Source organism: Ahaetulla prasina, chromosome 1 (assembly GCF_028640845.1).
Source record: "Ahaetulla prasina isolate Xishuangbanna chromosome 1, ASM2864084v1, whole genome shotgun sequence".
In the NCBI taxonomy this organism is placed as follows: Eukaryota; Metazoa; Chordata; class Lepidosauria; order Squamata; family Colubridae; genus Ahaetulla; species Ahaetulla prasina.
Genome location: NC_080539.1, coordinates 125,158,496 through 125,219,443, shown reverse-complemented (window position 1 = coordinate 125,219,443; position 60,948 = coordinate 125,158,496). Strand labels below are relative to the sequence as shown.

Sequence of the window (60,948 nt, the reverse complement as noted above, 5' to 3'; positions counted from 1 at the left end):
TGGGAAGCAGCAGTATCCCCCCCCCCTCCAGGTTCCAGCCCAAATTTGCATGGAGTGCTCAATCATTTGCAGATAAGGATGAGCTGCTAATTTATTACTTGCTAAATGGTAAAAGGAGCCAAGTAAATAACCACATGCCAGCTTTACGTGAACATTAGCTAGTAGCCTCACTGTTTTATTCTAAATGTAACTGAGTTTGAGCATCTGTGGAATGTGTTGTAATGGTTCTGTGCCTCCGTGTTGCATCCAAACAGCATAACACTAAGCCGATAAAAAAACATAGATGACAGAAGCTAATTACTCAAATACTCCGACTCTCATTTTACACAAGCCTGTTCAGCATATTTAACTTGTTACTGGATATAGCTTTATATGGTTATCTATCCTAAATATATATACAATAATGCATTTTGTAAGGGCTTCTGAATAAAATTATATTTTAAAAATGTTTTAATTAAAGCAAGTAAGATTTTCATATATTTATTCTAACTAGAGGATTACAGATCTTTTGCTATATTTGTAAGCAAGAAGAACCAACTTTAATACATCGGGATATTTTTTTATCTTTTTAATACTCTGAGGTATCAAAATTGCAAAATTTAAACTAGATAACCATGGGCATTTATTAGACACTCCTGGGTCCCTGCATGAATCTGTATTTCAAATTTGTCTGGTGCAACAGATAAAAGAAATCATACTGGCAATTTTTATATATTTTGTAATATGGAAAATAACTGCAAAGCTTACATGCAGAAGTGATTTCAAAAAAGGGCATGAATATAATAAACTGGAAAAGCAGTTAGGATGGAACTCAACATTTTGCATTGGGAACTCTGGAAGTTTACTATTTGTTTTAGAAGAGCAGAAGAAGACTAGAAGAAAGCTCCAATGTTGTACAATAATTTCTACCCACGTGTACAAGTAATTTATTCTACAGATTGCAAAGTGCAGTAATTTGCAACTAAAGAAGAACTAACGCTGATCATTGTGCTTTGAAAGCTGAAAGGTGGTTCAATTCCAGTTAAGGAATACTATTTAAGCATTCCCATTACAACCATAAACTGAAGAAAAACCTGGATGAGCTTGAAGCACACGACGTATTCAAACAAGCCGAAAAGAAGTATCTCTCCAAATGAAATGGAATGTGTGGATGACCTGACTTCAATCAGAAAAGAGCTGGAAGGAACCTTGGAGGTATTCTAGTTCAACCTCCTGCTCTATACCCTATACCCGTGATGGTGAACCTATGGCATGCCAGTTCAGCTCTGCTGCTCATGCGCATGCGCCTCCCACCCGCCAGCTGGTCCTTGGGTCTCTGCCGTGCATGTGGGTGGGTGCGCATGCATAGGGGCTATGTGCGTTTTGCATTTTAGGGGTTTGCACACGTGCTTTGGGCACTCGGTCCGGAAAAGATTAGCCATCACTGCCCTCCCTATACCATTTCAGACAAGTGACTGTCCACCCTCTTCTTAAAAACCTCCAGTGATGAAGCACTCGCAACTTCCTACAGCAAGCTGTTCCAATGGTTAATTGTTCTCACTGTTAGGAAGTTTCTCCTTAATTCCAAATTGCTTCTCTCCTTGATTAGTTTCCAGCCATTGTTTCTTGTCCTGCCCTCTGGTGCTTTGGAAAATAAGTTGACCCCCTGTTCTTTGTGGCAGCCCCTCAAATACTGGAATACTGCTGTCATGTCCCTTCTTTTCTTTAGACTAGCCAAACCTAAACCTGCAGCCTTGGAGATGAGAAAAAGAGCTGCCTAGAGAAGATCAGACAAGGGGGAGGAGCGTACAGTTGGTTAACAGGCAGAGAACGGAAACTTAGGAAAGACTTGCCCAATTGTCAAATGGTTAAAAGTGGCAGCGGGAAATTTGTACCTTCAGACTTGCTCTATTAATGTAGCCTTACAATTAGGTAGATTTAGCTCATTTAGTCGTGTTTCCTATCTGGATTACTGACACCAAATTATGAAAACACCTGAATCTTCCCTCCCCCCCCACCAGGAAAAGTCTCGCAGCTGCCTCTAGAAACTTCCAAATGTTCTGCTTGTGAGCACATGCACAGCTACTTCAAAATATGAAGGCAGCCAGGAGCAGCTCCCCTGGATATGTATGTATGGGTTGGGCAACCCAAGGAAAGCAAAACTTTGTGCGTGGTGATTAATCACAACAGTGCTATGACTTGTGTACTTGCATCAGACTTCCTGAAGCAATTATGTAATTAATTGCAGCATTTGGGTGATTAGAGCAACCCTGTGACATCACTATGGTTTGCAGTGGAGATCTGCTGGTAGTTGCTTTTTAAATTTTTAAAATTCATGCCTTTGACATGACCTGAGTTTAACTCATAAAATCATCTATTACAATGTCCTTCCTGTCGAAGACTACTTCAGCTTCAATTGCAACACGAGCACACAATAGATTTAAGCTTAATGTCAACCGCTCCAATCTTGATTGCAGAAAATAAGACTTCAAAGTTGTTAATGCTTGGAATAAACTACCTGACTCTGTGGTCTCTTCCCAAAATCCCCAAAACTTCAACCAAAAACTGTCTACTATTGACCTCACCCCATTTCTAAGAGGTCTGTAAGGGGCGTGCATAAGAGCACAAGCATGCCTACCATTCCTGTCCTATTGTTTCCTTTCTTTATATCCAATTAATATAGTTATTACATACTTATATATATGCTTATATATTGTATAGTTATTTCATGCTTATGCGTATATATACTGTGTGACTAAATAAATAAATAAAAAATAAAAAGAAATAAAAGACAAAAAGAAATGGGCTTGTGCCCCAACACATTTCAAACACCTTGCTTGAAATGGAGAGCTGTAACGTGAACTGTTGGATCCAACTCAGACAGAGATGGCACCTGGCAACCTTGGTCAAAATGTTTCCAAAGGTGGATGGTATTCTGAAAAGCCAAGTTTCATGGCCACCCAGAAGCTAGAATTTATGGAAAGATGGCCCAGTTTGGATGGGCCCATAGAATGTGGCACTTATAAGCCATTGAGTGACTTTGTACATTTTACTAAGCCACCATGTAGCTGGTTTGGTTTTTGCTTAATTCAATACCATATAACCAGCCAATTGCGACTTAGGAAACAACTGTTCCACAGGATCAGTTCTTTTATATGGAAAATACAGGACAAGTTATTTTGCCAGTTGTGGTTTCTCAAATGCCCAGATCTTTGAAATGTCTCCTCCCTGCTTCTGAAGTATAAGCCTGTTTAAGAACCTCCTACAGGGATTTTTACTCCAATTTGCAAGCTGTGTGTAATGACAAATAGGAAGGGAGTCAGCTGTTTGAGCCCTAAAGGAAACAGTGACCTTCTTGGCTGCTTTTTCCAAAACCAAAAGAATCTTGGAGAAGAAAAACAGTGCTAGTGGCTGGGGCTTGTTTCTTCAAGATTTTTTTTGTTGTTGTTCTCAGTTCCAAAGATGACAAGAAGCAACTGTTAAAAAAAGGTGAGTATTGCGACAAGTTTTTCTTTTCTTTTCCAATCTATTTTTGCCTGTCATGATTTCAAAATATTAATCAAATCTGTACTAAGCATCTCCTCCCATAGCTGCCATTATGAAATATAATGTATAACTTTAGTTCCTTTTATTCCTGTAATCCTACTGAAAAAATGTGTCAATTAATATTCACTATGTGGATAGTGGAAAAACATTTATATAAAAAAAAGTACACTTTTAAAGAAGTGTGCATATTATGCACTGGAAGGACTAATTAAGATTAGATGCTTCAGAAGTTTTTATTTGTTCTGAGAAAAACTATGGAATGGGAACATATCCAGAAAATTGAATAAGGAATAATGTTGCAAATTGTATGTTGATGGTGTGCTAAAGCTTGTGTTAATCTGCAGTTAGAAATCATATTCTATTATGTATGTGCTTATTTAGAAATAAATATCTTTATGGTGGTCTTTGACCAACTGTTACAATAAAAACAGTATTCTATGCAGTTATAAATACAACATTTTTAACAAGAGTATAAGTCCTTTGATACATTAAATAAATAAATCCCTAACAAATTATTTACTGCTACCAAAAGGAATCTACCACCCTTGCTAAATATTGCTAAATAAGATAATTCTTACAGTACAGTGGAGTAAACGGCATAGATGCAAAGATGAAATAAAGTAAGGGTGAGCAATGCTCAGGCAGGTATAGGAGAGAGATATTTATTTATGAGGAAAAAAGAATAAGCAGATTAGTGTATTTTACAGAGCACATTGTTCTCACGGTAAGAAATATAAGGGTTTCTTAGAAGAGCTGATCATCACTGCATTCCTCTAAAAGCTTCTGATGAAGCAAACAAAAAACTTTTAATAAAATATCTTCAAAGAGGAACTCTTAAATTGGACGATATGTATCTTCTGTGCCTGGGAATTTCACATGTTCTGAGAAGCCACAGAACAGGCCCACCACTCCCTGAAATCCAGTCAGAATGGCATCTATATAGTAGGTGGGTATATAAATTTACCAAATAAACAAATCCATCGATCTAACTTCACTTCCTCATGGACCGTGATCATACCGGGAGAAGACCTCATGGTTTGCTTTTCAGTAAGTTGCTTTAGGGAGAAGCAGAGGTACAAGCTGGCATTTCTCACATCTGATTCCAGTTGTTAACCATTAGCCACGTTAATTCCCAATACAGGAATCTGCTTCTGCATCGGGCAACAAATGGGACCAAAAATAGAGATCTGTTTCAAATTTGTCAAACAAAATATTTTTTTCCACAAGCCCCTCTTCTTGACATAGCCATATCTATGTATCTACTGCCTAAGCTTGAAATAATATGTCGAATTTCATAGGAGGCAAACCTCCTTAGCTTTAGCAAGGTAGTTATTTTCATTTGCCTTTGGACCAGATGACTTAAATCATTTTTAAAATGATGTTATAGGTCAATAATTATGTCGACCATATGTCATAGTTTCAAACTTTTTTAAAAAACAGAAAGAATCCATGTTTCGACCTTCAGAAACTGCATATATTAGAGACGGGCTAATATTTAAAATTTAAAAATGCCTCGATAAGAAGGACCAGCTAGGACCGTCTGTCTTTCTTTTTTCTTTCTTTCTTTTTTTGCATTTATATCCCGCCCTTCTCCGAAGACTCAGGGCGGCTTACACTATGTTAGCAATAGTCTTCATCCTATTTGTATATTTATATACAAAGTCAACTTATTGCCCCCAACAATCTGGGTCCTCATTTTACCTACCTTATAAAGGATGGAAGGCTGAGTCAACCTTGGGCCTGGTGGGACTAGAACCTGCAGTAATTGCAAGCAGCTGTGTTAATAGCAGACTGTCTTACCAGTCTGAGCCACAGAGGCCCGTGATGGCGAACCTATGGCACGATATGGCACCTGTGGCAAGCGGAGCCATATCGGTCGGTGGGCACATGAGTTCAGCTCCTGCGCATAGGACCAGAAGTTGGCAAATGGGCCATTTCCAACCTCCGGAGGGCTTCCGGGGATGGGGGTGGGGAAGGCCATTTCCGCCCTCCTCGGGCTCCTAGAAAGGCTCTAGAAACTGGGGAGGATGAAAAATGGGTCTATTGGGCCCACCGTGCCATCACGTGCCAAAAGTGGGAGCACAGGGGAGTTGTGCGTGCATGTGCAAGGGCGGGGCGCATAAAATTATGGGTGTGAGCACACATGTGTACGATACCCCCCTCCCCCCGCTTTTGGCATGCGATGGCAAAAAGGTTAGCCATCACTGAGCTGGGACAAAAAATACTACCTGGACATCAGCAGATGCCTTCTGTTTTCTATTCTACAATTCTTCTGGTTGCATCCATACCATATATTTGTGGCCCTGCATTACTGTGCTAAAACTGCCACTTTCATTTTTCTAATTAGAATCAGAATCGGGCTCTTTTTTGCCCCAAGTTCAAGTAAGCACTGAAGTTCTGAAATGGAAGAGGCTACTTCATCACAAATGGTAGAATCGGCAATACAAGTAATCCTTGACTTACAACAATTTGTTTAGTGACCGATTGAAGTCACAATGGCACTGACAAAGCGACTTATGAGCGTTTTCTCACACTTATGGCCGTTGAAGCATCCCCAAGGTCATGCGATCAAAATTCAGACGCTTGCCAATTGATTCATATTTATGATGGTTACGGTGTCCCGGGGTCATGTGTTCACTCTTTTGCGAACATGTGACAAGTAAAGTCAATAGGGAACCCACATTCACTGTGTGACTAATCTAAGCACTACAGTGATTCACTTAACCATTATGGCAAGAAAGGTCATAAAATGGGGCAAAACTCATTTAGCAAATGTCTCGCTTAGCAACAGAAATTTGGGGGCTCAATTCTGGTTGTAAGTTGAGGACTACCTATATTTCCTGCTCCTAGTCCCTCCCTTGCTATTCAACTTTAACACAGCAGCACCGTGTTGTAGAAGGGATTCCCAAGAAGCAGTTTAATCGTGAGAAGCATACTTAGAGCTCCTGAAACTCATTGGGGAAAAAGAAAGGAACTTTATAACTTTATAGTCCTTCCCCATACTCCATTTTGAAAAAACTTTTTATTTTTATTTTTTACAACTGTCAAGCTTGAAATTCCTCCCGAGAGCTACCAGGATGTGCCTTTTTGGATGTAATCAGGATGTAATCAATAATTCAAATTCAGGACTTTTAAGTCTACTGCATAGTCCCATCACTCCTTATAGTTTTTTCTTATGTAAAAAAAAAAAGAGGAAGATAAATGAATAGGATAACCAAAGGCAGTATCTTGTGATTAGTAAAACTAGAAATCAAATATTTAAAATATTTTTTTAAAAAAATTGGAAGAACCTAAGCCTTCCATTTTAGGTATGGATCATGCTATATTTGGTTGATTTGGTCTTGTGGAACAAATCTGGTGTTCTAACGAAGCAAATTTCTGCATACAAATGTAAAACCAAGCTTATATCCAGGAGGCTGTCATGTTAGCTGAAAGAGATTAATGTGGTACTATTTTAAAAAAATTCCTGGGTAATCTGACATCACTTAAAGAATTTTAAAAGGATGCAAGATCAAACAAAGGTTACCATAAATATTTTACAAGTATTGAATCAACAAATTTCATGCCTAAATGGAATGTTCTCAGAACTAAGAGTTAGGTGGGTTACCCATCTACCCTCCATAAAAAAGAGGGATAAAATTAGGAAACATAAACCTAGATGTCAATATATTACTATGAGGAAAAAAATTCTGACATGTCACTTGTTCCCATGTGATGTTTGATCTAATTTTTTTATTGATATTTCATACCCTTGAGATTTTAAAAAATATTTTTCTCAATATGGATAGAATGAATTTGTCTCTAAATTTGTTGTCATTATTGTGTGTGAAAGCTGAAAAAATATCTGCAAAGGCAGATAACTTAGTTTTCTTAGTTATGAATTGATTTTTCTGTTTAAGATCATATTTCTGTGCTAGCAATAGTAAACACAACAAGTTAAGGATGATAAAAAGGTACTCTTTGGTGTTGTAGTTTAATTTCATAGGATACTGAAGAAGGGAGCAGAAGCTAGAATATGTAAAAATGCCAGGCACAGGGTACTGCATGGGTGTCAAACTCATGGCATTATATTGTGATCATGTGATGTATCGCGACTTTTTCCCCCTTCGCTAAAGGAGGGTGGGCTGGGCCAGTGCATGATGCATCTGACCCGGGGACCGCAAATTTGACACCTCTGGGGTAATGTGTAAAAAGGAGTCATTTTATAATACTTGCAATATTGAAGGAATATAGATTGGAGTGAAAGGAAGAATGCAGCACCAGCTTCAAAATTTGGTTGATAATTTCCCTATTGACATAAAGTTAGGATCTTTTCTTGCCATATATGAATGTAATCAGTTATTCATGAGCGATAACTTTTTTTTCCTTTATAATCTTTTGTAAACCCTTATTCCGGGCTCCTGGTCTGAGTGGTTAGGAGCACAAAGATCCAATTTTGTTGCTAAAATACCATAAAGAACTTTTTTTCAAATCTCAATTGTTGTGGTTTATAGTTCTGTATAATGTGTTAGTTTTTCCCCATCACATCAGTGGTGGGTTTCAAAAATTTTTACTACCGGTTCTGTGGGTGTAGCTTGGTGGGCGTGGCTTGGTGGGCACGGCAGGGGAAGGATACTGTAAAATCTCCATTCTCTCCCCACTCCAGGGGAAGGTTCCTGCAAAATCCCCATTTTCTCCCAATCAGATAGGACTTGGGAGGCAGAGAATAGATGGGGGTGGGGCCAAGCAGAATTTTTACTATCGGTTCTCCAAACTACTCAAAATTTCCGCTACCGGTTCTCCAGAACTGGTCAGAACCTGCTTAAACCCATCTCTGCATCACATCATATTGTTAACTCTGTTATTTCATTTCATTCTACTTCCAAGCAAGACACTTTAGTGTGGTCTAATCTATAGAAGTGAAAGAAAATATTGGCAGCATTAATGATAAACAATGTGATTAAAAAGGGCTTTGATCAGTACTGGCATAGATGTTTCTCAAAGTTTTTCTGTGACAGGAAAAATATCACTTAATTACGTATTTTAAATGTACCTTCATTGACCAGAATACAGCCTTCTTTCTAGCTTTATGGGTTGCTGTTACTGCCGCCTTTCTGTCTGTCTGACAAATGAGCGTATTCTACATCAGCCATTTATATAGTCCAAGTAGTTCTACATGGAGCCCAGACTGGTTTGAGTAAAACTGATCTTTGATTCCACATTTTGTATCCGCCCTTTCATTAAATTAAAATCAGTTGTGGCAGGAAATGTGGTGGGCTCCAAGAAGATATCTATGGGCACATTTATATTTTATACTACTTCATAGTAAGCATAATGTTAAAATGTAACTTTTTACAAAAGAAACAAAAAAAATTATGAAAAGTATTACAGGTTGCCCTTGACTTGCAAGCAAAGTTGGGACCAGAATTTTTTTTGCTAAGCAAAGCAATTGTCAAGTGAGTCATGTCTGATTTTACAACCTCTTTCCACAGTTGTTAAGTGAATCATGCAGCCATTAAGCAAATCCAGTTTTTCCCACTGACTTTGCTTGGGAAGGTTGCAAATGGTGATCACATGACCTCCGGTCACTGCAACCATTGTAAATACATGCTGGTTGCCAAGTACCAAAGTTTTGATCATATGATTGTGGGGACGCTGTAACAGTCGCAAATACAAGAACCAATCATAAATCGCTTTTTTTCCTCTGCCACTGTAACTTTGAATGGTCACTAAATGAATAGTTGTAAGTCAAGAACGACTTGTGATGTAGGTTTAATATGTGAACACTGGCTCTACATGAATGCAGTCACACAGTTAATAAATCTGTACACCGAGGAACTAAAGAAAATAGGACTTAATCTTTTAGTCCAGCAATGTCAGCAACAGCAGTTCTCTGTCTTTTTATCTGATGTAACCAAACACAAAATCTAACTTCTAGTGAAATTAAAGTCAGCATGTTCCTCTAAAGATTAGGCTCAAAGGAGCAGAAAAGATTCCTCTTCAACAAAGCAGTGCATTCCCATATTTATTTTTGGAGGACAGAAGAAAGAGGAGTTTAATCACTCTGATAAGCTGTTTTGGGCCCATGAACCAATCTGGATTAAGTCATCCATCTTTTCACTTTTTTGTCATTTCTGCTTTGTGGTTTTACCGGCATTTTCTGCTTTTAATACAGAGTCAAGATCAAAACATTTCAAAGAGGCCTCTTTTCTATTGATGGTGACAAAGATATAATTTAAAGAACTGGCAGAAGACAGCACCCCAAAGCCAACTTGTCTTTTCCAATTTCAGGAAAGAGATTGACAAAATTTTAGGACTGGGAAAATGATATAATAAAATTCAAAGGAGGAATATATTATATTCATGTTTGGAAAAAAAAGCAGTGTATGTTTATGGGATTATGTTAGTTATAACAAAGCTAACCAGTCAGGATAGGCATATCTAACTCATAGTAGTTGTCATTCAGCTCGTGATCCCTAGTGGATAAAGGTAAAGACAAAGGTTTCCCCTGCCAGGCACTAGGGGGCGGTGTTCATTTCCACTTCTTAACAGAGGGTGTCAGCTTTGTCCAAGACATTTCCCTGGTCATGTAGCCAGCATGACTAGGCGCCAAGGCACAAGGAATGCTGATACCCTCCCACCAAAGTGGTATCTATTTATCTACTTGCATTTGCATGCTTTTGAACTGCTAGGTGGGCAGGAGCTGGGACAAGGATGGGAGGTCACCCTATCACATGATACTCAGGTCTCAAACCTAACCTGTCAGCTTTCCAACTGACAAGCTCAGCGTCTTTAAAGGCTGAGCCATCCTATTAACTGTGGATCTGATAAAGATGCTTTAAAAAGAAAGGTTATTTACCTCAAAACTAAAATTAAATTTGGAGAAAGAACTCTGATTTAGTCACCTTCAGTGGCACTATCAGTTAATATAAAACAGAAAACACTTCATAGTTAGCATCTGTATAGTTTTCACAGGGTTATCTAACTGTAATCCTTATCAGTTATGATAAATCAATGCTTTTAAGTCTCATACAACAGATGGAAGGATGGCGACTGAAAGAAAATACCTTGCTCTTTCATTTACAGAATTCATCAGAAAGAACAGGAATTAGATGAAAGATTTTTTTAGACAACTGTTGTCATAAATCGGGTATGAACAATCGGGTAGGAAGATGAAAGAAGATGAAGAATCTTCCTTGGTCTAGCTAGGATCCTTAACTTTTTAGATCTATATTGTTAATATAGTTACATGTTCACTAGGACTTGATTTGTTGGGTTCACACATTATGCTCAGACATAAGTCATGAGTTGCCAACCACAGGGGGGGAGGGGGGTGACTTCACCTAATATTCTAAGCCAAAACCAACACACTATGACTTAGAGTGATATGTGAACCCTACTCATTGAATCTGGGTATTTCTGCATGGTTTATTATCCTGTCACTCTCTGTGTGCTTTAAATGTATAGAGGATAAAGTTGATACTGTTTAAATGATTAACTGGCAAGAATTCTGTGCTAGATGATTCCAGCTATGCACTCTTAATTCATAACCATAAAGAGTGGTTTGTTGGAGCAGACCAACATTTTTTTCCATTTAGAATATTTTAACAGTTCTGATAGCCAGATGATGAATTTTAAAAAAGATGGTAAATGATTCGTTTTCTATCCAATGTTCTTTTTTAAATATTTATAAAACAAGCCATTGTAATCTATTGCATACAGTACATTTTTTGGAAATAAAGATCTTGAAATCAGTGCTCTTTGAATCACTCACTCTCTATAGCAGGGGTCCCCAACCTTGGCAACTTTAAGCCTGGTGGACTTCAACTCCCAGAATTCCCCAGCTAGCTTTGCGTGGACTTCAACTCCCAGAATTCCCCAGCTAGCTATAGGCTATAATATTTCTTTGCCAAGCATACAGTAGCTAACAATGCCTATTTGTTTATTTGTTTCTTTATTATAAGGAAATTTTACATAGGAGTTCAATATTCCTGCTTTAATTGTTCCAATGGAGCTGCTGACCACCCCCACAGATTGGATGTCAGTGTTGGAAAGGTTTCTACTACAACAGTTATCTCTGTTCTTGGGATTTGTGGTGCTCTTCTCACTTATTTGATCTAAAACAAGCGAACAATATTTGTGAAAATATGAGGCTTTCACAAACGTTTACACTGTGGCTTGTTTTAATGGGTTGTGTTATGTGTCATTTTGGAGAGTGGAGAGCTGTGACACAGTTGGAGATGCAGCAAAGCACTTAAATGCAATGATTTTGAATGCGCTGGGTAAGAAATTTTCCACTGCTTATGCCAAATAAAGCTATTGCTATTTTTGGCCTGAGATAGCATTCCATCCTTGTCATACTCTTCTACTCCCCCATGCTGTCATACCACAAATCCTCCAGGAATAGAATTAAAAACTCGGTTCTCCATCACTAGTTCATTTTTACCAGAGAAATCTGCATTAATAATAACTCTCATGGATGTGCTTATATATTTAGACAATAATATCTGCTATTTGAATACCATTCCCAGTCCAGTTCAGCACAGATCTGCAGGCAGGGAGAACCAAATTTAAAGCAGGTCCCCCCCACCAGCAGATGGTAACATATGCAAGAAATACCACCCCCCACCCCCCGCATCCCAAAAAGATCAGTTAGAACAATTGAATGGCTTGCTTCCAGAAGTTGTGGGTGAAGACCAGCTGGCTGGCATGCGCATGCCTGTTTTTTGGCCGTTTTTGAGGCCATTTTCAGGCTGTTTTCAGGGCCCTTTTTTGGGCCAAAAATGGCCCAAAAAAGGTCCCCCAATGGTCCAAAATGGCCAAAAAACCAGGCATGCGCATGCCAGCCAGCTGGTCTTCAGGTTTCTGGTGCTCCAGTGCGCGCAAAGAGACCAGCTGGCTGGCAGGCATGCTTGCGTGTGCTAGAAACCTGAAGACCAGCTGGCTGGCACATGCATACACACTGATCAGCTGATCTTCAGGTTTCCGGTGCTCCAGTGTGTGCACATGCACATGTGTTCCGGTTTGGGCACTTGGTACCAAAAAAGTTTGCCATCACTGAACTAGAGGATCTCCAACTCTTCCAACTCTGATGGCACTGAAAAAAGTGATTTCTGACTGATCCTTGGACTTACAGTGATCCTGTGATCACATGATCAAAATTGTGCAACAAACACATATCTATGAAAGTTGCAGCGTTCCAAGGTCACATGATCATCTTTGTGCCCTTCCTAGGCGGCTTCTTCAGAATATTAACAAGCTGGAAGCTGGATTTGCTTACTGAGCATGGCGATTATGCCACAACCAGCTGCTTAGTTATGGAAGTTCCAGTCCCCATTGTCGTAAGTCAAGGATTACCTAAATGTGCAAGAAGGTTTTTCTTTTCTCTGCGAAACATTGAATTACCTATTCAGGAATAGACTCTTCTCCTTTCCTGCCCAAAAAGGAATGGTTAGAATATAACTTAAAATACAGGTGAAGGTTCCTTGAGTGCCACATCCTCTCCTTTGAGAGAGAGAGAGAGAGAGAAAGAAGGAATTGGACTTAACAGGGAACTTAGAAATGAAATAGTAGTGAAAAACATTGTAAAGTGTTAATTCGCAATAGCAATAGCACTTAGATTTATATATCACTTCACGGGGCTTTACCGCCTTCTCTAAGCGATTTACAGAGTCAGCACATTGCCCCCCCCCCCAACAAACTGCTTTCAATAAATACCATATTACAGGCAGAAGTCGGCTGCTGGGTGTTCGCAGGGGTTCCGGAGAACTTCTAGCTAAGATTCTGTGCAGTTCGGAGAACCCCCAAATCCCACTCCTGGCTGGCCCCACCCCACCCCTCTCAGGAATCCCCACGTGGCCCGTTTTGGATACAGGTAAGTGCAGGGCGCATGCAGAGGCTTAGGTAGGGCGAAAAACGGGCCTACCGGAAGTTTAGGGAGGCCGGAAATGGGCCCATTTCTGGCCTCCAGAGGGCCTCCAGAGCCTGGGGAAGCTGTTTTCGCCCTCCCGGAGGCTCGAAGAAAGCCTCCGGATCCCGGGAAGGGCAAAAACGCTCTCCAACCACGGTGCAGGAGGCCGATTAGGCCACGCCCACCAGGGCCATACCCACCCAGCAACCAGGCAGAGAACCCCTTGCTAAAATTTTTGAAGCCCACCCCTGCATACTATAGGTCATTGCAGAAGAAGGTAAAAGTGAATGCCCACAAAATGAGAAGAGTTATATATTGTCATACATCGTGTTAAAAATTGCTGAGTAGAATTATTAAATCTGAAATAAAGTAGCACTGCAAAAAGAGTGATTTCAGACAACATCCAGCCGGCACTAGCCTGTGACCAGTGATTTTAATGAATGAAGAAAAATATAGAAATAAAGAAGTATCAGTAGAAGACTACAAAGATGGAAGGTTTTCATTTGGTTGATTTCTTCTAAGGCATATTCCAGAGCACACCCCTTTGAAACAGTTTACACATGTATGCTAAAGATGTGAAAAGAGTTTCTTGGTTTTTTTCCAGATAGTTCTTTTTTAAGACCATAACAGATCCTATGCTATGGGTGGGAATCGCACAGTGATATTATAATAGAGAGAATTCAATGAATCCAGCAGATGCACTTGTGATCAGCTTCACTGGGAAGTCTTTGGGGTTCTGTTTATTTCTTCATTCTCAGGAACCCGTGCCCTAATTTTAGCAAAGTTCTTCTGGTCCAATGGGCAAATAACGAGACTAAAATAGCTTGCCTGCAAACCTCTGAAGATTCTGTTGTATCGTGACAACGTTTGAATGTTTATCTAAAATGTGTTTTTCTCAGTTTGAACAGGCTAAAAATATACATGTGTGGGTGTGTTGGGATAAGGAAGATTTGCAATGGACTGATCATGAATCTTTTTAGAAACGCATTTCGGAAAAATATCAAAAAAATGGGCACTGATGCCTCATGCAGCTTCTCTGAATAGCAATCTGCCAATCATTTTTGTGTTGATCTTGGTTGATCATTTAGCATCCATAAAGAACCCTTTGCTTAATGTTAAAACTGACAAGTTTTAACCAAAAACTGTCTATTATTGACCTTACCCCATTCCTAACGGGTCTGTAAGGGGCGTGCATAAGAGCACAAGCGTGCCTACCGTTCCTGTCCTAATATTTCCTTTCATTATATCCAATTAATATAGTTATTACATACTTATGCTTATATATATATGCTTATATATCGTATAGTTATTTCATGCTTATGCTTATATATACTGTTGTGACAAATAAATAAATAAATAAATAAATAAATAAATAAAATAAGTTTAATTTTTATATTTTAAAGGATTAGTGGGGGGGGAGATTGAAAAAGACAGACTAAATCCACCAAAATCATCAATGAGAATAATGAAGATTTAAAATTGTTCCCTTCCTCTATATTAGAACTTGGGGGTTTTTTTTGAATCATTGTGACTATGCAGAACCTCCAAAATTGGGAATCTTGATCTTGCAGCCATATTATTTCATCGATGCGTGCCTTGTCCTTCCATCTGCAGCAGCATCAAAAGGCTTAAAAATGGCCAGTGATCAGTCAAACTGCTTTCACTGCAAGGATTCGCTTTGTGGAAAACGATACGTGATGAAAGAAGAAAATGCTTTCTGTGTGAAATGCTACGACAGCCGCTTTGCTAACTTTTGTGAAAAATGTCAGAAAGCCATTGAATGTGACTCAAAGGTAAGCATTAACTAGTTAGTTTCATGACCATCTATATTCCCACTGGGGGGAAAAAATACCCAGAGGCTCAATTATGCAATTATTATTTGTGATGTGTATCTGTTCTTCTGTAATAATTTAGAGATTCTTCTTAATGGTACTCTTATGTTAATACAAAAACTGATCCAGCTTAGACTGCCTAAACTGGAATCTTCCAGCTTCATGGGTTCATTTTCAGCATGTTTTAAGTCATCAGGAAACAGAAGGTTGTTATCACTTAGTATTTAAAACTTTGGAAACATTTGATTTAATTTGGGTAATGAATTTAGCACTGTAGTATGCAATCATTTTTTCTGTACTACTGTGCTTTCCTGAAAATAAGACCCTGTCTTATATTTTTTTTAACCCTGAAATAAGCGTTTGGCCTTATTTTTGGGGAGGTCTTATTATTTTGGGGCTCATGGAGCAAGATGGGGATCCTCTTGCCATCTTACCTGATTTCCAGCTCTATGTCCCTAACCCTAACCAGAGGAAATGGCAGGGACCGGCTGCGCATGGCTTTAAATATTTTCGGGGAGGGCTTATTTTTGGGGAGGTCTTATTATTTTGGGGCTCATGGAGCAAGATGGGGATCCTCTTGCCATCTTACCTGATTTCCAGCTCTATGTCCCTAACCCTAACCAGAGGAAATGGCAGGGACCGGCTGCGCATGGCTTTAAATATTTTCGGGGAGGGCTTATTTTTGGGAGAGGGCTTATTTTTGGGGGAGGGCTTATTTTCAGGGAAACATGGTATCTGATGTAGCTGTACTAAATGAAATAACCTACAGATTAGCAATCTGCTACTAGTGTGACCCTGGATATCTACTTTAGCACTTGGCAAATTTACCATCCACTTTTGTTTTATTGACAAAAATTGATAGCAACCTGGTAATTATTAGGGAGTTATGCTTCTAATATACAGCTTTATTTCCAAATATATCTCTGGACCATAGAATAACACATAGATGTTAATACAAATAAACAATAAACATGGATGGATGTTTTCTTTGGAAGCCTTTGATCTGTCAACAAAGCAACAGAAAACTAACATTGGCAGAAGTGATAGGAACAATCCTGGAAGAGGATAGGGACCTGCAGGGAACAATTTTACCAGTTGTCTCTGGGTAGATGTATCTTCTGATTGGCTACGTCACAAAGACCACTACATTTTGAATAGGCAGGATCTTTATGGCAGAGTACAGAATATCAACATCTTCTTGATATTCCTAAAATGTTCCCTGACTGCACAAGTCTGCTTATTCAGAATTAAGTAGAATTTGGATAGCTGCAAATTTCTCCTTTTTATTTCCTAGGTATCTTATCACTTGTCTGGTATGATTGAATCTTGTCACCCCCAACCAACATAGCCAATAGTGAGAATAATGAAAGATGGAATCCACACCCCTGTCCTGAAGACCACCTGCTGCTGATAGTCCAGCAGTGTACATTATAAAAACTTAAAATAAAGATTTATATCTAATATTGCTGGCACAGAGATAGAGCCTCATTGTGACCTGATAAAGTTGTTTTTATTTTCAGTAATATATAATCCATTATACAATCCAATTAAAAACAAAGCAAAGATTACTTCCACTGTATACACAAACTTAGACTAAGATCTTTAAATTTTATACAGACACAAAGGCAAGTATATGATTAAGCTTCTAGAGAGAAACTGAGAATTTTAATGGTTTGTAGATTCCCTATAGATCAGATAGGATTGGTTTCATCCATCATCTCACTGCAAAAGCTTTAGAAAGATATTAAATAGTTGTATTAACTTCAGTGTAACATTTTAGCTCCCTTAGTATCCCCCCCTTTTTTTAAAAAAAGTATTTGTTTTATTCTCACAATTTATTCCATAGTGATAACGGCATTGATTTTCTTTCCTGTGTGTGATTTCATTCAATTGATAAGATCAACCAAGTCTTTAAAATAAATTTCAATGACAAACAGCTAGTGAAAAATGACTTCCTTTCCTCTATATTGCCAATGGTCTCCATTTGACTGCAAAGTTTTAAAGGGAGTTTCACTAGAAAATAAAATCATTTTTATGTGTATAACATTATCTATGTGAGCATGATATCTAAGAAAGAAAGGAAGAGAAAGGAAGAAAGATTGATGTCTTTGGTAAAAAAAATTATTGTATTTGCTAAATGATAATTTAATTTTTGGATATATCTCTTATATCTTGCAGTTCAAGGAATAGGTCAAGCCTAAATAAACTACAAATAAAATAAAATAAACTATATCGTTGAAGGTTGTTTTGGTTTCATCTTTCCTCAAAGTATCCTTCAACAATTCCTTCCTTCCTTCCTCCCTCCCTCCTTCCTTCCCTCCCTCCCTTCCTATTATTATTAGCAATTATCATCAACGAAGGGAGGCATCTTCAATAACTCCATTGAGTCTCTCCAAACATAAATGCATATGTTTACACACATACACAAACATTTACCTCTTGTCTCCCATATGCACATAGACCACAGCTGTAGCAACAGCCGTATAAGAACAGTTTTTTCCCGAAGGCCATCACTCTGCTAAACAAATAATTCCATCAACACTGTCAGACTATTTACTGAATCTGCACTACTATTAATCGTTTCATAGTTCCCATCACCAATCTCTTTCCACTTATGACTGTATGACTATAACTTGTTGCTGGCAATGCTTATGATTTATATTGATATATTGACCATCAATTGTGTTGTAAATGTTGTACCTTGATGAACGTATCTTTTCTTTTATGTACACTGAGAGCATATGCACCAAGACAAATTCCTTGTGTGTCCAATCACACTTGGCCAATAAAATTCTATTCTTTCTTCTATTCTTTATTCTTTATAACAGCTGTATACAGCCGTATAGCTGCCTTGATAGCCCTCTAATAAAAAAGTGGTATCTAAATTAAATAAATCATAATGAATTACAATTGCAAAATCATCAAGTGAAATCAGACAGCAAGGAAGAGATCTAGATGATACTTTGCATGACAAAAGTTCAACCCCTAGAATTTCCAGAAAGTTTTGGAGAAGAAACCTTTGGAACTCGATGCCCATTAGGAGCAAAGTAACTGAAACACAAATTATATTCTATCTTGATCCAGTTTCCACAACCAGTTACTTAATTTATTGTGAATCCTTAGTGGCCAAATTGAATCAGAACTACCCTGGATAACTATCATGATCTTCTCTATTTCTTTCTTTTTTTTAAAAAAATATGTTCCCTATACAAATTTTGTCAGATGATCCCAAAAGTGCTTTTTCAAGAGGCAATTGGATTTTCTGGTTTTTCTTTGAAGACGTTTTGCTTCTCATCCAAGAAGCTGAAGAAGCTTCTTGGATGAGAAGCGAAACAGCTTCAGAGAAAAACCAGAGAGTCCAGTAGTCTCTTGAAAAAGCACTTTTGGGACAACCATGACTGAGAATCTCCTTAGACGTTTGTCAGGTGATGTTGAAGATGATAATATCTATTATTTTGCAGATTCCACTGGAGTCTACAGGGTAGAACCACCCAAAACATGTTTGTTTTCCAGATTAGCACTCAAAAAAAATAAAATAAAATAAAAGAACTCAGCCACTTTACTAGGACAAAAACCTAGCAAAGACAAAAATCTTATCACACTCCATGCATTAAAATTGACCAGACCAGCTCTATTTCAACAGGGTAACAACAAAAGAACCAGAATGAGGGCAGAAGGGTAGATTAAATGGTGTCAAGACGTTGCATGGCTGTTCTCCCATTTCCTTTCCCTCTTAGCCACCAACCATCTGCTGCTCAAGGCAAAAGCCTCACTCTGCCTAACAGCTGACTGCAGATATTTTAGTTCTGCTCTAGCTGTGCCCCAGAGGCATATGTTCTTCATGAATCCTTTGCAGGGAAAGTACTCATTTAAATCATAAAACAAACCATAAGATATATAGGTCATCCTCAACTTACAACAGTTCATTTACTGACCGTTCAAAGTTACAACAGCAGTGAAAAATGTGACTTATGACCGTTTTTCACAGTTACGACCTTTGCAGCATCTCCATGATCATGTGATCAAAATTCAGATGCTTTCTGTGATGACCCAGGGTGTGACACAAAGGCAACACAGCCAGAGATCCGATATGAGTCCCTTTATTATCACCAACTGTGCCCCCAATTGCCCTTTCAACTCTCCAGCCTGGAGAGAGCCCTTCCACCAACCTGTAATAGCCTTTGGCTGACAATACTTCAGTCCCAAACATTGTAAACAGAAAACTTTCCAACTAAAAACCCAACAAGGCAAGACAAGGCAATTAATCCGGCAGGGGAAGCAAAATAGGGAATTCCAGAATTGAAGTAGCATGGCAGTAAATCAAACCAGTTGAGAGGATGCCAGAAATTCAGATAAACACCAGATGAACTCAGTGTTTTTCTCCGACAATCGCCCCTCCCATTTGCCTCTCCTTTTAAACTCCATCAGCAGCTGTGCCTTGTAAAGAGGATCGGGTCCCTTTCCTCCCTTGTAAGCCGCACAACCCACGCTGCTCTCTTCTCCGTTCCTCCCTACGCTGCCTAGGATGAGGAGGGGGTGGGCCTTGATCTTCATCTGAATCCCCTCTCCCTTGTTCTACCTCTCCCTGGCTCTGCCCAGCCTGACTTTGCACTTCCCCAGTTTCTTCCACAGCCAACGGATCCACTCTCTCACTCTCTGTCAGCTGTTCCTCTTCCCCTTCGGATTCAGACTCCAACAGGGGCATGACACTTGGCAACAGGTTCATATTGATGACCGTAGCTGTGTCCCAGGGCCTTGTGATCACTTTTTGTGGCCTTCTGACAAGCAAAGTCAATGGGGAACCCAGATTCACTTAACAGCTGTGGCAAGGAAGGTCATAAAATGGGCCAAAGCTCACTTAACAAATGTCTCACTTAGAAACTCTGGCCTCCATTGTGGTTGTAAGACAAGGACTAGACTACTGATTCCTTTGCAGACCATGGTACAAGTGCAATCTTCTTGAGAACATCACAAGGAGAAGAAGAAAAAGAAGAGGAATAAAGGACAAGGAAATTATCTTCTTTCATTGTTCATTGTTGACCAATTGGTGTGAAGTCTAGCAGTTCATAGTTTTGTTCAGTTGGAATCAGAGTGTCCAATGCTTCTTCTTTTTTTTTAGAATAGAATAGAATAGAATTTTTTATTGGCCAAGTGTGATTGGACACACAAGGAATTTGTCTTGGTGCATATGCTCTCAGTGTACATAAAAGAAAAGATACGTTCATCAAAGTACAACATTTACAACACAAATGATGGTCAATATATCAATATAAATCATAAGGATTGCCAGCAACAAAGTTACAGTCATACAGTCATAAGTGGAAAGAGATTGGTGATGGGAACGATGAGAAGATTAATAGTAGTGCAGATTTAGTAAATAGTTTGACAGTGTTGAGGGAATTATTTGTTTAGCAGAGTGATGGCCTTCGGGAAAAAACTGTTCTTGTGTCTAGTTCTAGTGTGCAGTGCTCTATAGCATCGTTTTGAGGGTAGGAGTTGAAACAGTTTATGTCCTGGATGTGAGGGATCTGTAAATATTTTCACGGCCCTCTTCTTGATTCGTGCAGTATATAGGTCCTCAATGGAAGGCAGGTTGGTAGCAATTATTTTTTCTGCAGTTCTAATTATCCTCTGAAGTCTGTGTCTTTCTTGTTGGGTTGCAGAACCGAACCAGACAGTTATAGAGGTGCAAATGACAGACTTTTTTTTTAACTAACATGAATTCACTCTTTCCAAGGATCTTGCTTATAAAGGCTGCCACTGGCATGAAACCTGCTTCAAGTGTGCCCAATGCCATCACTCCCTGGTTGAGAAGCCTTTTGCAGCTAAAGACGAGCGCCTGCTGTGTACAACTTGTTATTCTAATGAGTATTCATCTAAGTGCTTTCACTGCAAGAGGACTATTATGCCTGGTAAGATCATAGGGAACTGGAGATGGGCCTTCCTTAATGGGGATAAATGAATGAAAAAGGAACCTGGAGACATTGATTCATGGAAATCAGTAAGGGGGGCGGGGAAATCTGATGGGGGAAGGTTTCTTCCAAGGGCCTTTTCAGGAGAATGCTTCATTATATATGCCCTGCACAGATCACATGCTGCTGTAGAACTCAGCTATTTCTTTTTCATCCCATGACCTATTAATAATTCTTCATCTTTCAAGCATTTGGGACGGGTAAGTATAATGGGAAATGACTGCCGGTGTCTCTGTAAAATGTGTCACTGCTGATATAGTCTCCACTACATCAGACCCATAGAGTTTTGTAGTACCTTTTCAATTAAAATTATTCTTCATGCACGTAAATGCTCCCCACTCTTCTTTTCCACTGGTATCACTGTTTCTTTCTCGAAGTGCCCTCTCCCATTCTTAAGCCTGTAAGTATGTTACCGTTCCTGTCCTATTGTTTTTCTTTTTGGTATGATACTTGTATATATTGTTGTGACAAAATAAATAAATAAATAAATAAATAAATAAATAAATAAATAAATAAATAAGTAAGTATGTATGTATGTATGTACAGTGGTGGGATTCAAATAATTTAACAACCAGTTCTGTACCCTAATGACCAGATGGGTGGGCATGGCCATAGTGGGCATGGCCAGGGGGTGTGACAGGTAGCACTCAGCCTCCTGCACCCCCGTAGGAGCAAAAACAGGCTGGGGGGATGTGCCACCCCTATGCACCCCGTTTTGAGCCTAGTAGGCCTCCCTGCAGCCTCCTGAGAGCAAAAACAGGCCACAGTGGGGCCGCCCCACCCGCTGTGCCCAGTTTGGGCCTAGGAGGCTTCCCTGTAGCCTCCTGGGAGAGAAAACAGGCTGCAGGGGGCCTGCGTTGCCCCCTCTGTGCCCCGTTTTGGGCCTAGGAGGCTTCCCTGCATTTACCTGGTAGCCAAAATGGGGTGTGTGGGGACTCCTGGAAGGGGCTGGGTGGGAAGGGGCGGGGCCAGCCAGCAATTTAACTACCGGTTTGCCCGAACCAGCCCAAACCAGCTGAATCCCACCACTGTGTATGTATACACACATGTACATATATACATACATTCACACACTAACTACATTTTAGAGTTGAGTTGTCCCATTGTTGTCACTGAAGTATACCAAACAGAAGTGGCTGATACTAGAATGCCATGTGATGTCCTTTCCTTAAAACAAACTCTGGGAAACTAAACACTGCTTGCTGAAATCTTGGTTTGTGTGTGTGTCTGCGTCTGTCTGTGTTTGTCTGTCTGTCTGTGTGTTTAATCCAAATGGTTATGATCCATTCTTTCTGTCCGTATAGAAAAGGCTACTTTGCTCACTTTTACTTTATTTCAAACAATAGATTCCCAAAGAATCGGAGATAAGAACCCAGTAATTATAAAATATATCCCATCCTATAACAACCCTTCTCAAAAACTTGCTGGTCAAGAATACTCTTCAGTGGAAACCTCTGATTACTAAGAGAGGAGAGGCAAATGGATCTTCAGCTTGATGAAATCCCACTTTTTGATATTTATAATTGCTTTTCTCACTGAGATATTTGTATAGGTTCATAGTTTCACTTAGCACAGCACCTGCAAACTCATCTTCAATAACAACACACTAAATCTATTCACCATTGTTCTTTGGCTGCATTTTGTTATTTGCTTTATCACTTCCATGCTTCAATTAACCAGTTTCAGCCATCCATCAGGTCAGTGATAACCACATTATTAACTTTTCTTATGTTGATTTAGATTAGGAATACTGATATATAAATACAGAGGCAGTTCTCAGTTCCTAGCATATCCACAACAGTTCTTCCTCTCGTTAAATGAAAAAAATGAAGAAGAAACTCATGGAAATGTGTATTGCCACAGGTACCCAGTAGTAAACTTAAAGATAACATAGTACTGAAGCTAAAATGAAGTCATTCTGTTCTGACTCAATTTGCAATGCTTGTATCTAAAAAGGTACTTAATTCACTCACTGATTAGGAACACACTGATTTCATTATGTTTATATTCAAATTATTCCATGTATAAGAAAACTATTCTAATTGTCTTTCTCTAATTGTCTTCCTCTGCTTTGCAAAGTCTCCCTCACATAGTAGTTTCAAACAATGATTTTTCGATTCCTTGAGGCAATGATCCTGTAAAGTTCCAATTATCTGATGGTAAAATATATATTTAAAATACTACTTATTCTATTATTATGACATTATTCACTGGTACATGGCCCTAGCTCACAGTGTTAATAGGGCCAATCCTATCGACTCTTCAAATTATCATTAATTTGGAAGTTTTAATTGCTACCATGGACATTTCAATTGTCATGATTGTATTTTTGTTTTACTATGGATTTCTTGTTAGCTGCCATGATCCTGTCTAAGCTGGCAGCATATAAATCTCAGCATTAATTTCACCATGTGTCCACACAGTTGCAATTTCAACACATGTCCACACAGTTGTAATTGCAAAAAAGTACCACCATAGTGGTGCTTTGGAAATTCAAATGGTGTAGTTAAAACAACAGGCTGGAAACTAGGAGACTGTGAGGAAATTTCTCACTTAGCAATGTACATTTCGGGCTCAATTGTGGTTGTACGTTGAGGACTAACTGTACTGTATCTTTGTTTCAGTGCATTCAGTGGGGGGAAAAATAATAACAAGAGCTGTTTTCCAGGAAAGTAACTGGGATTACAATTCAATTTGCAGGTTCTCGTAAAATGGAATTTAAAGGCAATTGTTGGCACGAAGCTTGCTTTGTTTGCCGGTACTGCCGGCAACCACTAGGAATGAAACCTTTGATTACCAAGGATGATGACAATTACTGTGTACCCTGTTATGAGAAGCAATTTGCACAATATTGCTACTCCTGCAAAAAGGTACTATGGGAAATGAAAATAAGAGCAGGGAGCAGAGAAGGGATAAGTTGTACAGTGGCCTTGCAGGCATTCATTTAAAAAGTGACTTTTACTGGGGATAAACTCTATGAGCACAGTGAGAATATACTTATTTGTCAGATATATATATATCCTACTTTCTGTTTGAACATCAAGGAAGCACACATTTAAAAATATATACTTATGTTTGTTTAATAAATGTTCTTCAATAGGTGATTTACAGTGAAAGAAATCCAAAGAGATAATTGGAACAAAACCTCATATAATAAAAGCAAATAAAATACAGAATGAAAACCACCATGCAAACTGGATAATAATGCAATCATTCAAAGTCTCGAAATATATAGGCAGCCGGTATAGAAAACCAAGAATTGACATAAAATGTTTATATTGGCCAGACCCAGTAAACAATCTAGCTACTTTGAACTAAACGATTTTTTTTCCCAACAGTAATTTCATAAAACACTCATTTTGCCAACTTGCCATGGCAAGTTGGCCGGCAAGTTAGCCGGGGTGAGTTATCCCACAACAAGTTGGCCGTGATGAGCTGGGCCTCCCATCATTGCTTTGTCTATCAAGGCTTCTTCCTAAATCCTTTTAATAAAAAAAAATAAAGGTGTGGATTAAATTACCAGCCTTTGTTGTATCTGTGCCTTGTGTGTAACTATATAGCTAAAAAAGATTGTTGCTTTATGCAGACGTTCCAAATTCTTTTTATTATTTTGATTTGTATGTTGGGTTCTCATGCCTTTTTAGATGTATTCCAAATGTTTTCAAATAATTTAGATATGAGCTAAAGTATCATATCTTGTATAAAGTTTGTATGGGCTTCAACATCCAAATCTACTAACAGTGGTATAAAAGATATAGAATTTCCTCATGATAAAGTATCCATCTCGCTAAAGCAATAAAGGGGAACCTGAGGCTCCCCTGATCTTGTTGAACTGTTGCTAGTATCTGTCACAAGGGCCTTATGCTGGTTGAAGCTGCTACGGTATAATTTATCAACTTCTGGAGCATTGTTGCTTTCTCAGCACTGCCCTAAAGAGAAGGAAAGGGGAGATATTAATTGAAAAAGGCTTAGTTCTTCAGACACTGTGATACTGATAGTCCTCATTTAGCAACCCCAATTAACAGTTGTGAACAACTGGCAATGTAGTTGCTAAGCAAAGCAGCTGCTAAGCAAACCCACAATTGTCCTTATGAGCTTACTTCAGCTTTCCTTTGCTTTGCAAACCTGCAAAGTCATACATGCAAGAGATGGTTGCAAAGTTACATTTTTAATCTGTTTGTATCTACAAATAGTTTCTAAGTGAGGTGGTCACTGAACAAGGACTGCCTATAGTGCTTTCCTCAATATTCTCATTATCTCTTTTGGAAATTTGATCAAGCGGCAGTAATAACTACCCATCTTTCCCCAAAAATAAGATCCTATCCTTTTTTTTTTTGCCACCAAAAAAGGCACCAGGTCTTATTTTCGGGGGGCAGGGATGTTATCCACTGACTCAACTCACTTGCATGCATCACCCCTGGCCTCCTTTTAGCTGTCAGAAGCCTTCAGGAACTTCTTCGGCTTTGGATAGTTGCAGCCACGCCTCGCACATCTCAGCCCATTTCTTCTGCAGCCAGCAAGTCTTTCCTGAAGCCGACAACAGAGCTTCGGATTGATCTGAAACTCTGTTATCGGTTGCAGAGGCCTTCAGGAAAGCCTTGCTGGTTGCAGAAGAAATGGGCCGAGGTGTGTGAGGCCTGGCTGCAATTAGGGCAGCTCCACCATCCCCATCCCCACCCTAGTTTTATTTTTACTCATTCACCCTGGAGTGGGCAGGGGCTTAATTGGGGCTTATTTTGGGTGCATGTGTAAAAATTAAGCTAGGGCTTACTGTCTGAGCACGTCATTTTTCAGGGGAACACAGTGATGTAATTTTGGTACAACCATATGTCAATCCATCATTTTACACTAATTATATTTTCTCATATACTAGATGGTCACCAATGGTGGGGTGACTTACCGTGACCAGCCATGGCATAAGGAATGTTTTCTATGTACTGGATGTAAGAAGCAACTTGCAGAACATCAGTTCATGTCCAAAGATGAACATCCTTACTGCCTGGAGTGCTTCAGAGGACATTTTGCAAAGAAGTGTGTGGCCTGCACCGAACCCATTACTGGTGACTGTTCACAATCTTTTTACTTATAAGTATCTTCAATTTTGACAGTCCTGGGACAAATACATTTGGTCTAGGCATAGCTGCCATTTGCATTCCTTACATCATGAAAGCATATGAAAGTCCAGATAGCAATGTCACAATTTTCCATCACGAATAAGATGAAAATTATATTCAGGCTAGATAGAAAGTGATCTGAAATATGTGGTGGCAATAAAAAAACACATAGTTTTAATCCTTTCATTGTATCTGACACCACAACATTGCAGGTTTAATTACCAACAGGTTGGAATTTGGAGTGGAAAGGGATGAGCACATTCGGCTGAATTACTCCCTGGAGAAAGAGCAGAATTGGGAAAAGAAGAAAAAATGTTGCTGTTTTTATTGGAGGGGAGGAAGGGCTGGGCTGGGCTGTGCTTCAGTTAACCAGTTTCAGCCATTTATCATGTCAGGGTATGGGGGGAAGGGGGGAGGGATCCGTTGCTGAGATAGCAAGCAGGTTTTTCCCCTATGAATGTGGGGAGTTTGTGGCAAAATCCCTAAAAATCATTCCTTTTGCCTAAAAATAATTCCTTTTTCAGAATCTGTGCCTCTAAAGAGAAAAATGGAATAACCAGGCATTTGAGAACATAGTAATTCAGGGTTGGATCATATGTTTGCAAGCCAGAAGACCCAAACAGCAAAAGAAACAAACAAAACCCTAGACTAGTCATTTGATTAGCTATATATCGTTTCTCTCAGATTTTAAACTCAGATCTTTCAGAAGAAAGAACTCTGCTTATTAGAGTGTAAGCAAAATCTGCCAAAAGCCTCATGTAATCCCAACATCTCATCTTTTGCTTTCTCCTTTTAGCTCTTGGAGGAGGGAAGTTCATCTCGTTTGAGGAGCGCCAATGGCACAGTGACTGTTTCAAGTGCAGCCAATGCGCCAGCTCCCTGGTGGGAAAGAGCTTCCTCACCCAGCAAGATAATGTCCTCTGTGGCAATTGTGGGTCTTCTATATGACTCAGGAGCTCTTCAAGGTTGCTCGTCCCTTCTCCTTCATTATTCTAGCCATGTACATAATTGCTCACTAGTCAGAAAGCCATCTAAGAAGTTTCATAGTTTACAACCCCTGTATCCAGTATAGCTACTTTCCATATCATTCTGAACATACAAAGTTTGCAGTCACTGTGTTTTTCTTGTAGTAGAGTGCACTCTGCTGTTAGGAATCTGAGTCTGTATATGATCGTGCTAAAATTCTAAGTGAAATAAGTTTATGCCAGAGCTATGTTGCAGGCGGGGAAAAACCCTTCAAACTCTCCAACAGTACAATGTTTTTTCATTGTGTAACCCATACCTATAAAAGAATATCCTGGCAGGCAGGTAAGATTCAATGGTTTATTTTTGTTGGCTTACTTAATTTAGAAAAACTAAGAAGAGAGGAAGGATTATAGTCTGCTGCCACCAAAGATAGCATTCTAAGATTACATCCCATAACTATCCATAAAAATATTAGAAATGCAAACTGTCAGGTTGTCATTCAAATCTTTATTCCTCCTCCCAACACACCCCACTCCCTAATATATGCATAGAACTAAAACTGCTATTATCCTGAGGAACAATATGTCTATATGTCATTCCTCAAAGGCTTTGAAGGCGACCTCCCAGACGCTCTTCCAAAGTTATCACCAAACTGCAATTTTTAGGGGAACTGAAAGAGAAAATTATTAAATACATGACTGAAGGGCAATCATCTTAAGTCAATTAATTTGGTTGGATATGCAGCTGTAGCATCTCATTCAACAGCCAATGAGTCCCCTTGTCCTGAAAAAAATATTGTGCAATGCAGAAGTAGCATATATGGAAGCCAGAGGTGGTGTTCAGCAGGAAATTTTGAGTAGTTCGGAGAACCAGTAAATACCACCTCTGACTGGCCCCGCCCCCATCTATTCTTTGCCTCCCGAGTCCCAGTTGATCAGGAGAAAATGGGGATTTTGCAGTAACCTTCCCCTGAACTGGGGAAGGAATGGAGATTTTATAGAATCCTTCCCTGCCATGCCCACCAAGCCATGCCTACCAAGCCGTGCCATGCCCACCAAGCCACGCCATGCCTACCAAGCCACACCCACAGAACCGGTAGTAAAAAAAATTTGAATCCCACCACTGATGGAAGCATATACATAATATCGCTTGGTTGGCTTTAGCTTAGTTGGCTATGAAAAGGCAATTGCATTTAGTATACATCATATTTTTTTTCTTCTAATGGATTTGTCTAGCATGAATTAGCGTGATGAAAGAGGAAAAACACTTCCATGAAGAAAAACAATGGGTGACATCCCTGAATGTGTAAATTTTGCTGTGATAATTAGCCTGCTATATGTGCATGGCAAGATCTTAAATTCTAGACTTTATTCATATAATCGAAATCCAGAACAAATTATTCCTGGTTGTCTTTACTTTAACTTTGTTTTTTGAGTAGCTTGGGTTCTTTAGAAGCAGAGAAGGAGTATCATTACAATCGTTCAGTCGGGATGCGACTAAGGCATGAATGATCAGGAGCAGAGTCTCCCAATTTCAGGAATGGGCACAATTGGTATACAATTGGTGTACAATGGGCGTGCATAAGAGCACAAAAGTGCCTACCGTTCCTGTCCTATTGTTTCCTTTCATTATATCAAATTAATATAGTTATTGCATACTTTTGCTCATATATATGTTTATATGATATGTAGTTATTTTATGTTGATGCTTGTGTATATTGCTGTGACAAAATAAATAAAAAAAACAACAATATGGATTGGCGCAGATGCCCTCCTGGTCATAGTTACCTCCTACTTCTCATGCAGGAATTGTGAGTACTCCAAATTGCAATGAGTTCTGTCTAAGCAAAAGTACTGCCATCCAGAACTAAAAATGAAGTGTCATCAGAGCCAGGGAAGTTGGAAATTGTTTGGGTTTAGGATCTAGATTCTTACAGCTTTCAGACACAGGATTTTTCTTTTCTTTTGATGTTATCACTTGTTTAATTCATGATAGAGATATATAGCTGGGTATCATATGTGATGGTATCCAATTTGTGGTGAAATCCAATTTTTTTTTACTACGTTTCTATGGGTGTGGCTTGGTGGGTGTGGCAGAGGAAGGATATTGCAAAATCTCCATTCCCATCCCACTCTGGGGCCAGCCAGAGGTGGTATTTGCCGATTCTCTGAATTACTCAAAATTTCCGCTACTGGTTCTCCAGAACCTGTCAGAACCTGCTGGATTTCACCCCTGATATATGGAAGATATTTAAACATGTGCCTATGGATAACATCACCCAACAGTTTTATATAGATGTTAAATAGGAATAGGGAAAATGTTGAGCTCGAGTCATCCTGCTTTGCAGAATATCTAGAGTTGGACCTTACCCACACCAGTAACTGAAGCCAGAGTTGGAGAAGAGAGGAGGATCACATAAGCTCCTCCCATACTGTCCCAACTCCTTAAGATGGTCCAGAAGGATACCATGATCAGAAAAAAGACACCGGAAGATCAAAAGGGCCACATTGAATGCACTTTTTCCAGTTCAAACTCTGCAAAGATGATCAATCAGTGTGATTAATGCTATCACGGTACTATCACTCAACCTGAAACCCAACTTAAAATGGTCCAGATAGTCGGCTCCTTCCAAGTCTTCAACAGCTATAAGCCCACCATCTTTTCAGCAAGATTCTTACCAAGGAAAACTTGCAGACCTGATAGAAATGGATCCCGTTGTTGTTGTTTTTTTGATCCACCGATGGTTTATTGAAGAGAAGGCAAAGCACTGCTTGCTTCAGAGCTGATGATTGTTTTCCAAAGAGAAGAGAGCAAAGAAATAATAGTTCGAGTGCTGGTATTTCATCTTACACAATTGTATTTTTATTGACAATGCCAGTTTTGCCAATTAAACTGTTGTGCTGTATTTTCTGGTTATTTTAAATAATCGTTCCTGATCACAAGGGGATGCAGTAGACAGCAGGCGGTGTCATAAAAATAGTTCTGCTCCATTTTTTATTAACTATATGAAATACATATTTCATTTTACTCAAAATAGCACCATACCTTTTTGCACCTGTATGCATCACCTGCCCCCCCCCCATTTTGTACAACCCCTGCTTACCATCTCCAGCTATCTGCTCTTCTGTCCTCCCACAATTTCCCTTTCTTAATAACCCTTTTGTTAGCAAAAAATAGAACTAGGTTGTGAAATCTAAAAATAAAAAATCACAGATAGAAGCACGTGTGTGCCATCATTTATAAGAACTGGGTGTATTGGGACTTGCCAGATGGCTTACAATGCAAGATCATAAAGTAAAAATTAGAACTAATCTAATTGGTTGCTTTGTATCCCTTTTAGCTGAACTTTCCTTTAAAGAAAAGGCCCATGGAGAAACACTGAAGAAAATGTAGAGTTTAATCCAAATATAGTATTTATGGAAACTTGCCTTAGAACCTAAATTTAAAAAAAACCTCACAAAACCCTTGCTAGATAATAAAATATATTTAGAATAGAATAGAACAGAACAGAACAGAACAGAACAGAATAGAATAGAATTTTTATTGTCCATGTGTGATTGGACACACAAGGAATTTGCCTTGGTGCATATACTCTCAGTAAAAGTAAAGATACGTTCATCAAGAATCATAAGCTACAACACTTAATGATAGTCATAAGGTACAAATAAGCACTAACAATATAAATCGTAAGGATACAAGCAACAAAGTTACAGTCATATAGTCATAAGTGGAAGGAGATGGGTGATGGGAACGATGAGAAGATTAAGAATAGAATAGAATAGAATAGAATAGAATAGAATAGAATAGAATAGAATAGAATAGAATAGAATAGAATAGAATAGAATAGAATAGAATAGAATAGAATAGAATTTTATTGGCCAAGTGTGATTGGACACACAAGAAATTTGTCTTGGTGCATATACTCTCAGTGTACTGGTTCTACACCCTGAATCAGAATTGTCCGCTTTTAAAAGTATATGCTTATCTTTCCAAAGTAAATTTTGAACTAAATTCAAGTTTAAGTAAAGTTATAGGAGTCCCTGTGGATTTTACTCTGCTAGTCATTGCAAACTATAGGGGGTGGTGCTCATCTCCGTTTCAAGGCCATTAAGCCAGCACTGTCTGAAGACATTTCTGCAGTTATGTGGCCAGCATGACATCACAGAATGCTGTTACCTTTCCACCAAAGTAGTACCTATTTATCTACTCACATTTGCATGTTTTCGAACTGCTAGATTGGCAGGAGCTGGGGCAAAGACAGGAGCTCACCCTGTTGCGTGGCACTCAGCTCTTGAACCTGGGCTGACAAGCTCAGCGTCTTAATCACTGAACCATCGCACCACCCACTATAGTTGTAAGTGAAGCTATATAGCACAAAATACAATAATATTTAAATACTGTATAAAATAATATTTTTATAGAATGTTTTGCTTTTTCAGCCTTCTGATCTTTGATATTTGTGCAAGTTTTGCAAGGATCCTTGGTTTCTTTTGGGAACTCTGGGCATTAATCTGGATTTACAGGTACTTCCAAAGCAGCAGCAAGGTGGATGCACTCAATGACAAAGCAGCAATACAGGTAGTCCTCGACTTATGTCCGTAATTGAGCCCAAAATTTCTGTTGTAAAGTGACAGATTTGATAAGTGAGGCTTGCCCCATTTTACGACCTTTCTTGCCACAGTTGTTAAGTGAATCACTGCAGTTGATAAGGTAATAACATGGCTATTAAGTGAATCTGGCTTTCCCATTGATTTTGTTTGTCCAAAGATGGCAAAAGGTGATTACATGACCCGCAACGGTCATAAGTATGAATTGGTTGCCAAGCATCTGAATTTTGATCACATGACCATGGAGATACTACAAAGGTTGTAAGTGTGAAAAATGGTCATGTCACTTTATTCAGTGCCATTGTAACTTTGAATGGTCACTAAATGAACTGTTGTAAGTCTGGGACTACCTGTATAGACACAGCTGGAAGTCATGAAAGGCTAAATCGGAGAACTATCATCCTGGAGAAGTTCTATCTGCAGTGTGTCTCTAAGAACTGACACCAACCTGATGTCAGTTAATGTTAAACAACAACAACGTCTTTTATTTCAGTAAGATGTGTGTATAGTGCTGGTGCCTCTTTGTTCAAGGAAATGCTTATATTGATATACTGTAGGCACCCATGCTTTGAACCCATTGCCACCTGCATGACTTTTTCCCTCCACAAATTTTAACCTAATAGAGACGTACAAGAATCCGACAGAGTGAAGCTCTAGGATCATCATTTGTTTGTCATGAAAACAGGTGGTCTCATTTGCAAGACATCTCTTGTTCTTTTAGCAATGGAATGTTTTTCACTGAAATAAATATTACAAGCTCTTCTCTTAAATGTCATTGTTCCACTTTTTAAATGCATTCTACGAGTATTTGTTAGCCCAAGTCAGCGATCGTTTCTGAACCCGGATATATCGCACAATCTAACATGTTTAGAGCACACCCACACCCAAAATTCATTGCTTTGAGCTCATGGCAAAACACTAAATCCCACACCATTTCACTGTAAAAAGTCAACATCTGGTCAGGCTGGTATTCTTGCAGCTCAATAATTTTCAGTGAATCTTCAATATCTAACATGAGATTGGTAAAAGTTTGGCAAATCTCTTAGGTTGTTTTTTAAAAAAATATTTATTAATTTAGGAAGAGGGGCACCTCTTGATACTTCTCTGTTTTCTCTGCCAGCTGCTTCCTAGCTGTTTAATCTGTGGATTCAGTAGGAGTTCTTCCTCTCTCTGAGATTTTGTTCTTTCTGATATAAATCAGTGGTGGGATTCAAATTTTTTTACTACTGGTTCTGTGGGCATGGCTTGGTGGGTGTGGCAGGGAAAGGATACTGTAAAATTTCCATTCCCTCCCAACTCCAGGGGAAGGATACTTTAAATCTCCATTCCCTCCCCATTCCAGGGGAAGGATATTGAAAAATCTCCATTTCCTCCCCATTCCAGGGGAAGGTTAGTGCAAAATCCCCATTTCCTCCTGATCAGCTGGGACTCAGGAGGCAGAGAATAGATGTGGGCGGGGCTAGTCAGAAGTGGTATTTACCGGTTCTGCAGATAACTCAAAATTTCCACTACCGGTCTCTAGAACTGGTCAGAACCTGCTAAATATCACTTCTGATATAAATGTAATTGTGCGTCGAACAGGGTAAAAAAGTATCTTAAAATAATTTGGGGAAAATCTATCCAAAGAGATTTCTCTTTAAAGGAATCCCAAATGTTTTTAATAATGCATCTTTATTCTTTATTGTTAATTTTACAGATAACAATAGGTTATATGTAAGCCCATAATTGCTGGGATTTAAAAATGTCCTTCAAGAAAACACTAAGGTAAAAGTAAAGGTTCCCCTCGCATACATATACTAGTCGTTCCCGACTCTAGGGGGCAGTGCTGATCTTCGTTTCAAAGCTGAAGAGCCAGTGCTGTCCAAAGACAGCTCTGTGGTCATGTGGCCGGCATGACTAAATACCAAAGGCGCATGGAATGCTGTTACCTTCCCACCAAAGGTGGTCCCTATTTTTCTACTTGCATTTTTCATGTGCTTTCAAACTGCTAGGTTGGCAGAAGCTGGGACAAGTAACGGGGCGGCACTAGGGATTCGAACCACTGAACTGTTGTCCTTCCAATCGACAAGTTCAGTGTCTTAGCCATTGAGCCATAGCATCCCTTAAGAAAACACTACAGACACTTTATTTAGCTGATTTCTTCCCTAAACCATGATTTTATTCTTTCTCTGATTGTGTGGCCAGAGGCATTTCTATACCATGCTCAACAACTAGGAAAAATTAAAATAAAATTGAATCACCCAGTATGCAGCAGCCAAATGATTCCTTTATGCAGAAAATCATTGGAAACAATGTACTGATTTTCTAAAAGGAAGAAAAATATCAAAGAAATTAAGGATAAAAAAAAAACCTGAGGAAATCTGTCTTTCCTCTCTCTCCTTCCATAAATTATTAAGAAATACCAAGCAGCCAAAATCTCTTCTGAATTATTTCACAAACCAGGGGGTTTTATCCCTTTTGATTCCACCATATTTATTTTATTCATATTTATTTTTAATGAGAACATCATCATTGATGTTCACAATGACTTGTATTACTAACTGACCCTTATCAAACCCTGTTGAATTAATGCTTCCTATACACAGAGGGGAAGGTTGCTACTGATCCCTTTCAGAGAGCTGTATTTTCTCTGCCATCTCTGGCTCCTTTTATGAGAAGGAATGCTCCATCATACTCTTCTTTCAAGGTTACAGACCCCCCACAAATACCCAACTTATTTTAGTATGGATTGCATTGCTGCAGGCAGGAGAAATTGTAGATAAGAACATATAATAGCTGTCAATTTTTGTCAAAGTGGCTTTGAATGAGGAACACCAAGAAGAGTATTCTCTTATATGGCTAGTATTCTGCAGCAGTAATAAAAACCATCTCAAACAAATGGACTGTTGTATGCAAATTGAGCCAAGATGCTTAAACCCACCAAGTGGAATGAGATGCTGCTTTCAGGAATAGGCATAAAATTGATCCCTTCTGTTTTACATAAATTAAAAAAAACTGGTAGTAAAAAGAAACAATGAGAGAGTAGAATTCATGGAAGAAATAAATTGGCACTGTTGCTTCCATCAGATCGTTGTCAACTTTGGGCCTGGCACAATGACATTATTAAACATTTCCAATCAGTGTGGTTCGACATTAAGCCATTTATCACATGCATTGAAGAGCATCTCTCATGATTCATATATTGCTTATGCTCCATGGTCAGGTACCATGGAAACTGATACACAAAACTCTTAAACTAGTAATTTATTTGCTCATGTTCCAACAACGGCTGCAGCTATTCAAAGTGGAGCTGCTGCCCAAATCTCATCAGTTCTTCCTATAATGTTACTACCAACTTCAATTCCAGGAGATAGTGACATGGTAAGCATGGCTGACATTGGTTAATTTTAGGAATGTCACTCAGTCTCGACCTACATTATCAAAGAGCTACACTGAGCTTGTGTGTATACAGGGACAATATTCCTTTTTCTTAGATTATAAGAATTCCAAAAAATACAAGGCTCCCAATTCTATAGAAAGAATCAGCTCTTTGTTAAGCTATGCATCTGCAGTCTCTGTGCAGAACGTTGTCTGAAGTCATTACATGGGATGTTTACTCTCCTTGCATTCTATATGCCCTACAAATTATCTCAATGGAGTGGAATTACCAATTTTAGCAGTGGAAACAAAATGGCTGTGGTTACATCAATAGCCAAGGTCAGTTAGATCAACAGTCTGTTTCTACTTGTTATCATCTATGAAAAATAAAACCCAGCATTATTTTCTAAGCTGATGACATTGGCCATGCTAGTCAAGGATGATGGAAATTTCAGTTCAAATAGAAAGAGGGAAACAGCTCCACAATATGCTGGTTTCCAGGTCAACATGTTAATCACTATACCAAATTAGTTGTCAGATATTGTAGCAAAATACCTGCATTGGGTCATGAGAGTCAAAAGTAACCGAAAACCAATAAAATTTAGTGAAAAGTTTTTTTATGACTGGAAAATCATGTAATGTGGTGAATTTCAAAGCATACATTTAAAAAAAAATGAAGGAATTTTTTTATAGATATAACATTGTACTGTACAGTAGCCTAACTTGTTTGGAGCTGTCCTTGGTCCTGAGTCAAGAAACTATGAATCATGAAAAAGAAGAGATATAACTTCTTTCCAGTCCTGCCATCATTTTTAGTATAATACATTTATGCATACTATCAAATACTTAGGAAGTGATCGCACACTATTTGGTATTTGTATATTTCATACAACAGTAAAAAACATTAAAAGTGTTTGGGATTTGGGGGCGGGGTATGATGACTCAGAGGTTAAAAATGTTCAGCCTTGGTTCAAGACCCAAGACCCATGCAATGGGGTGAATTCCCATTACTTGCCTGTCAGTTAAAAAGCACACAAATGTGAATAGATAAATGGGTACCACTTCAGTGGGAAGGTAACCGTGGTTCATCTGTCTTGGCATCTAGTCATTTGGCCACTTGGCCATGGAAATATCTTTGGACAACAACAGCTCCCTCAGCTAAGAATCAGGGATGAGCACTGCCCCCTAGAGTTGGACATGAAGAGCCATGGGAAATCTTTCTCTTTTCCTTTGGATTTTGTTACAAAATGCTGCATACAGAATTGCTATGCCAGAATTTTGTTTTTAAAATTCAATGTATTCCTTTTTACATTATCATTAAAATTACAGGATTGTTTCTGCTGATAGGATATTCCTCAGATACAAAAAGAGCGTATAGTAGCAACAGAAATAAACAGATTCTTGGGCATGTAGTGCTGGGAATTTATAAATAAATGGCTCTTTTAATGTAGTTAACTAATTGGCTAACTGATTCATTGATCGAAATATAATTCAAAACCTTGAAGATAGTAGTATAATTCTTTGGTGCATAACATCAGTTTTCAGCCTAACTACCTGTGAAAATGGCATTGTGTCAAACACAATAGATGGCATTATGCAACAGCCAGTTGAGAATTAAAACTTTAACTAACTTATCAAAGATAAAAATTGGTTTTATGAAACCTGCTTTCTGAAAATATAAAATGCCATAAGTTTTTCCTTTCAAATTACTCTTTATGAGTATTTGACAATTTGGGTAAGATGACAGCATAAGAAAAAGGAGGCAGGGCACACTAGCTGCCACTACAAAAAGGCAGATAAGTTGATATTGGCAGGGCAAACTGAAGAGTTAAACTACATCTTTATTGCCACTGCAACCAGACATGTTTATTTGCTAAATCATTGCTTCTAAGTTTATTGTGTGTGGTGTGTGTGTGTGTGTGTGTGTGTGTGTGTGTGTGTGTGTGTGTAAATAAATACAGTTTAAAACTTTGCTACCACAACACTCAAATCGTAAATGTTCTTATACTGATGTTATTCTCTCCTATCAGCTCTTCCTCTGATAATGCATTATCTTAGGCTTGCAGAAAGTGGAGGAGAGGTATTATGGTCTATCTCTCACTTACTAAGAGATGATTCATTGGCGATGAAAACTAATTATCTAAACAGGAATGATAGGAAAAATGTTGATTCTCTTGAAAAGTACAACACTTCATGCTTGTGTACAGAATAAACTTTATTTTTTCATAAGGTCTACCAGTGTTTATTTTTGCAGAAAACACTTATACCTCTGTGCACAAAGAATATATTCTTTTCTTCTTTTCTCCCTTCTCTTTTTATTCTCTTATTTGTCAACCAACCCCTCACATTGTCTTTCCCTTCAAGTTTCTTAACCTCTCTGCCCCATATTTATTATAAACCAGTGTATTTACTTGGTTTAATAAAATATTCTACTTTTTTCTGGCTTTTTCTGGCTTTCCTGGAAAGAGAATGACTCTATTCCAGGGGTGTTATTCAGCAGGTTCTGACAGGTTCTGGAGAACGAGTAGTGGAAATTTTGAGTAGTTCTGAGAACCGGCAAATACCACCTCTGGCTGGCCACGGAGTGGGATGGAATTGAGATTTTGCAATATCCTTTCTCCAGGAGTGGGGAGGAATTGGGAATTTTGCAGTATCCTTCCTCTGCCACACTCACCAAGCCATGCCCACCAAGCCACACCCACAGAAATGGTAGTAAGAAAGTTTGTATTACACCACTGCTCTATTCCCTGTTAGAAGTGAAGAGCTCTGTTGTTTCATGAAGTAACTTTGAATGGAGTGTTTTGCCTGAGCCTGTTTCTAAACAAATACCTTCAAAATTGTTTGCTTTAGGGCTAATGTAGATCTGATCTGATCTGTGAAAGCAACCAAACGTATACAATCTTTCAAATAAAGATTGCGGTGCTCTTTTTAACCAAGAAGCTTGTAGGGTGATCCTGGGCCAATCAGTTGGTGTAAAAACAAGATTAATGATCGACGGTAACACATACAATGCCTTGAGCACCGTGAAGGAAAAGCAGGAGAGCAGCGCACTAAATAAATTAATCAGCAGCTTAATTTTCACCTTTTAAATTGACTGCAGTCTTTAATTAACTATCACAACTGATTAAATGAATGAAGTGCTGAACGCAAGGACGGTATGGCTTATATTGAAGGAAAGCAACATCGATAAGGAAAAAGGAAAGGAAACAAGAGCTCTTTCAAAGGCGGCGCCAAAAAAGGTGAAAATGTAACAGTAAAAGAACAAGAAATAACCAAATTGGCAAATCCAATTTGTCTTTTGAACAAGAGAAGGATACATTTTGTAAAAAAAAAAAAGCTTTAAAAGAAAAGCCAAAATAACACCAACCCAATCTCCTCCTCTCACACTAAATAGACAGTATCATGAATGATGAATTTTGAACCCTATGCAGCACCTTTCCTATGTCTTGTCATACATTGGACTTCGACTCCCATTACCACCCTGCATAAACAAACTTTTACAGGTAGTCCTCAACTTACAACCACAACTGAGCCCTAAACTGAAACATTTGTTAAGCAAAATTTGCCCCGTTTCACTATCTTTCTCGCCACCTTTGTTAAGGTCAAACACTATCCTGATGCGGTCCTCCATGAAATTGAGTTTGACACCCCTGTCTTCAAGCGTTGGGATTCTATCTCCCCAAATTTGGGGACACATGTCTCGGTTTTCTGGGACCTGCAGTTCCAATGTATTTGGATATTAGTACATTGGAGAAGACTGATAAAAAGCTGTTTTTTATTCTTTTAGAATTGTATGTATCTTCTCTAAATGATTTATACCACCTGTCAAATATCTGTGTACTTGTTGCTTAATTGGGCTGATTTGGATAGAGGGGTACTGAGAAGACTGTGGGTTTGTATACTTTCTGCTTCACGTTCAGCTCCTTTCTCTCCTCTACTATTTCTCTGTTATAATGTCCTCTGCTTTGTGCCTCACTGTTGCTGCTCCTGTAGTGCCACTGTTGTCTCCATCCTCCAAATGTCCTTCTGAAGGAGGCTGCCACTTTGTCCCAGTTTAGCAGATGGGGGTATTAAAATTGGCAGATGGCTCCTGAGACAAGTACAAGTAATTGAGATTGTTAGAGAATTCGGTGACTCAAGAAGACTTACTCCTACTCAGATTTTTTGAAAATATCACTTCTTTCTTATTCTGTCAAAGGCAAATTAGCAGCCCAACTGTGCCTGCTTTAAAAGAATTCTTGATTGGATGGGGGAGGTTTAGTATTTGTCCGTGTGCTGTCACAGCCCAAGATTTGCCTCTAGGCAATGCAGCTGAACATACACAATTCTCAGCAATGCCAATGCTGAGGAGAAATTTGGGGATTGGAGCCCATACATCTGAAAACACCCAACTGAGAAGCTTAAGCAAAAAGAAAAAAATACTAATATCAGGACAAAACTCCACATTATGGTAAATACACAGAATTACTAAGCAACACATACATATGTTTATTGAGGGAATGTTAACAATCAGGGTACTATCTATAGAGAATCGATCTGGATTCATAGACCTCCATTATTTAGCCATGGCTCACTGAACATGCCACGATTGTCTGGGACTACACGGCACACTAAATTGTAAAGCATGGTTTATAAATCTCATTGGCTGGCTTCATCTAATCTACTAACACCAAATCAGACAAACAAATGTTTTGACTTGCAGAAACATGGGGACCCAGTTTTCTATATAGCCACAATTATTCCTCCAGTGCCAATCTGTATCTAGCCTAAAGGTGAGCAGCTACACTCAGGAGAAGGAGATATCACAAGGTATGATGGAGCTTCAAGGTCTGTATAGGGAGCTAGACAACCCACACTCCATTGATGATTGTTCGAAGAGAAATGGGAAGATCACAGGTGAGCAAAAAAGCAGTGGGAGCAGGGGCAATTTTCAACTTCCTGTTGGACTCCTGATTGAGTTTTCTTGTGGCAATCTGACAGGGAGAATCAAAAATCTTTCCTTCCTTCCTTCCTTCCTTCCTTCCTTCCTTCCTTCCTTCCTTCCTTTTTTTTATTTGTCATAACAGCATACATAAGCATAAGCATGAAGCAACTATATAACATATAAGCATATATATGAGTATAAGCATGTAATAACTATATTAATTGGATATAACAAAAAGAAACAATAGGACAGGAATGATAGGCATGCTTGTGCTCTTATGCATGCCCCTTATAGACCTCTTAGGAATGGGGTGACCTCTTAGGAATGGGGACCTCTTAGGAATGGGGTGAGGTCAATAGTAGACAGTTTTTGGTTGAAGTTTTGGGGAGTTGGGGAAGAGACCACAGAGTCAGGTAGTGTATTCCAAGCATTAACAACTCTGTTACTGAAGTCATATTTTCTGCAATCAAGATTGAAGCAGTTAACATTAAGTTTAAATCTATTGTTTGCTCTTGTATTGTTGTGATTGAAGCTGAAGTAGTCTTCAACAGGAAGGACATTGCAATAGATGATTTTATGAGTTAAACACAGGTCCTGTCAGAGGCGGCGGAGTTCTAAGTTTTCTAAACCCAGGATTTCAATTCTGGTGGCATAAAGTATTTTGTTGTATTTAGAGGAGTGGAGAACTCTTCTTGTAAAATATTTCTAGACACGTTCAATTGTATTGATGTCTGAAATGTGGTATGGGTTCCAGACAGATACTTCCTTCCTTCCTTCCTTCCTTCCTTCCTTCCTTCCTTCCTTCCTTCCTTCCTTTCCTCCCTCCCTCCAAATACACACACAATGGAAAGACTATATTAGGTTCTCTGGTACATTCATAATTTCTGTTTGCAAAGGTTGCCTCTTTGACCCAATAAACACAGAGGGAGAAAACCTTTATGATTAGAGATCTAAATTGAGCAGTGCAGTATAAATTAAACTAAGACAGGAGGAAAAGACATCAGATAAATAAGAGAGGAAAAAATAGTGCAGAGATTACAATCTCCTGAACAATTTTTTATATATATAGTTAGGCTCTATAGTCTCTCCCTTAACTTTTAAAATTGCCACTTTTTTATCAGGTTATTGCATATTTAAGAGTGACTTGAATTATTAGGCCAAAGCCTTTGTTTCAGTGGTGGAATCCAAATTTTTTTACTACCAGTTCTGTGGATGTAGCTTGGTGGGTATGGCAGGGGAAGGATACTGCAAAATCTCCATTTACACCCCATTTACACCATCTACCCCACCAGAGGTAGAATTTGCCAGTTCTTCAAACTACTCAAAATTTCCGCTACCGGTTCTCCAGAACCTGTCAGAACCTGCTGGATTTCAGCCCTGCTTTGTTTCCTTTTCATTAACACCTCCTCCACAAAAAACAACTGATTTTCTCAAAGTGTTATAATTAAAAAGACATGAAAAGGCACTATTTTCTGTTCTTGCCTATAATAGAAAAAATGATTGGAATAAAAGGGAGGGCTTTTTTAATGACTGCACCAACATTACGGAACATCTTTTCCGAAAGGTGCTCTTCAAAAGGCAATTGGACTTCCCTGGTTTTTCTTCTTGAAAACATTTTGCTTCCCAGCCAAGCAGCTTCTTCAGTTCTGACTGAATAATGGGGAATAAACGGATTTATATTCTTTGCAGGCATCTGGTCATTAGTACTCTGAAGGTCTGTCATTACCTCTCTGAAAGTTGTTAAGGCCACTTGGGGATTAATATGTACCCAGAGTGCAAATGGGTGTGGAACCTTCCTGGGCCTGCTGAAAGGACTGTGTTGTAAGCAGGAGATGGGTGATTGTCCTTTGACATGACCTGGATGATTGAGACTCTCCATAGACATTTAAGGGACATCTTGTCCTCTGAAGCTAAAGTGGACTCCTTTCTCATTGACGTGAACATTTCTTTTTAGTTGCTGCAGGCTTTTGACTTGGTAGACAGATAACATTATATGGAAGCTTGCTTTTCCATGTGGTGATCTGATATAGTTTCACTTCGATAATGTGATTTTTATGAATGCAATCTGCGTTGTGAACTGCCTACGGTTTAGAAACGCGAGGGAAGAATTGAATTAATTTTGAACAGTTGATAACAACCATGTTAAATCTACAGCTCATTCTCACTGCACTTTGTAAATGGAATATGACAATCCTACCATCAAAATCATATTGGCAATTTGGTGGATGCAGTTTTGGGAACAATAATCTAAACTCATCTGTGTAGGGGAACTTGGGAAGAAACACAGTACTGAAAGTTTCAACTACGTCCTCACCTTCAGATTTTGCTGACCGGGTGTTAATCAAAGAATTTTTAAAAATTTAAAAACACATACTGGTTGCCAGGTTTTGAGAAAATGTCTCACTTTTGCTGTTGTTAATGTGTGGATTGTAATCTAATGCATTCAGAGCGATAGCACCCTGGATAAATTTAGCTCTTGAACTCGGGCTGTGAAAAATGCTGAAATATGCATGAAAAAGGTTGATAAATTTACTCTTTTTGCCCTGGAGTTTTTGGCTTGTGCAGGGCAAGTGGAAATTTTTCCTGTAAGAAAAATTAGCAGAGCGACTCTAGCGCCTAATTGAAGTGGTTGCACATCAGGTCAGAACTGTGCTATTTCAGGATCCTCAGGCTCTTATTTAACTTAAATCAATAGAGAAATTGTATACACTTAGAGAAAGTGTTGTTCTGCACATTGACAACTGCCTTGCAAACCAATCTTAGTAGGACACAGCTAAAAGTTCTTAAAGCAAGAGTACTACTCCCATATCTTCCTTCATTATCCAAATGAGAAGGAAAGAAAGAAGGGAGGGAGGGAGGGAGGGAAGGAAGGAAGGAAGGAAGGAAGGAAGGAAGGAAGGAAGGAAGGAAGGAAGGAAGGAAGGAAGGAAGGAAGGAAGGAAGGAAGGAAGGAAGTCCTTTGATCACACAGTTCATCAGCATTGTTCAGGGAATCTCCCTGGATCTTTAACCATTCTGGTTGTCCTATACAGTGTTATTTCTACCTCCTCAGTACTACCAGCTGAGACTTTTTTCCTGGTGTCCCTGAGGTTATACTGTGATTCCCAACCTCTACAGTATCTTCTCAGCATGCTTCATAAAACAGCCTAACTTTCTTCTTTCATTTCATTTTCCCCAATAAGCAGCAAAAGGCAGCAATTATGCTTGTAGGAGTCATCACTTCCTAATGAAAGGGAGATACTTTACCTACTGCACAGGCTGCCATAACCAAGTGGTTGCATGTTCTGGTTTCTCTTTGGGTTGTATAAATCTTTTGCCTTTTATTAAACAGATTCTAGCAACTTAGGGGAGTTCTGAGTTTTCTGTGAAGGAAAATTCTTAGCATGGGGCAAAAGATACCCCAAAGGAGTAGCTCTGCCTTCAGACTGAATTTTTTTTTTAATAACAGTTTTAAATTTTTTCTGCATTTTCTCCCTTTTCTGCAAAGCATACTCCAGGCCATTGTTATATAATAATGTGGAAAGCAGTGGTGAATTGCTCCCGGTTCGGACCGGTTCTATAGAACTGGTAGACTCCGCCCACCGACCCCGATGTCATCAGGAAGCTTCTGCGCATGCCCAGCCCCGTTGAGAACCAGTAGTAAAGGTAAGTAGAACCCACCCCTGGTGGAAAGCCATATTACTTAGCAAAGAAACAAATGTCAGGGCCATAGATTGAGAACATCTCTGTGGGGAGAAAAGACCTGGCAGGCGTTGGATAATTTGTGCAAAGTAATTTCAGTGTAATGAAAAAATTAAATCTACCACGATTAAGTAATTTCATCAGCCAAACAAATCAATACCCACTTTGTACAAAGCATCTGGTAATATCACAATCAAGCCACATCAGCTCTTTTCATTTATGTACTGATATGTGTGATGGGTTTTTGATCCCATTTAGGGAGCATGAAGTCTCATGGCCATAGCAAGGTGAGCAAAACTTGCCTATTATCCTCAATGACAATCCGCTAAAAGGGAGTCACCTGGACCCCATAAGCTCAGGATCTAAACATTTGGAACCAGAAGGAACCAAAGATTACACAATTAAAGGAGAAGAAGACTTAAATTTGACGTACTGATATGAAATGAAGGAAATATTTTAACATTAGACATGTTAAAAAGTTATCTTTGAACATTAGACTCAGGAGTTAATTTTAGGAGTAAGTACTTCTATAAATAGACTGTGTTTAAAAATGTTGTGAAAGAGGAAAAGGTTATATCTAACAAGACTGAGATTGTTCTATAAATGGATTGTAAAATGACAGGCTACAAAAATAATATGATAAAATACGCTATACTGTACATAAAAATGTAGCTGGCCAATGTCTTAATAATTAAAAGGCATATTCAAATAACATACTAAGAGCTCCAATACTTTTCAGTATTGGATTTACAAAAGAGACTTGTAAGAGCTTGGAAGAAAATTGTTATGAGAAGAGAAAAAAATGAAAAGAATTCAAATTCTATGTCCTAATTTGAACGGACGAAATATCAAGATTGTTAAAAGGAAGGAATATACAGTTGGCTTATTTGAACAACGTTAAATAGATATGCTGTTATCTCTGGTAAGCCTTAATGGACTTATGTTGATCATGACTGAAATTGCAAAACTTTTAAGGATTTGTTTATAGATAAGACATGAGATATGGGAAGAAGATATAGGAAGTCCTCGACTTACAACAGTTCACTTAGTGACCATATGGGAAGAAGATATAGAAAGATTTAGAAAGATAAAGAAGATATAGGAAGTCCTTGACTTACAACAGTTCACTTAGTGACCATTCAAAGTTACAACAGCACTGAAAAAAGTGACTTATGACCATTTTTCACACTTGTGACCATTGCAGCATCCCCATGGTCATGTGATTTACATTCGGATGCTTGACAACTAACTCACATGAGAAAAATGGAAAAATGTTTTAGAGAATAACTATTGCATCAGCAAGGGAAAATTAATTTTTAATATAATTGCTCTGACATCAGCAGGCATTTGCAATCGTGTGCCTGTATTTTCTACATAGCATGAAAAAGGAGCTATCTGGCATTCACAAAGTGAGATAGCACTTGCTGGCAAAGCCTTCAATTTCAGAAATAATTTTGGCTTCTAATAAATCACAGTTAATAAGAGATGGGGTTAGAGAGTGAAGATGGGTGACAGAAAAGAAGAGAAAGTTGATGATCACTGCAACGGCCATTCAGAATAACAGAATAACAGAGTCGGAAGGGACCTTGGAGGTCTTCTAGTCCAACCCCATCCTCAGGCAGGAAACCCTATATCATTTCACACAAATGGTTGCCCAATCTCTTCTTAAAATCTTCTAGTGTTGGAACTTTCACAACTTCCGGAGGCAAGTTGTTCCACTGATTAATTGTTCTCACTGTTAGGAAATTTTTCCTTACTTCTAGGTTGCTTCTCTCCTTGATTAGTTTCCATCCATTGCTTCATGTCCTGCCCTCAGATGTTTTGGAAGCTAGATTGACCCCTGTCTTCTAAGGAAACCCCTGAGATATTGGAACACTGCTATCATGTCACCCCAGTCCTTCTTTTCATTCAACTAGACATACCCAATTCCAGCAACCGTTCTTTATAAGTTTTAGCCTCCAGTCCCCTAATCATCTTTGTTGCTCTTCTCTGCCCTCTGTACTCATTCTAATTAGGGTTTTGGGTTTTTTTTAAAGTATTTATTGCTTTGCTGGCCTGGCTTGCCCTTGATATAATCTACAATGGGGTGGAAAAGAGACAGTGGATGAATTGTTACTACAAAATCAAGGTTGTTTTTTTTTTAGTTACTATTGGTTTTTTGTTTGTTTGTTTTTGAAGACTAAAGATGAATGAAAAGTGTGCTAATGTAAGCTGAATAACGTCCACTAAAAATAACAGAGTAAGATGCAGCAGAAATGTCTTATTTCCCTTCCTCCCATCCTTGAATATAATGTTTTACTTAATTTAGACCAGATTTTAAACATTCCACAATTACATTAAAAAAAAACTTTAAATATAAATTATTCACAATAGCACTCAGGAATGTATGTATATTCACTGAGGACTAGCACCAGCTAACATAATTTGTAGAAGTGAGCGAGGGAATATCACTCATAAATACTGCATAAATCAGAATTGCATTTGCCAAATAAATCTTTATTTGAGAACCTCATTCTTTGGGAAAGCATCATACCAGGACTGATGTTGGTAGAATGATGTAATATTGCAAAATCCTAAGCATAAATATGTGGATTTTTTGTAAAGAATATTAAGATGGATGGATGGATGGATGGATGGATAGAAAGATAGATAGATAGATAGATAGATAGATAGATAGATAGATAGATAGATAGATAGATAGATAGATAGATAGATAGATAGATGAGAGGGAGAGAGATGATTTATACAGCTTCACAGTGCTTTTACAGCCCTCTCTAAGCAGTTTACAGAGTCAGCCTATTGCCCCCAACAATTGCCCCTCATTTTACCCACCTTGGAAGGAGGGAAGGCTGAGTCAGCCTTGAGCTGGTGATAGTTGTTTTTTTAAATATACATGTCAAAAACGTAAAGTAAAAGGTCCATCTGAAAGACTTATATATTCTGCTCTCAAGCCCCAAACCTTCCTATCAAAAATATCATTTTAGATGCTTGCAATTCCTCTATGTTCTTCAAAATCAGAAATGCATTTTGAAGAGAGTATCTTAAATTCTACAACAAGCTGCATTCCGCATAATTTGTTCAGTGCCATACCTGTATCATGGCTTTATAAATTAGGCCGCTTGCAGCCACCATTTTTCTTTTCGTTTTCCACTTAGCCTTGATTCCGGCAGGTTGGGGCTCAACAGATATTCTCTACCTGAAGTTCTTCCCGATCACTTGCAAGACAACCTCATATTAACTATATGTTGGATATACATATATTTTTATTAAACATAGTATTTTTCCAGCATTTCTCTGCAATTGGGCCTACAGAAATTCAACAGGCCTTGTTGAGTCTTCTTGTAGAAGGGAAAGAAAAGATGGTTCCCATTTCTTTTTCTTTCTTGAGAAAGAAACTTTGATTTTGGGTTTTCCTGAGTAGATTGCTAGATCTTTATAGAAATGGCTTATTCGTATGATTATGAAAAAGCAAAAAAGTTTTGATTTGATGTTAATGCCTTATTTTACTGCAACAGAGAGAGAGTCAGGAGTCAATGTTTCTTTTTTTTTCCCCTTATCCTTCCTCATTTCTTTTCCCCCCTCTTCCTCCCCACTGCTTTTCTATTTACTTTTCTATTTTGTATCTTATAATATTTTATAATTCAATAAAAGTGTTAAACAAAAAAAGAGAGAAAGAAAAGTCTGGGGTAAGATTCATACAGTATTTTAATAAGGAAGATTCTTAATATGAATATAAAAATTAAATCAGAGACTTTTCTTTTAGGTTTAATGGACAAACAACTTGGGGAAAAAAATTTGGAACCTTGTTGTTAAATATGTTGACAGCAACAAGAATTTGCACATAAATGAAAAGTCCCACAATGGATGAATGGCTGGAAAAACGAAAGAACAAGCAGAGATGGCTAAATTAACGTTTCTAAATCAAAGGGGGAAAAAATGCATCCAACGTTGTTTCTGCTTGGAAATTGCTTCCGGATTTTGTACTTGAGATGCAAAAAAATTAAAGTACATATTAAGCATGTAAAAGTAAAAAACTGGGGCTGTCATGTTATGTTACGTTATTCTGTTGTGCTAAAAGGAATCAGAAGTCAATGTTTTTTTCCCTTTTTTCCCTCTCTATCCTACATGGGGTTTTTTTCCCCTTTCCCCCCCACCCTTATTTTCCCACAATTTTCATTTGTATTTGCAGACTTTGATAAGTTTAATAAAATGAAAATTAAAAAAAGAGAAAGAAAAAAGTCTGTGCCATGTTGAAGCTTATCCCCCCCCCATTTTTTAAAGCAGAGAATTCTCTCTCTTCTATGTGAGTGGTTTCCTAGGGAACTCGAGGTACCAAGCAGTAGGAGAAAGCAGCATGTATTTAATTAAACTGCATTTTCGAAGAACATGTGTGGACCCAAACTCTCACACTCACAGGCATGCCCATTGCAATGCTGGGGTTCAACGAGCACTTCAAATACTGTCAGCACAGAAGGAGTGACCCTACTGGAGAAGCAGAATAAACTGTGTCCCTGGTACTTCATAATTAAAACAAATTCACACAGCCCTTTGCTGTCAGAACAATGCTGCTTCAAGGCAGCCTCTTACAATTTATTTACTCGCTTTTTGTATGCTAATGTTTCAAAGGTTTGGTTGCATCTGTCAAGCAAAATCTGTGGCCCCCTTAGCAAGAAGTTGATTAATTGACAGTTTGTTGTTCTTGTTATGCTGCCTTATCATGGACATTCCTGCTTGTTTATTTAAACCAATTTTATCCCATCTGTCAAAGGAACTGGAGGCAGCTGACAAACAATTCATAAACAATTAAAGAAAAATAAGATCAACCGAAATCAAACAGAACAGTATAGCTTTGTTGAAGAACAGCTATCTTAAAATATTTGTTCAGCTTTTTACTTCAATTTTCCCCTCTTTTCCCCTCATTTTTTTTTCTATGGAAGGGATTTCAGGCTGTAGGATAGCCTTAAACTGAGAGTAGCCCAGTAATTGAAAAAGGAAGGCTGTCATCTGGTTTTGCTTCAAATATTGTCTGAGTTGCAGATAATTGAATGCAAAATCCCCTTTTCAATTAACAGTTATAGAGAAGAATGAATTTCAGCAGATACAGTTTAGGGTTTCTTTGAGTCCTGCTGGACACAGTATACTTATTTTGAAGTATACTTATACTTCAAAAGCTGAGAAAACTCTTTTTTTCAGCTTTTGAAGATTAGTTCTTTTCTTCTCCAATAAAACATCACAAGCAGGGGTGAAATCTACTACTGGTTCGCTTCACTACTGGTTCACTGCGTGCGTGTATGCATGGTGCGTGCCAAACGCACACTTTGCGCTCATGTGCACCACAGGCGCTACCGTACAACGCTGAAAAAGGAGGATTTAGAAGCCTTATCTTAGGTAAGTAGAACAGTGAGCAGGGGAGGAAAGCTGTGCCGCGCAATTTAGATTCCCTAGAAAGCAGGATTTCCTGCTTATATTCCTGCGAATATAAATCACGCGGCAAAGCTGATCATTGGATATACCGGTTCATCCGAACCGGTAGCATTTGTTTTACTACTGGTTTGGGCAAACCAGTTTGAACTGGTAGCATTTCACCCCGATCATGAGGATGTGTCATCTTTCTCTCCAGTCCAATATTTAAGACTATTCGTATTAAAACTTAGAGGTTTTAAGCATGCCAGCCCTTCAAATAAAGCTGAAAATATACCAACATCAACATTCATGTAGTGTATTTTCAGACACCCAGAAGCTATTTCTAATTAAAGGAGGGTTAACTAACCTGAGTCTGGTGCTCTGTTATATTTTTTGCATCTTAAATTATAACTTCTGGAGGGTAAAGGAAGATGAACAGAAGACGTGTGTTAGCTTAAGCTACTTGAAATTCAAGCCACTGTTATATTTTCCTCTTAAATGCCTAAGGCTTGATGGAGGCCCTTCTGAACCAATTCCTATGACACATTGGCATAGTATTGATTTAAAATAGTAAAATCTGTGTTTTCTATTTATTTGAACCATCCAAATTTCCAACACTGGAAATTTTTAAGAAAATGTTGGATAACCATCTGACTGAGATGGTGTAGGGTTTCCTGCCTGGGCAGGGGGTTGGACTAGAAGGCCTCCAAGGTCCCTTCCAACTCTGTTGTTATATTATATTATATATGAGATGACTTTTCAGTTTGGCACTGCCTAGGAATGGTTCATTACAACGAAACCCACTGTAAAACTGCTAGCAGATACTCATTGGGTTTGTATGCTGTGTTAAGTTATGGATAGTTCTTAACTAAGTCTCAGTGATGGGAAGAGGGGTTTGCAGGTGACCCAAGATACTGAATCAAGTTCAGACAATGAATGAAGGTGAATATACATGTCCCAGGGGTATATGTGTCCCATTTTGCAGCTACTAAGATTGTTGGACAGGCAGGCACAAAAACAGCCTGGGAAATGATTGAAGCCTGGGAAAGCCTCATCAGTCAACAGAAATGCTGATTTACCACCATCTTATCAAGGAAGAGAGGGATTAGCAGCACAAACAAACAAACAACAGCCCATGATTTAATAGCCAGCCATCAACACTCCAATCAACATATAAAAAGCCACATACAACAGGCATCATTAAAAAATATCACACAGACAAGAAGCCCAAAGCACACACTCTGCTAGAGAGTCTGAAAGCTCAGAAGACAAAACCTCTGGTCCTGGTGACTGACCCAGACTGTATCCTGTCACATTATAGTTTAACATTCTGGTAATCCAGCCACCATTTGCTAATTGAGGAATAGGTTTATGTAAAAATTAAGGTGAGCCTCCATAGAACATCTGAGAAATGAATAGAATAGAATAGAATAGAATAGAATAGAATAGAATTGAATTGAATTGAAATGAAATGAATTGAATTTTTTATTAGCCAAGTGCGATTGGACACATAAGGAATTCGCCTTGGTGCATATGCTCTCAGTATACATAAAAGAACAGATACAAGATACACTTACAACACTTAATGATAGTCATAGGCTACAAATAAGCAATCAGGAAACAATCAATATCAATATAAATCGTAAGGATACAAAAATGATAACCTGTATTATCATTACACATCCTTGCCAAATGAGAGGCAGTGAGCCATAAATAAGTAGTTCTTGTCCTCTCACTTCAATAAAGCTTCCCTGATGTTGATACCTTTAACTTTTCAGAGCCCTGTGGGCAGAAAACAAAAAATAAAAATAGCTCAAAGAATCTTTTCTTCTTGGCAATCAGAAGTGTGCCACTTCTGGACTGAGCATTGCATCTGACATTTGAGTTGTATGCTGAAGACCACACTCAAAAAGCACATGACGAGATAACAAAAATAAAATTAATTTCATTTTTAAAAAATTGAGCTCAATTAAATATACTTTAAATATATAGTTGCTTTCCAGGCATGTATTTCAGAATTTTTTTCTTCTGACACATTAAAAATTGATAATAACAATATTGAGATTGTGTGCAGATGGTACCCAAGCTTTCAGCTGAGCAATGAACCTTGATTTAGTGGGGTGGGGGGAGAGTTGTGATGGTGTGTGTCTTCAAGTCAGTAAAGGACTTCCTGACAACTGGACTAGACCCTACAGCTTTTTGACAAGATTTTTCCAGTTTGGCATTGCCTGATTCCTAGGGCTAAAAGAAAATGACTGGCCCAAGGATACTAAGCTGGTTTTGTGCCTCAGGCAAGACTAAAATTCACAGTATCTGTGTCTCTAGTTAGGTGCCTTAACCGTGACACCAAATTGACTCTGATTTGAATCCTAGGAGGACTTAAATAGCTAATTTAATAACTATTAAGTTCTTCTTTTTCACATGCTGATGATTGTTCTTGGATTTTGGTTGTTCTTGGACCCTTCCAAAAAAGGTTAGTGAGAGGTAATTATGGTATAGTACATAATAATCTTGAAATAAGCTTCCAAATACAAAAAATACGCACCATAGCAACTCAGTATTTTAAAGAACCTGTCCATAGAGGCATCTACAGACTCATTCTAATTATCTTTCTGATTGTTTATTGAAAAGTATAGCTGTAAAACATTTGCTTTCTGACTTGCTTTATTGTTGTAACCAGACAATTATTTAAAAAACATAAAGGAATAAAATGACCATTGATTGTTCTGAAGAACAATTTTCTAGAAAAATACTTAGTCTGGTAGATTGCTTACATGCTATCATCCATAACTAAATGAACAAAGCAAAAGAAAAAAATAATAATCAAAGCTTCTTTTTATCTTTTCCTTCTGAGGGTTCTATAAAATATTTTTTCAGGCTTAATCATCTGCGTGTCTGGAGCTTTTTCATTATTTCATTCTCATTGCTTTTACTCAGCTAGATTTTTCTTCTTGATTTTCATTTTTATTTCAACAATATACCTGGATTCTCATGAGATAAAATATTGTAATTTCAGTAGAACCAACATACAAGGTCTAAAGCCAAGGTCTATAGTTGAGCATTAGATTGCTGCCACAATTAGAACAACACAAGGAAGATGACACTTTTCTGTGTATATATGCTATCATCTATATAGGGAGAGTCACATAGACAAGGAAGATCTTCATGGTAAATCAGGAAATAGATTGCATAAATATGCAGATGGAACCGAGCTCTCTATTATCTATACCTCATCCCCTAGTCATAAAACAAACGCTGGTTCTGAAAGTCACAGCTAGAAAGCTTGCATAATTGAGAAAGTACATCTTTCTCCTTCTGTCCTGGCCATTTTTTACAGAGGCATAGTTGAGAGCATTTTAACAAACTGCATCACTATTTGGTTTGATGGTAACAGTGCCTCAGATAGAAGATCCATACAGAGAGTGGTAAGGACAGCCCAGATCATAAGAAGATCACTTCCTGTTATTCACGATACTTATAAGCACTATGTCACAGATGTCAAATTCACCACATCACGTTGCCATTACGTGACATATCATGACATTTTTTCCCTTCGCAGAGCTGGGGTGGGTGTGGCCTGCGCATGACATATCCAGCCCGTGGGCCACCATTTTGACACCCCCGCGCTATGTGTTTAGAGCTCAAAGAAACCGCACACACCCACTTTACAGTCTGTTTTTGTTGCTTCCCTCTGGGAGAAAGTTTCAAAGTATTTCTAGCAGGACTACCAGATTATGTAACAGCTTTGTTCCTTATGCCATCTGTCTATTAAACGTGCAAGATTCGTTTATCTTGCCATGTACCTGTATAGAGCCAAATTAAATTGTGTTGTTATTCTGTGTCATATAATATATGTGATTATGTGGGTATATGTATAATTTTGTATTTATTTATTTTGTCATGTTTATGTAGTATATATTGGAGCTGATAAGTCTTTGAGAGCTGTATGCCATGAATTTTTATTTATTTATTTATTTATTTATTTTTTCAAACACAACAATATATATATAAGTATAAGCATGAAATAACCACACAAAATGAATACAACCAAAGGGAACAATAGGACAGGAACGGTAGGCACACTGGTGCTCTTATGCACGCCCCTTACAGACCTCTTAGGAATGGGGTGAGGTCAACAGTAGACAGTCTTAGGTTAAAGTTTTGGGGATTTTGGGATGAGACCACAGAGTCAGGTAGTGCATTCCAGGCATTAACAACTCTGTTACTGAAGTCATATTTTCTACAGTCAAGATTGGAGCGGTTCACTTTAAGTTTGAATCTATTGTGTGCTCACGTATTGTTGTGGTTGAAGCTGAAATCGTCTTCGACAGGAAGGACATTGTAGCAGATGATTTTATGAGTTATTTTTTATTTTTTATATAGTTAATTTTTATTTTAATGTGTGCCAGTTAGTGTACATTTAAAGTGACAAAGTATTCTAAGTATTCTATTCTAAGTGCGATACTATTGACTGGACTATAACAAAAGCATTGATGAGTCTGATGGCTGTTCAAGACTTGGGCAGCATCCTTATTAGAAATTTGATGGGCTAATTGCTCTAAAAAATAGAGACAATGATCCAATGACTAAGAAACAGAAGGGCCACACTGAATCAAATTAACATTCATCTTGTCCAGCCTTTTGTTCCCACTCAGATACTTTGGGAAAGTCACAAACAGGACACAAACACTCTGATACTTTCCTGTTTGTGTTCCTCAGCAATTGGATTCAAACCAGATTTGATATAGGAGATAGTGGCTGCCAGGAAAGCTAATCATGATGCAGTTGTTTTGTGTGAATCTATTTTTTCCTCCCAAAGTTAGTAGACATATCTTGTAGCATGTTCTATAATTTGATTATCTGCTGTGTGAATAGATACTTCCTTTTAATTTGGAAAACCATATTTTCCTGGTCACCAGAGCTGGGAGGCAGGAGATGCTACAAGTCCCCTGTCCTAAGGAGGTCCATCTAGCAGCATCAAGAAGGGCCTTCTCTGTCATGGCTCCCTCCCTGTGGAACATCATCCCTCTCTGGAGATAAGATTGGCCACCCACCATCCCACTTTGACACTCTTTCACAAGGCCTTGCAGACCTGTTTCGCCAATGGGCCCCCAGAGTGGGATGAAGGACATCAGATGGCTTATTTGATTGTTGTTGCCAGGAATTGGGGTGTGGGGGGGGTGGCTTACTGCTTTTTATTGTTTTTATATTGGGTTTTTATCTTTGTAAACTTCCTGGAGTTATTGAGAGAGAGAGAGAGTCCAGAAGCCATATATTTCTCTTAAATAAATATATAAACAAATCTGCCTTAAATTTCACACTATTCAGTTTCACTGAATGATCATTATTACGAGACTGATAGGAGTGAATCTTTGTAGCTCAGGGTTGAACTGTGGTGTCCTTGGTGCTCTTTGAGCTTGGTCGTTTTTCCTTGCAGACATTTCATTACCAAACTAGGTAATTCAGTGATGAAATGTATGCAAGAAAAGGACCAAGCTCAAAAACCCCACATTTCAGCAGAGAAAGATAAAATGTCACCCAGTCTAAATGAGAAGAAATAGTAGGATCTGATTCTAGATGACATTAGAGCAGGCAGAGAATAAAATGGCTGCTGAGTTACTGTTTTTAAAGATCTGCCCACACTATCTAGGATGGTTTGCAATTTGCTTTCTTCCCTATTTACTCTCCAATACTAACACAGTTCAAGGTTAAAAAGCAGAATAGTGGATATGTCCCGTTCCCCATCCCTCTTGAGATGCTTGGTTTGTGGCCCTTCATCTTGTCAGTAAGAATTTTAAGAGGACTGTGTACACCTAGAATTCTGTATTGGTGGAACCAGTAGTGGGATCCAAATCCAGGTGCTACCGGTTCACTATCAGTAGCGTGAGGGCATGCGGCACTTCTGCACATGCGCAGAGCGTTTTTGATGATGTCTGGGGCAGGTGGATGGAGCCTCCCGCCGTTGCCACTACCGGTTCTCCAGAACTGGTCAGAACCTGCTGAAAGCCACCTCTGGTTCAGTGATACTGTAGGTGGCAAATTTAATAGACAGCCCTAGTAAAAATAATGGCTTTCTTCAGGTACCAGCTTTTTCCCTGCAAGGCAATTTATCGTTGTGACTGTGGAGATAACTCAATGTAAGCATCAGCAATAAGTTGTCTTTGAAAATGTCCTCAGACAATGCTGGCTCCCTTGGATGAGAAACAGAGATGAACACTGGCACCTAGAATTAGAAATAGCAATGGTACTTCTATATTGCTTCATAGTGCTTTACAGCCCTCTTTAAGCAGTTTACGGAGTCAGCATATTGCCTCCGACAATCTAGATCCTTATTTTACTGACCTTGGAAGGATGGAAGGCTGAGTCAACCTGGAGCTGGTCAGAATCGAACTCCTAGAAGTGGAATGCAGAGTTAGCCTGCAATACTGCACTCTAACCACTGTGCCACCATGCCACTGCATACCGAGGAAGCCTTTACCTTTAACTTTAGGGGCAGATTTTAAAAAAAAATATTGTATTCTTTCTAATACCAGGTGAGATAGTGGAGTATATAATTCCTAAAATAACCCACCATCTCTGTATCAGTCAATGACATAGCCTTAAGACATGAAAAGGATGCTTTAGCTCTTGATACATGGCAATGGGGAATCCTTTTGCACTAAAATAATACCTTTGGGATGTAAATGGAAGTAAGTTTAAAATAGAAATAAGGATGGAAGACATTTCCTCCTTTTTTCTTTTTATTTCATGTGTATAGACGCTAAGTACATGATACAGGTATTTTATCAGTTTGATTACAAAGGACACAATAAATATTTGAAGAAAAGCAACATTTTAGAAGTAAATGCAAGCAGCGACAACATGAAGAGCAATCTCCCCTTGAGAATTAAATATACTAAAGCCATTTTGCCTGTTCTGAAATGAAAAATGCTCCTAGCCATTAATACCTCATTTTTCTATGTAGGCAGCTGAAGAATTCATAAATAACTGGGATTTAGGTTTTTTTGGGGGGGTCTGAATACATGAACAATAGAGTGTACAAGATTTTCTGCAGAACATCTTGGACCTTTGGCGAATATATATGCATCTAATCTTGCTCCAGTGGCTTAGTGGCTAAGACACTGAGCTTGTTGATCGAAAGGTCGGCAATTCAGCGGTTTGAATCCTTAGTGTCGCGTAACAGGGTGAGCTCCCGTTACTTGTCCCAGCTTCTGCCAACCTAGCAGTTCGAAAGCACGTAAAAAATGCAAGTAGAAAAATAGGGACCACCTTTGGTGGGAAGGTAACTTTGTTCGGTGCGCCTTTGGCATTTAGTCATGCTGGCCACGTGACCATGGAGATGTCTTCGGACAGCGCTGGCTCTTCGGCTTTGAAACGACTAGCACATATGTGCGAGGGGAACCTTTACCTTTAAACTTGCTCCCATTCAGAAATCGCTTCTGGATTTTGTGCTTGTGATGGGGGGGGGAATGAAAGTTTGAGTTTGCTGATTAGATGGGTTTGCAATCGTAGAAATGGTTAGTATTTATGACTGTGTAGAAGTAAAAAGCTGAACCTGTAGTGTTATTAGTATCTTCTCCCACACTAAAAAGAATCAGAAGTCAATGCCTTTTTTTTCTTTTTTCCCTTCTACCCCATCCTTTTCCCTTTTCCCCTCTTCCTTCCCTAGTTTTCCATTATTTTCATTTTCTTTGTATTTTGTATTCTGATAAGCTAATCAAAAAAATAATATTGGGCCTTTGGCAGGTATATTTAAAAAGAAAACCCAGCATCAGAATTAGAGAAATCTTCTGTTGAATTTAATCTTCATTTTGGAAGATTCTTGATGAAAAGAAAGGATCACAGCATAGGAGTATTTTTTTTTTCCTTTTGCAAATATACATATCAAGCCCTCTTACTGAAAAGAGATCTTCCCTCATAGGTGCTACCATAGTTTTGCTGCTGATTTTAACCAGTAGGATCACAAAATTTGTTGTGTCATGTTGACTAAGATACACCCAAGTACTCGTAGACATACTTATATTTCATACTTATATAAATCCATACTCTTACTGCTGTGTAATTTAAAATGCTTAGCATGGAACAGGAAATCAGAAATTACAATATTTAAATTTGCCATCTGCCTTTAATTTTCCTGTCCATACAGTTCTCCAATCTCTCTTTCAGAGACATTTAATTTCTCTTGACAATTTTTTTTCTTATGGTTGGCTGATTTCATAAACAATACAAAGATACTGAATTGCAAAAGTACCTGCTTTGAAGCAGGTACTCATTTACTCAGGATACAGTCAAGTCCCCACTAATGTCATTCTAGCATGGTGTTTTATCAATTTCACTTTTCTGGTTTGGGATTTAATAGGATGGGGAATACCGGGGGTGGGTGGGTGGGGGGACTGAGGTCATCTTCTCTAATATAGCGCAAGCTTACCAATTATTTCTAAATTGATGAGCATGTCTCAGTGTTGCTAAGCAACCAGTACAGGTTTCTTGCATCAAAATGGCTACCACGGGTTGGTGGTAGAATTGACTCATTTAAAAAGTTAAAATTTATTAACACAATCTGCATGAAGCATTATTCCATGTTTTAAAAAGATTGTGTATAGTTTTGCAATCCTAACATCAGATATGAGTAGTGGATCGTAATCAATCAATCAATGAATCAATCAGAATGGAGCTGGAAGGGACCTTGGAGGTCTTCTAGTCCAACCTCTTGCTCAAGCTTGAGATCCTTTAACATTTCAGATATTTCAAATAATCTCCATTTCAGATAACCTCCAGTGAGGAAGCATCTACAACTTTTGAAGGCAAGCTATTCTACTGGTTAATTGTCCTCACTGTTAGGAAGTTTCTCTTTAATTCCAGTTTGCTTCTATCCTTGATTAGTTTCCATCCATTGTTTTTTGTCTTACCCTCTGGCACTTTGAAAAATAAGTAGACCCCCACATAAGTTTTTTGTGGCAACCCTTCAAATACTGCTATCGTGTCACCCCTAGTCCTTTTTTTTTCTAGACTGGCCATATTCAATTCTTGCAACTGTTCTTCATATGTTTTTGTATCCAGGCCCTTGATCATATTAATTGCTCTTCTTTGCACTTTTTTCAAAGTCTCAATATCTTTTTTGCAATGTGGTGATCAAAACTGGATGCATATTCCAGGTGTGGTCTTACTAAGGCTTTATAAAGCGGTACTAATACTTCACCTGTTTTTGATTCTATGCCTCTGCTTTTACAACCCAGGATTGTATTAGCTTTTTTGCCTGCTGTCACACACTGCTGACTCATGTTTAAGTGAGTCAGGGCCCATTGTTCAAGTCTTTTAAGATCTCTTTAGATCCTGAGCTTGTCTCCTGGGGTGTTTGGCTATTCCTGCCAGTTTAGTGTCATCTGCAAATTTGATTAGTTCCCCTTCTATTCCCTCACCTAAGTCATTTATGAAGATATTGAAGAGTACTGGGCCTAAGACGGAACCTTGTGGCACTCCACTGCTTACTTCCTTACATGTAGATATGGTGCCATTAAGGACTACTCATTGAGTACGGTTTGTCAGCCAATTACAAATCCATCTGGTGTGACAATGTCTATCCCACATTTTTCTAGTTTACCAAGAAGTAGGTTGTGGTCTACTTTTTTGAATGCTTTGCTGAAGTCTAAGTATACTATGTCCACAGCATTTTACTGGTCTACTAATTTAGTCACTCTGTCAAAGAATGAAATAAGATTGGTTTGACATGATCTGTTTTTAACAAATCTGTTCTGACTACTAGTTATAACTTTATTTGCTTCTAGATGTTCACAGATTTGTTTTTTTATTTTATTTTCCAGAATCTTCCCAGGTATTGATGTTAGGCTGATTGGTCTGTAGTTTCCTGGGTCTTGTTTCTTTTTTCCTTTTTTTTTTTTTGAAGATGGGAACCACATCAGTTCTTTTCCAATCCTCTGGTAGTTGCCTAGTTCTCCATGATTTTTTAAAGATATGTTACAATGCAGGGATGGTATTCACTTACTTTCGTTACCGGTTCGCAAATGTGAGTGCGTGCAGAGTCTTGCACACATGCGTAGAGTGTCAAAAACGGGACGTGATGATGTTTGGGTGGATGGGTGGAGCTTCCCACAGCCGCAGCTACCAGTTCACTAGAACCAGATAGAACCAGCTGAATACCACCACTGGTACAATGGTTCTGAGATGACATCTGCCAGCTCCTTCAGAATTCTGAGATGTAATTCATCGGGTCCCAGTGATTTATATTCATCAAGATCAGACAGGTGTTCTCTTATCATTTTTTTTTTACCATTACCATTACCATTTTCTTGATTATTTTAATTTTTATTTCTATCTGTCTTCTATAGTTTAGTAGGTTGAGCTATAGTTTCTTTTTGCATGAAGACTGATGCAAAGAATGAGTTAAGCAGCTCTGCTTTCTCTCTGTTACTTCCTTGCCATCTTCTCTCTTTAATGGACCGACTGTTTCCTTGACTTTTTCTTTGTTATTTATATGTTAAAAGAACCTTTTTATTATCTTTGACTTTCGTTGCAAGTCTTTGTTCATTCTGAGCCTTTGCTTTCCTGACTTTATCTTTGCAGATTTGGGCTATCTGCTGATATCCTGGCTTAATAATTTGTCCTTCTTTCCAGTTTTTATAGTTTTACAGTTTATCAGAGAGATCTTTATGCAGCCATGCTAGTTTCTTCTTGGATTTCTTGTTTTTATTTTTCAGTGGTATTGTGCTAGACTGGGCTTTTATGATCATACTTTTCAGAGTTTATCACGCTTTAGGATTTTTATCCATGGAATTTTTCTTAGGCTCTCTCTGAGTTTGTTAAAATCAGATCTGTTAAAGTTTAAGACACTAGTTGGGTTATATTATAAGCCATTCAGATGTTTTGTGACATGCTGGCAAATTGCTCCTGCTGAGTTGATGGATGAATGTGGGTTGCTAACCTCATCTCTATTCTAGCTGTATAATGAATAAATCCAACCTACTCTGCATCGGTACAATTTTTTCACCAGTATAGTACAACTGTTCCACACCAATACAACCTTGTTTTTTGGAAGAAACACATCAGACAATAGGATATGCAAACTATTTTTCCATTTGTTGCTGGGCATGGCAAGAAATAGTTAACTCTTAACATGTTGGAAGGAGCTTGTAAAATGTTGTTAACTTTGTAGTGATTAAATTGTTAACTATGTAAGAACACAATTACTAAAATGCATTTTATTCGTCCTATGGTTTATACACTATTTTTTTTCTTGTAGCCAGAGGCAAGTTACACTAATTTTCTGTTAACCTCCTATAACAGCATGAGAGCCATATTTTCAAGACTTATACAGTGGGATGGTTTTATGTTTTCCAAAGATGCGGCATCCCACAGCATAGAAAATAATGGTATGCAATCTTTTATTATAGCACACATCTTCCCCAACATTATACTGTTGCCCTGAGTTCTTGACACCCTCCAAGGCCTTACAAGTTGATATAGCCAACTAAAGAAGCTGTTGGATGGAGGTGGTGGGTGCACGAATAAAGAAGACACACCCACCTCTTCCCCCAAACCCATATTTTTTTTAATTTGTTTTAATTTTTGTAATTTTAATCTGTTTTTGTATTTATGATTGTCAGACATTTGTATACTATCTGATTATAAGCCACTCAGAGTTGCCTTGAATCGTGAGATAG

At 38.4% G+C, this 60,948-nt stretch overlaps 1 protein-coding gene across 2 annotated transcripts; it reads left to right on the top strand.

Moving 5' to 3' along the window:
* The first annotated feature begins 3,305 nt into the window (after positions 1 to 3,305).
* FHL5 (four and a half LIM domains 5) lies at positions 3,306 to 30,986 on the top strand. 2 transcript variants are annotated; one of them, XM_058175112.1, is made up of 6 exons: positions 3,306 to 3,468; positions 14,986 to 15,207; positions 20,984 to 21,158; positions 23,919 to 24,088; positions 26,092 to 26,278; positions 27,129 to 30,986. In XM_058175112.1, exons 2-6 carry the CDS (start codon positions 15,049 to 15,051, stop codon positions 27,278 to 27,280), a joined length of 843 nt encoding a protein of 280 aa, XP_058031095.1. In that variant the 5' UTR covers positions 3,306 to 3,468; positions 14,986 to 15,048; the 3' UTR covers positions 27,281 to 30,986. The 2 variants fall into 2 exon arrangements, with proteins under 2 accessions (XP_058031095.1, XP_058031087.1); XM_058175104.1 differs by having other exon boundaries at positions 3,308 to 3,468; positions 15,029 to 15,207; positions 27,129 to 30,985.
* The last annotated feature ends 29,962 nt before the right edge of the window (positions 30,987 to 60,948 follow it).

Excerpts from the sequence above, each read along its gene's own strand:
- FHL5 (XM_058175112.1), top strand. The coding sequence starts at position 15,049 with ATGGCCAGTGATCAGTCAAACTGCTTTCACTGCAAGGATTCGCTTTGT. Across the intron at positions 15,208-20,983 it reads CCATTGAATGTGACTCAAAG|GATCTTGCTTATAAAGGCTG; the intron begins GTAAGCATTAAC and ends ACTCTTTCCAAG. Across the intron at positions 26,279-27,128 it reads CTGCACCGAACCCATTACTG|CTCTTGGAGGAGGGAAGTTC; the intron begins GTGACTGTTCAC and ends TTCTCCTTTTAG.